At 40.7% G+C, this 72089-nt stretch overlaps 1 protein-coding gene across 1 annotated transcript; it reads left to right on the top strand.

The window, feature by feature from the left end:
- Positions 1 to 49346: 49346 nt before the first annotated feature.
- On the top strand, positions 49347 to 71883 carry LOC132541440 (guanylate-binding protein 3-like). The gene is made up of 11 exons (XM_060202298.1): positions 49347 to 49496; positions 53889 to 54107; positions 58013 to 58140; positions 58895 to 59004; positions 59206 to 59402; positions 61552 to 61797; positions 63832 to 64112; positions 67038 to 67250; positions 69624 to 69726; positions 70092 to 70285; positions 71209 to 71883. The coding sequence occupies exons 2-11, from the start codon at positions 53918 to 53920 to the stop codon at positions 71467 to 71469; spliced, it is 1923 nt and encodes a 640-aa protein (XP_060058281.1). The 5' UTR covers positions 49347 to 49496; positions 53889 to 53917; the 3' UTR covers positions 71470 to 71883.
- Positions 71884 to 72089: the final 206 nt, after the last annotated feature.

The following is a 72089-nucleotide window of genomic DNA, read 5'->3' as shown; positions in this document are numbered from 1 at the left end:
CCCCTTGTTCAACATTTAGTAGGAATGCCCTGACATTTTCCCAACCCCCTATTTCTCTTTGTCCCTCTTCTCCCAAACCATATATGAAGTGGATAACTTACTTCCCCCTACAACCACTTATAAACCCTACTTTGCTGTTCAATAAACAGATTGTTCATGAAACATTCCCCCTGGTGATCTCTGGTTACATCTCTAGCTACGAAAACTGGGAGAGATCCAATTGGCTCACTCCTACTGTCCTGGAGCATTCTTTATGGGCCCCTGCATCTGGTGCACAACAGAGTGGGTAACCCAGGAGTTTGGGAAGAAACCTCTCCACATAGAGAGTCTGAAGCATCTACAGAAAACTGAATGAAGAAATCAGGGGACTCAAGGGAGTACTACCCTACAATTTGAAAGAATGATACTAGGTTGTTTAGGGTGATTATGCTCAGTGAATGCTGTGGCATTTGCCTTTATAACCAGCCAGCTATATCAAGGGCTGACACTGCTCTTTGAACAGCTCCTTGATGAGAGACAGTCTCTGGCCAAGAAATAAAGACTCTCAAAATTTGACTTTGATCTCAATTTCTCTTCCTTGCCTCTACTCCACAGCAGTCTATCCAAAAGTGCTGGCACATTTGGCAGAAGTATTGGGTACAATTGAAAATACTCTCACTCAGGTTGCCTTCAGACCATCTTTGGACTCTAGCTGCCCCATCTCTGGTCTTGGTGAGACCATTAGGAGTAAGTCACAGAACAAACCTGGGCAAAGTCCCAGAACTGTTGGTCCTACCAATCTCCAGGGCCTCCCTGACACATTTCCATGCCCAGCAAATGTTCTGCTAGATTTCCTCGTTCCTCAGCTGCAGTCTGTTTAGTGCCCTCTGCATGCTTGCACTCTGTGTGTTCACAATCCTGCCTGGTAACAGCTTGCAGTTCAGGAATTGGAGGCATTGTGTCAGATCTCTTCTTCACAGTTCCTGCCAGGCTAGCTTTGCAGGATAGAGAGACCGGGAACTCATGCCGGCATGGTAATACGATTATTTATTCACATGGGAGCACCCCAGAGTCACAGTGGGTTAAGCCATATAGTGCCAAACCACAATGGCCGCCTCCTGCTCTGTGTGCCAGCCATTCTCCAGGTCAGGATGTGGGAGAGAAAGAGAGTGAAACCAGAAACAGAAGTGGGTTTTGTGGGATAAAACTGGAAGTGGCAATTCGGGAATGGAAATGGCTAGGAAAGGGGTGGAGAAGGGCAAAATCAGGCTGGGAAGGTGGAAGCTTCCTTAGAAACTGTTGCAGTTGTTTTAGCCAGTGGGATTAATGTTACCCTGAAGGCAGGGCAGGTCTTGAGGTAGAAAGAAGATAGAGCAGGCAAAACAGTGATTATGTAAATAGGCCATATTATCAGCAATGCAGCATGGAGCAGGGGGAGCTGGTTTAATGCCCATCAGTTCCCTTCACTAATAATTGTCTAATCAGCTAAGATACCTCTTCAGACCAGAACCTAAGAACCAACCTCACTAGACTGAATATTCCCCAAGTATCTGATCAAGGTGTCCCTTCCATAACTCTATGAAAACTTGTCCTCAGTTTTTCATGGTTATAAGACTAGTGGAATGAGTGGAATGGTCTAGTAATTATGTAAAATGTCTTTCATTAATCAACACAATGATTGCCACCTCAACACACTTCAACTCAGACTATGTCCAGAGACTTCAGGTGTGGAATGACAACCCTTCAGCTTCATTAATCAGATGAAACCTTTCCTTTCATAGTATTCTCTAATTCCATCCCAGGTGGATCACTGTCTAACAAAGTCCCAAAACCTAGATATAGACCAGGTTCTGTGAGAGAGAGCATATGTTCACATGTATCCATAAACTAGTGCAAAATATATACCTGAAAGCAGAAGTACACTAGAGTTTGCAGTGAGTACCTCCCTAACACTTCCTCTCCACTATGCCAAGTTTTGGGTCCATGATTGCTCAACAATTTGTTTGGCTTTGTATGTTAACTCTCTTTTCAGCCACCAGGTTCCAGATGCCATCAGGATGCCACCCAGGCTTCCCTGGACTGAAGACCCCACCAATGTGTCCTGGAGCTCCGCTTCCCCAGAGACCCACCCTACTAGGGAAAGAGAGAGGAAGACTAGGAGTATGGACCGACCAGTCAACGCCCATGTTCAGTGGAGAAGCAATTACAGAAACCAGACCTTCCACCATCTGCAACCCACAATGACCCTGGGTCCATGCTCCCAGAGGAATAGAGAATGGGACAGCTATCAGGGGAGGGGATGGGATATGGAGTTTGGGTGGTGAGAACTGTGTGGATTTGTACCCCTCCTACCCTATGGTTTGCTAATTTATCCTTTCTTAAATAAAAAATAAATTTAAAAAAATGAAAGAGAAAAAAAAAAAGTCTTTCATTCCTGAATCACCATGTTCTCAGGTTTAAACTCCAGCAGTACCACAAACTGGTCTTTAGAGGCAATCTGGCAAATGACAATAATAAATAATGGTTAATAATAGAATTGTGAAGCAAGGAACTTGAGATACAATACATCCTCCTTGATATTCTGTCATGGACACAGTCCTACCTAAGCATATGGTGCAGATGGCCCAGGAGGAAGGAGGAAGACTCAAGATGCAGCTCTTGGAGATGAAATAGCTGGAAGAAATCAGCTATGAATGGGATGGTAGAATGATACCAGACCTCCATCTTGTTGAAAGAGATGCCAGCAGGTTTGGAGACATTCAGATTCTCTTTTGAGGTTTTTCAGCTTGCCCAGAAGTAAACCAAACATAGGTGTATTTTAAAATTTCCAGAAGTAAAATACTTTCACCTTCTTCATATCACACAATGACTGGTATGTAGAAGTCAGACATGATTTGTTTCTCAGTGCAAGTATTACCACTGTCTTACCATAAAGGTGCACCCCATGCCTCTGATTGACCCAGTTCACCAGGTAGGTGAAAAACATTTCATCTTCAGGTGATAAACTTGAGGTAGAGGTCTACACACACCTCCTAGCAGGGCTTGGCCTTCCCTTTCCTTGAATGTCATTCAACCAAGAGGTCCCTCTTTTCTGAGTACACTGGGAAGTTGACTCCAGCTCACATTCTCCAGAAACTCTTCCCAGTGTTGCATAAGTCCAGTACCTGCAGTTTACACCTGTGTTGGGTAAGTGGACATTGATGAAGATACAAAGCATGAACAGAGAATTTGACTCAGAATGCCAGCATTTTCCAGGCTCAGACTGCCCAAATCTGCTATTCCCTCACATTTCAGACTCCACCTAAACTCTCCCCACTTTTGACTTTGTTCATCTAATTTCCCCATTACATATTTACTATTCACTAAACTGAGAGAATACAAACTCTGTCATGCATGGGAGTACCATAGCACCAAGAGAAACTCCAGAGCTGTGATACCTTCTCCCTCTCTCTCCCTCCCTCTTATCTGTCTGTCTCTGAATGGAAAAGTTAGCCTGCGTGTACTGAAAGCACACTTGTCAGAATCAGAGAAGACTTTATTCTAGTCTTCCAGCCATTTCCTCTGAAAGCAAATAGGAAGTGGAATCCTGGAGCTAAAACTGAGATGTCTCATAAACACATTTGGGCCGACATGGAAACCACTGGGTCCACTGAACAGGTAAAACTAAAGGCAAAATTAAACCAAACTTTGGACATTCAATATATATCAGTGGGGCTCAGGACCTGCATAATGAATCTACTGTTCCCAGTGAACATTTTTCCCTGCTTTTTGTCACCCATCCTATTTTTATCTCACAAAAAAAGAGAGAAATTGAGAGGGGTGGGAGACAGAGAGAAAGAAAGATACACACAAGCAGACCTGCTTCACTACTCATGAAGCATCCCCACTGCAGGTGGGGAGCCAGGAGCTCTAACTTGGGTCCTTGTGCTCAGTGATTTGTGCCCTTAACCATGTGTGCCACCTTCCATCCCTGGATATTCATTAGATTTAATCCATGTGGTAAATTATGGAAAGAAAAGAGCTAAATTAAAGACCACTTAGATTATCTCATGCCTAAAAGACAAATCCTAACTTCAGCTGTCACTGAAGTAAAGTGTGCCATTGCTGAGAATAGAACCAGGGTAAAGTCTGTAAGTCATCTTTTGTACAAAATCTGGGGAACAAAACAGAGAACTGCTTTTACATTTTCTGCACGAATCTTATCTTTGGCATTTGGTATTTTAACAGAAGTCCTTTTTCCCCAATATCTTCCCTATTATATCTTGTTTCTCAAATTTGACATTCATTGCATCCTTACCCCTACCTCCACCCCCAAACACACACCCAAACTCTTTGAAGAAAAAGTAAAAAAAAAAACAAAAAACTGTCATGTTATACCATTGCAACCGCATTGAAGTCAACCTAGAAATTAGAAGACCTGTTTTCCCTCATGCTCTCTTTTTCTCTCTTTCCACTAGTTTTGTAGCTGGGGAACAGAGGCTTCAGGACCTTCTCTGCTGGTGGATTCTTTGTTGATTCCATTTAGATAGATATTTTCACAGAGAAGGAAACTGAAACAATGTAATGGTGATTGGGAAAAAAAGACTCTGATGCCTGAGGCTTATGGTCTAACTCCCCTACAAACATATGCCAGAGCAAAGCCATGCCATAAAATTATAAAATATATAAATATGGATATAAAGTCTAACTAGCTCTCCACTGCTTTTGAAGCTTCCTCCCTGTTGGTGCTTAAGGTCTAGAACTTGGGTTTCTGTTCTTGGCATCATGCATGCTCAACACTTGAGCAATATCTCTAAACAGAAACCAACTTTTTCTTTCCTTATCAGAGCACTATTCAGCTCTGTCCTGTGGAGCAGGAGATTGAACATGACACTTTGAAGTCTCAGGCATGAGAGTTCTTAGCATAAACATTATGCTATCTTTCCCTCTCCCCAACATAGAAATCAACTCTTAAAGCTCCCCAATGGTCAATAAGCTGTCACATTGGCATTAGAAGCCTTGGGTTCTCCCCATGGGCCTCTAATCTCCCTGACCCAGCTGTCTTCCAGGAATCACAGACTGTCCCTGACTATGCATCCTCCTTACCTGGGGGAAATTCCTGCTTGAACAGGACATCAATTCCATCCGTCACAGCTCTGAAACTTGGATTCTCAGGCTATACAGCTTGAACCAGGGCTCGAGAAGGAGCCTGTCAAAAGGCAGGGTCTGCACTGGAGCCTTCAGGGTCTCCCAGCATCTGTGTGTGTGTGCTTCCAGAAACAGACTTGGGAAGAGCTCTGCAGGAAGATCTCTCAAGGAATAGATGGCCAAGTTCTTATTCCTAAGAAGGCTCTGAATGGCCAGTTTTAGGAGACCAGATGGCTTGTCATAGCTCATCTTGAATCACTTCAGACAGCAAAGTTGTGGAAATAGTCAGTGAAGCAGATGTCATTCTCAAGGCAGCAAGAGAAGGTCAGAGTCCATCATACTGCTCTTCAAGGAACCACCTCAGCAGCCAAAGCACAGCTCTGGCAAGAGAGTAAGAAATGGTGGCAGTGTCTCCACAGTTAGTTACCGAAGTTCACAATCAGAAATGGATTCAAAACACCAAAGACTCACCAACTTAGAGGATTTCATTTTATTTGTTAGATATTTTGATGTGAGATTATGACAGCCATGCAATTACAACACTGATATAAACCTGGGAGTTTAAATCAAGAAGCCGTGGGTCATACAACTGTTGTATGCTTTACATTGCGTTCTAGTTCTCCCCCACCGAGAGAATTAGATCAGTCCAGTTAAATTTCGCGGGCCCGCTTGGCCCCGCCCCGAAGGAAACCCGCGAGAGTTCCAGAGTGACAGAGTTAGAAAGTCCAAGAGTTCCTGAGTTCCTGAGTTTGAGAGTTTCAGAGTTACAGAGTAAGAGAGAGTTCCACAGTGGAAGAGTTTCAGAGTTCGAGAGTTCCAGAGTTGGAGAGTTCTTGAGTTCCAGAGAAAGAGAGTGTGCTTGTGCCGCTGCAAAGAGACAGCAGAGTTCTGTTTGGTGATTAGTTTGTCTTAGTTTATGAATCGTTGTTCTTGAATAAAGAAATACAGCTTCCCTGACCAGCCGTGTGTCTGGTTGTCTCTGTTACCCGCCCAGCAAGAGCCTACAAAATTTAACAACAAATGGCGCCCACGTGGACCTGACCTGCTCATCTCTCAGATAAATAAAGACAATTTGACTACCTATGCACTATGGCCTTCTCTTCTGCTTGTGAAGAGATCTCCAAAGGCCTCTGCTCTTTCTTCACGAGACTGTTTTGCTGTTTCTGGAACATTTATCTCTGGACCACTCTGTGGTTTCCACTCGCTCGGGCGAACTCAGAACAGCCAGCGGGAAGAGCCAGCGGGAGGGAGGCGAGGCGCAGAGCTGCTGTTTCCACCTGGTTAAACAGCCAGCCAGCCGGCTGCGCCCAGACAACCCCCCGCACCGCGCCCGCAGCCCCTCAGCCCCGCAGACCTGCAGCCCCGCAGCCCGCAGGAGGCCGACGCCAGCACACAAGAGCCCCTGGAGCCCGAGGCCAACACGCAAGAGCCCGAGACCAGCCCACAGGAGCCGGCTCTCCACTGCGTGGCACAGGGCACTGGACGCGTGATCCCTCCACGCTGCTCAGCCACTGCGAGCAGGGCAGCAGACATGGCAGGGCCATGGGGCAGGGCCGTGGCGGCCTATCATGGCGGCCACCCCTGGGCACCTAGGCCCACACCTTCTACAAAACTGGCCCGCCTGCCCTTTTGCTATAAATTCTGGAACCATCCTGGGCCTCCCGGACCCCCGGGCTCCCTGCCGAAACTGGGCACACGAGATCTCCAGCTGCTGGTCCGGTCTGAAGGCAGACAAGCTGGAGTACGCAGAGATTTGTGCAGAGATGGCAACCTGCAATTCCTAGAAGTAAAGCTGCGCGGGAAGCCACCTCCGGATGGTGAAACCCCCCCCCCCAACAACTAAGACAGTACAGATTTAAATTCGTGTTTAAAATGACATGTCTTCATAACAAAGGTTTCTCTCCTTGTGTATTAATGACCATGTTTATGTATATGTTTAAAGTTTGGTAAACAGTAACTTTAAGGCTAAATTCTTACTAGTCAAAGTTAAATGAAAAGGGTTTTCAACGTAATTCTCATAAAGATAAAATTAACTTACATTTAAAGTCTAAGGTAAAAATTAGTTAACAATCAATATATTTTAACTAAGTTGGTCTAAACAAAAGGTTAAATAGACTTGTTGATATGTAAAACTCTCCATTACCTTCTCTATTAGAAATGGTAGATCGCACAATGGCTATGCTAATTATTCTCATGCCTGAGGTTTCCTCTCCGGCCCACACCTAGGGTGTGTCTCCATCTTAAATGGGTGTAACAAAAGGTTAAAAGACATTGTTGATATATAAAAGTCTCAAATTCCTTCTCTATTAGAAACGTTGGATCGTGCAGTAGATATGCTAATAACAAGTTTTGTTTCATAGTAAGTAAATTGCAGCCAGCTGCCTTTGGGACTCTAGGCCGTTCCCCACCCCCATGCAAATGCCCATCGAGGCAAGTAGCCCCCCAGAGGCAAGAAAGTATGCCCCCCAGAGGCAAGAAATTTTTTTTTTTTTAAGCTGATAAAGTTTAGCCCACAGAGGCAGATATGGCCCCCTCAGGCCTTCCCTTAGCAGTACGCTGGTTCTTGTTATTTGCTTGCATGTTTCTCCATGTTTGTGCCAGTTTCTTTTTTAAAAATGCCTGTATAATATATGTTTCTGTTCACCCCACACCCTTGATACTATAGTCATTTAGTTAAAAAGAAAAGAGGGAATTGTTGTATGCTTTACATTGGGTTCTAGTTCTCCCCCACCGAGAGAATTAGATCAGTCCAGTTAAATTTCGAGGGCCCGCTTGGCCCCGCCCCGAAGGAAACCCGCGAGAGTTCCAGAGTGACAGAGTTAGAAAGTCCAAGAGTTCCTGAGTTCCTGAGTTTGAGAGTTTCAGAGTTACAGAGTAAGAGAGAGTTCCACAGTGGAAGAGTTTCAGAGTTGGAGAGTTCTTGAGTTCCAGAGAAAGAGAGTGTGCTTGTGCTGCCGCAAAGAGACAGCAGAGTTCTGTTTGGTGATTAGTTTGTCTTAGTTTATGAATCGTTGTTCTTGAATAAAGAAATACAGCTTCCCTGCCCAGCCGTGTGTCTGGTTGTCTCTGTTACCCGCCCAGCAAGAGCCTACGAAATTTAACAACATACAACCCTATGGAGCATTCACTTACATACATTAGAAATATCTGGGGGCCAGATTTCTTAGCCAATAAGAGTTCATATTATAAAGCAATTTTTCCCTCTTAAAGAAATTCTAGCACCTATTTTTAGGTTCTTACTTATAACAAAAATATGAACCAGTGAATGTAGCCCAAAGATAGCAAGCCTTGCATGCATGAGGCCCTTAGTTCAATTCTTGCAACAACAAAAAACAAACAAACAAGCAAACAGCTTTAATAGCACAGCCATGAGCTCTAAGTAATATGAATATAATCATCCTGGACCCTAGTCAGTGAGCCCTGGGATTCTCACACAGATGTGATGAACCTGGACCTCCAACAGATGCCTCTCTCCACTGTCACTGGTCATCTCCATCAGAAACAGCACCATACCCCTCTTGTGGGCCTCTGTAGTACCTTGCCTTCACTATAGAACAATAATGGTAGAAACTACCCTACTGTCTGAAGGGAGGCTGGGTTAACATACTTTTCCATTTGAGGGAAACTGGTCCTGAAATAAATGCAGTCTAGGATGTTCCTAGCTGTGACCATGGAATTTAATCTGAGACCTATCGGGATACAGAGGTTACACATGTGCTTGTGCTAAATATGAACAGAGATGGGCCCTGGGTCAGATTGATGGAGTTTACAGTTAATGGTGTTTATATACTTTTCTCATCTCTTCCCTGATCCAGCTTTCTAGTACTATTCCCAATTCTGACACCATCTTCTCAGACCAAATTTTTAGCCTACCTGCATGTTAACTGTCAGGCTCAAGCAAAAATTAGTAAAGTCATGGGCCTCTTGGAATATATCTAAAATAGATCTACTAACCTTTTCCAAATTGAGACCCCAAATCTTATCTGCTATATTCATATCTTTATGTTCCTGATTTTTTAAACATTTTTTTCTGCTTTATCTCTTAATGCTTTTTCAGCCACCAAGTTGCAGATGCTACCATGACACCAACCTGATTTCCCTGGGCAGATGACCTCACCAATGTACCCACAGTAACCCTACCTCCCTAGAGCCCTGCCTCACTCTGGAAAGATAGAAACAGGTAGGGAGTATGGATCTACCTGCCAATGTCTGTGTCCAGCAGAGAAGCAATTATAGAAACCAGACTTTCCACCATCTGTACCCCATAAAGATCTTCGGTCCACACTCCCAGAAGGATAAAGAACAGGAAAGCTTCCAATGGAGGGGATGCGGGACTCAGGTGGTGTGAATTTGTGGAATTGTACCCCTTTGTCTCACAGTTTTGTAGATCATTATTAAATCACTCATAAAATAACAATTTTTAAAAAGAGCAGGGTGGGTATGGGATGACTCACTCACGGATTTAAGAAGTTAGAACAGAAAGGGCAGGGCTGGGTGTGACACACCCTGAGATGCTAACACCTTCTAGTTCCCAGGGGTCAGAGTTCAAGACCCAGGTCCCCTCCTGCATGTGGGAAGCTTAATGAGAGTGTGGCTTTCTCTATCTCTGTTCCCTAACCCCTCTCGTGTGTGGACTACCAGATAATAAACAAACAAACAACTAACTGTTAGAGCAGTGCTTTCCTGTGTAGGAGCTCAACTTCAGCAATAGCTCTGATGGCAAAACAAATAAATTAACTAACTATAAAACAAGAAACAAAAATATGGAATTGGGAAACATGAAGGGAAACTAGGACTGTTTTTGTGTATTGCACCCAAGAAGGGACTCAGGGGCAGGAAGACTAGGAGAGGCATGGGCCCACTCCGGGATTCTCAGTCCTGGCCCTTGACGATAGGCCTGATGTGGGGGTGAGACTGTTTTACAGACATCTCTCTTGATGAGATGAGAAATTGTACCCATCTGCCAATAAATGTATTGTAAATAATTTAACTTCAAAAAATGATAACAAATACATAATTTAAATGTCAAGGAATCAAATTCCAAAAATTCATTGTCATTTATAAATGTGCTCTTTTGAGCTCAGACCTACAGGGATACAGAGGTTATATAGGCTCCTGTGCTGTATATGGGCCTCATATCAAATCAATGGGATTTACCATTAACAATATTTATTTTCTCTTTTTTTTTTATTGGATAGAGACAGCCAGAAATCAAGAGATAAGGGGATGATAGAAAGGGAGAGAAAGAGAGAGAGAGAGAGAGCGAGACCTGTCCTTCAGTTTGACAAAAACAAATTAATTTCCAGTTTTTCAAGAAAGAGGACAGAAGGTCTCAAAATTACTCTGTTTGATCTACCCAATAAATTAATCCAGGGAAGGCCCTCCACAGACCAGGGGTTGCTCTCAATGAGGGAGAGAGACTCCAGCCCCTGGTGTATTTCCTGACACAGTGAATGAGATAGAGTCACAAGTGACCCTGAGGGAGAGCTCTCACCTCTTCAGCAAAGGATGTCACAGATACACTAGTGGCTAAATAAATTAATAACAGTATTTTTAACACCAAACTCATTCAATACATCACAAGAAAATACATGTTCCACAAAACATTTGTGCAATTCACTTGTTAAAATTCACTGTGTAAATAACCTGTGCTCCTGGGCAAGAATGCAGTGGGACAGGAGATAGCTTAATGGTTATGCAAACAGACTCTCTAGCCTGAGGTCCCAGGTTCAATCCTCCAACCACCACAGGTGAGTCATAAGAAATGCTCTATGAGGGTGATGGCATATAGCATAATGGTTATGTAAGTTGACTTTCATGCCTAAGGCTCTGAAGTCCCATGTTCAGTCCCCCAACCACGACAAGCCAGAGATAAGTAATGCTCTAGTGATAATAAAATAAAATAAAATAAAATAAAATAAAATATCCTGTGCTCTCTGGCGGGAGTATGGTTATGCAAAGAGACTGAGGCTCCGAAACCCCAGGTTCAATCCCCCACACCTCCATAAACCAGAGCTGAGCAGTGTTCCGGTGTTTTTCTGTGTCATTCTTTCTCTGCATCTCTCTCAAAAATAAAATAAATTGCGGCGCACATGTTTACAAAATTAATTAATTAATTAAAATACTTTTTTTATTTAAGAAAGGATTAATTAACAAAACCATAGGGTAGGAGGGGTACAACTCCACACAATTCCCACCGCCCAATCTCCATATACTTTAAAAAATAGCCTGTGCTTTCAGTAGTCAACATAAAGCACACAAGCAGTCTGACTTTCAGTGAGTGTTTTACTGCCGCCTTGTGGACATGCCTCAGAATGCATCTGAATTGAGCAGTATCAAACCTCAAAGTGTTCACAGATATTAATGAATATGAGGGGGAGAGTCAGGAGGCAGAGCATCTGGTTAAATGCGTGTGTTACTATATTCAGGGACCTGGATTCAAGCCCCTAGTCCCCACCTGCAGGGGGAAAACTTCACAAGCGGTGAAGCAGGGTTGCAGGTCTCTCTCCCTTTTATTCCCCCACCCCTCGCAACTTTTCTCTCTATCCCATTGTACAAAGTTAAATAAAGAAATGAACAAACACACCTGTAAAATCCTGGAAAACAATAGAGATAATGACGAAATGGCACATTGGCGGAGATTAGGTCTTGAATGTCTGAGGGCCTGTACCAGCCAGGGACTCTTCATCCCTATCCTCTCATTAAATTGATATGTAGAGTTTAAAATGAATGGCTAAATAAACAAATGAGTAAATAACATTTCTTTTAAAAAATTATTAACATTTTAATAATGATTTACAAGATTAAAGATAACAGGGGTAAAATTCTACACAGTTCCTACAACCATAGTTCTGTGTCCCATCTTTTCCATTGGAAACTTCACTATTCTTTACCCATCTCTGGAAATATGGACCAAAATTCATTTTGGGGTGCAGAAGGTGGGAGTTCTTGCTTCTGTAATTGTTTCTCTGCTGCACATGAACATTGGTAGGTCAATCCATACCCCTAGCCTGTTTCTATCTTTGCATAGTGGGGTAGGCCTCTGGAGAGGTGAGACTTCAGAACACATTGGTGAGTATCATAGTCATATCTGCAACTTTGTGGCTGAAAGGCAATAAGATATAAAGCAGGACAATCATTTAATCAATAGGAATCCAAAGTGAGGAATAGAGCAGATGAAATTAGGGGTATTCATGTGGGAAATATCTAGGAATTCTATTTTAGATATGCTCCAAGAAGCCCAGGACTTTAGTAAATTTTGTCTGACTCGAATAGCTAACATGCATGTAGACTAAACCAATGCCTACGAAGATGGTGTCAGAGTTGAGAATGGGACTAGAAAACTGGGTGAGGGTAGAGAGTAGCTCCCAAATATGAGGAAATAAATAAATATCAAAACCAAAAAAATAATAAAGCGCTTAGTGGACATGTCAATTTCTTTATTTTATTTAATAGTAATTGATTTTTAATTTTTTTTTTGCCTCCAGGGTTATTACTGGGGCTAGGTCCTATACTACAAATCTACTGTTTCTGTGTCCAGTTTTGGGGTTTTTTTGTGGGTGGGGATAAGGCAGAGAGGAGTGGGCGATAGAGAGGCAGAGAGAAAGATAGGCACCTGCAGGCCTGCTTCATCGCTTGTAAAGTGATAAAACTAAAAAAGAGAGTAAGAGACACTCAAAACAAAAATAAAGACATATGGGATGAGCTCAATAGAAGTAGTATACACATTTTGGGCTTGCCAGAGGAAGAAAGACAGGAAGGGGAAGAATGTATATGAGAAAAGATAATGGAAGAGAACTTATATGCTGTAAACAACAGAAAGGACATAAAGATTCAAGAATCCCAAACAGAACTGACCCAGACATAAAGACATGCAGACACATCATAAGGATAAAGAAAGGATCCTTAAAGCTGCAAGAGAAAAACAAAAAGTCACATACAGAAGAAAACCCATAAGATTATTAGCATATTTCTCCACACAAACTCTAAAATCCATAAGAGAATGGCAAGATATTCTGGGAATATATTCTTTTTTTTTAAATTTTTTATTTAAGAAAGGATTAGTGAACAAAAGCATAAGGTAGGAGGGGTACAACTCCACACAATTCCCACCACCCAATCCCCATAACCCACCCCCTCCCATGATAGCCTTCCCATTCTCTAGCCCTCTGGGAGCATGGACCCAGGGTCGTTGAGGCTTGCAGAAGGTAGAAGGTCTGGCTTCGGTAATTGCTTCTGGGAATATATTCTAAGGAGTCAAACACACCCATCTCCAAAGATTTGTGTAGACCTGTGTTCATAGCAAGTATCCAACAACCGATGAATAGCTGAGGAATTTGTGATATATATGCACACAGTGGAATCTTGGCTGGAGCTTGAAGGAATCATCTTAAGTGAGACAGGCTGAAAGCAGTGAAATCACTATTTTTACTCTGAAAATGTGCAAAAGTTCTAGTTTATCTATCTCTTCATTTAGCTCCTTCTTTTCTTTATTGATTTTCTGCCTGGATTATGTCTCTTGTTGTTTTCAGTATTTCTTAATCTCTTTTTGAGATCTCTTACTTTTTTCTTAGTTTTCTCTAATTTGTCCTCAATCTTGCTAATTCTGTTTTCTGCCTCATTTACTGTAGTCTCTCTCCCCTTTTTTGTTTTCTGTAGCTCAGCTATTTTGTTACCCTGTTCTGATATTCTTTTAGCTTGTTCAGCTACTTTGCTCTTAGCTCAGCTATTTCAGCTTTCATCTATCTAATTACTTCAAGATAGCTAATGCTTTCTTTCAGAGTCTCACTTGTTTCTGCATTTATGATGACGATTCATTCAAACTCTTTCCTCATTCCTGTGACTATTTCCTTAACTAACGTTTGGATGTTGGCCTCATTATCCAGTGTTTCTACCTTTGGGGGACTTTTAGCTGAACTTTTGTCCTGGTTCATTTCTCCAGTGTTTTTCCTTGGTTTAGCCATTATTACAGTGCGTTATGAGGTCCTTCTCTCAGTATTTTTCAGACCACTGATCACTTTTGCTTGGATTGACTTGTGTCTAAGTAAGGTACTTAAAGAGTTCACAGTTGTGGAAATAACAGTTGTTTCAATGTTATCTCAACCCCTGAGTTGAAGAACAATGACTATTAAAGCCTCTTTTGTTCTTTTTCTTCCCTGTAGGCTATGATATCCTGAGACTTTTTTAACTCTAAGTAGGTTTTTTAACTTAATCACTCACTCCTGACCAAGAGATAAAGCAGGTTGGGGAAGAGATAGCACAGTGGTTATGCAAAGAGACTCCCACACCCCAAGGATCCAAAGCTCCAGGCTCAATTCAGTTTCCCTGCCAAGCCATGCAGCACTGCTGGGTCCTGTGAGTTTCTAAACAAGTCCCATTTATAGTGTGTAGGTTCTGTGGTGATTATTCAACATGCTCTCATCAGGAGAACAATGTGGAAAGGCTCCCTCTATACAGCCCCACCACTAGACCACCGGGTGTAGATCTTCTCCTGAGTTTCCTGGTCAGTTTTCTGTCCCCTGATGTCAGTACAGTAGCAATGGAGACTCACAGTTGCATTTGGTGAGTCTTATGGGGGGAAGGGGAATCCTCTCCTCCCTTCAGCAGTCTCTGCTGGTAAAACAGACTGGAGGTGGCTCCTCAACTGGCAGACTGCAGACTGTTACCAGCCACTCGGGAGTAGATATGGGCTTTATCCCCAGTAATATCTCCTTAGGCTCCTCTCTGTCCATGAGCCACATTTGTTTTCACTCACCGGTGACTTGGTGGGCTCCCAAAGTAGTCCCAGTCTCATCTTGTTGCATTCTCAGGTGATCTTTGATATTCTTTGTTCTTTAAAGAAGTTTCTCAACTGGGTAGAGCTGGAGGTCTGGGCAGAGCTGTGGTCTCTGGATGCTGTGGTGATATAGTAGGTTCCCAAAGTAGTTCTGGTCCTGTCTTGTTGCAGTCTCAGGTGGTCTCCTTTCAGAACATTTGTCTTACTTTCTTTTGTGCAGTTAACTGAGTAGATAAAATGATTGAGGGAAGTGAAGTAGGGTGTAGTCGAGGAAGGTGTCAAGACGTTTTATGCTGTCTTCTTCAAGTCTTTATACTTGCTTGCCGAGTTTATTAAGTCTAACCACAGCAGAATATATATATGGAGGTATATGCTTGCCCCTAACTTATGGGTACATGTGCACTGTCCCCCAGACCCTGTCCTATATCAAGGGTCTATAATTTTGTTAGGGAATGTGTTGTCCCATGTGTTAGGAAAGGTCTCACCAGATTATTGGAGCTGGAAAGTTGATATCTCTGACTTGGCATCTCTGAACACAGTCTGAAGTGAAATGTGGCACGGTGGTACTGGTTGCATTGATTTAGTTGAGGTCATTAGAGACAGTATCACAGGGTAAAGGATCAAGATAAGAAGCATCAGAAAATACAAGCAAAGTCACAGGACTGGAAGAAATACAGATTTTAAAGAGACTGGGGAAGGTTCCTTGCAGTCTTAGAGTTTAAGAAGGCAATGGATAATTATTATTATAGCCAAGTTATTTGGGGAATTAGTTTACTTTGAAAATCCCATGCTTAGGATTTGCTGTACCATGATTGACCTCACTATGATTTATGTCACTTAATGCTATTTAGAAATAACTATATCTCAGACACTGACTGGACAAGTTGATTCTTATCTACCTGGTCTAAGATTGTAGGTAACTTAATGTTTATTTTTAGAAATGCTTTAACAATTTAATCCCAGTTTTCAAATTCAATCAGTTTACAAATTTGGAACATTAAGTGCTTTGACTAAAGGAAAAGTCAGAAATTTTAGAACTGAAATTTTGGCATTTAAAGAACACAGGACATTCAATCTATCTTTCCCCTACATATTTAATTAATAGTGATTTATAAGATTATAAGTTAGTAGGAGTTTAGTTCAATATTATTCTCACAACAAACAGTCTGTGTCCCAGCCTCTTTTCACCCTTATGGTGGACCTAAAAGTCTGCCTTTTACCTGAGTCTTTTACTTTGGTGCAATACTCCAAATTCAGTCATATTCTGCTTTGTGTTTCCCTTTCTATTATCCTTTCTTAATGTCTATGAGTGAGATCGTCCCATATTCTTCCTTCTCTTTCTAACTTATCTCAATTAATATGATCCCTTCAAGCTCCAGCCAAGATTCCACTGTGTGTATATATCACAATTTCCTCAGCTATTCATCAGTTGTTGGATACTTGCTATGAACACAGGTATACACAAATCTTTTGGGATGGGTGTGTTTGACTCCTTAGAATATATTCCCAGAATATCTTGCCATTCTCTTATGGATTTATTTATTTTTTTCCTTTATTGGGGGATTAATACTTTACATCAACAATAAATACAATAGTATGTACATGCATGACATTTCTCTTTATATATAATTATTGGGGTATTAATGTTATACAGTTGACAGTAAATACAATAATTTGTACGTGCATAACATTTCTTAGTTTTCCACATAACAATACAGCCCCCACTAGGTCCTCTGTCATCCTTTTCCAGGACCTGTACTCTTCCCTCCACCAAGTGCTTTAAAGTATACCTGTAGCTTCATATGGCACATTCTACATCATGTCCACAAGGTGGCGACATAATGCTACAATCCCTGCCCTTTGTCAGGCTTCCTGCTTCTTCTAGCCTTTGCCCTTCTTCCTGCCCTTCTTCCGTAGCCAGTCAACAGCGTCAGGTTGAGCCTGATGTAAAGTTTCGAGACCTCCTTTGAATCTGGAGAGGTGGCAGTCGTTGACTATGTGGGTCATAGTCTGTCTGGAGCCGCAGGGGCAGTTCGGGTCGTCTCTGGCTCCCCAGCGATGGAACATAGCGGCGCACCGGCCATGGCCTGTTCAACAGCGATTGAGGAGAGCCCAATCATAACGTGCTAGGTCAAAGCCGGGTTGACGCTTGCAGGGGTCTGTGATGAGGTGTTTTTCTCTTTACCTCAGCTGACTGCCAACTCTGTTTCTAAGAGTCTGAAACAGAGAAGTTCAGTGTAGGCATAGGGGACCAGATTGGATGACGAGACGTCAAGCGTTGAACAGGGTGGGCGAAGATATCCGCATATATTGGCAGGTCCGGTCGAGCATAGACTTGGGAAATGAACTTAGATGATGCCGCATCCCAACGAATATCTGGCAGGGCGATGTTGCTAAGAACTGGCAGCCATGGAACTGGGGTGGAACGGATGGTTCCAGAAATTATCCTCATGGAGGAATATAGTTTGGAATCGACCAAGTGGACATGGGGGCTACGGAACCATACTGGGGCACAGTATTCTGCAGTGGAATAGCATAATGCCAGAGATGATGATCATAGTGTGGAAGCGCTCGCACCCCATGAGGAGCTGGCCAGTCTTGCAATGATGTTATTCCTCGCTCCCACCTTTGCTGCAGTTTTTATGAGATGTTCTTCCTGCTAATACACAGCAGCTCCTTCCTACACAGGGGTTCACTTTTCTAGGATGTTATGGGGTCAACTGACTCAGACATGTGAATTGCCACTGGGATTATTGTTGGGCCTTGGTGCCAGCACGATGAGTTCACGATTCCCTGTGGCTATGTTTCTTTTCTTTTTATTTTCCCTTCTATTTCTTTTTACTTGAAAGGACAAAGAGAACTTAGGTCACTAGGATATTAGATTTCAGGCCCAGGCAAAAACTAGTAGGATCATGAGCCCCTTAAAATACACCTAAAATAGACCTACTACTTTTTTCCAAAATGGAAACCCCCAAATCTTCATCTGCAATACCCCAGCCTTTACATTTATAATTAGTCAACAATTTGTTCTGCTTCATATCTTAACTCTTTTGCAGCCACCAGGTTCCAGATGCTATAACCTCACTTTGCTGGACAGATGACCCCATCAATGTGTCCTGGAGCCCTGCTTCCCCAGAGCCCTGCCTCACTAGGGAAAGAGAGACACAGGCTGGGGATGGGCTTCCCCTGTGTAAGTGCTGTCAGCTGGTGGTCATTGCTGCAGTCTGGTGCACACAGGCCTTCTGCAAGGTGAGATATCTCTGAACACTATGACTTCAAGAGCATTAGCAATCTCCATTCTGTTATGAAATTGAACTCAGTGTGGGGATTACTGAACTTGCAGAGTGTAGGGCTAGAATCCCTTAGGCTTAGTTTTCTCTAATGCATCCTTGATCTGACTAACTCTGTTTTCTGCTTTCCCTTCCCTCCACTCCATTCCTAAATTCAGTTATTTTTTTTGCCATGTTCAGTTATAGAATTCACTTGTTCTACTAATTAGCCTATTAACTCAGCTATTTCAGCTTCCAGTTCTCTAATTATCTCAAAATAGTTTGTGTTTTCTTTCAGAGTCTCATTTGTTGTCTCCCTATAACTGATTGTATTTGCTCAAAAGCTTTCCTCACTCCTGTAATTAATATATTAACTAATGTTTGTATACTTTCCTCATTCTTAGTTCTTTCTAGCTTTTTGGTATTTTTCTCTGGGCTCTGTCCTGGTTTATTGCTACAGTGGTTTTTTCTTTAGTATTGTTTTTTGAGTCTTTTATAGTTTTTGTTCTGGATATTGCTGGTCAGGTATAGTGCAAGGTGATTTCTGGTCTATTCGTTCCTGGACACCTGAAGCTGGTCACATTGTGGTCTCTCCCAGCAGTGGCTGGAGCTGTTGTCCTAATGGTGATACCATGGTCACTGCCTTTGGAAGATGAGAGAGGGGTCTCTTGTGTTCATATTGAAGTGGGGGAGAGATGAATGAAACAGCTACAAAGCAAAACAAAAAGGCAAAACCAAACCAAACTCCTCCCAAAAGACAAAATAAAACAACAAATAATAATAGCAATAACAAAAGCAAAAACTAAACAAAACAGAAGGGAGCAGAGGTTTAGCCAACCACAGCTAACAGGAGGAGGATACACAGAGAACCAGGGAAGGAATTAACAAACTAACAGAATCTATATACCCTCATGGTTGGGGAGAGTGTTGGTTTGATGAAGCTTTGCTTGATTGCTTCAATAGGCAGACCCATCAGCCTGTTAGCTTGCTTGAGACTGTCTGTAGCTCAGATCCAGTCAGGCTAGGTCACATGGATGCCTCTGCATTCTGACAAAAAGTTCAGCCTTGGGATTGTGGGTGAAGAGCTTAACTTCATGGGAGGGGGGTGGGGGGATAGTAGCTCTTTCTCTCTGGCTGCACTAGTTTTCCCAATTAAACCACCTCTAGTCTGGAGGGATGAGCTTGTGGGTGCAGTGGGAAACTCACGATTCAATTCTCCTTCGTGCTTTTCAACACCCTGTTGCCAATTCACAAATTGTATATGTATATATATTTTGTTGTTGTTGTTTTGTTTTTGTTTTTTAACTAGAGCACTGCTCAGCTCTGGTTTATGGTGGTGTGGGGGATTGGACCTGGGACTTTGGAGCCTCCATCATAAGAGTCGCTTTGCATAGCCATTATGCTATCTCCCCTACCCATAAATGGGTTATAACTTTCCATGGTGGTTTCTCTCTCTCCCCTCTGCTGGAAATCCTCCTTCCATTTAGAAATTCCAGGATCTGAAGAGCTTTGACTGAGAAGAGTCAGCGTCAGCGTCAGTGCTGTTTTTGTGCAGCCATCTTGACTCTGCCTTCCTAAATAACATTTCTTAGCATCCACTCCCACAAGACATCATAGAAAGAAAAATATTTTTTGGATAATTTGTGAAGTTCACATGTTAAAATCCACTGTGCTAAATAGCCTGTGCTCTCAATAGACCACAAAATGCTTAGAAACAGCCTCGATTGCAGTGTTTCTCTGCTACCTTGTGGACATTCCATAGACCTGCCAAAGCCCATGTCCAACAGAGAAGCAGTTACAGAAGCTAAACTTCCTACCTTCTGCACCCCATAATGATCCTGGGTCCAAACTCCAAACAGAGAGATTAAAGAACAAACATACTGATCCACTTATCTGCTTATGTAAATTGTTTAGACAACATATTTACAATGTATTACTAAGACCATATTGGGGCTAATATATATTTGGCCAATATACTAAAAGTTAAACAGAAAAGTAGGTATCAATTATTTTCAATTTCTATTTTATTTGTGGCTTAATATTGATTTACAGAATTATAAGATGACAGGGGTATAATTATATACCATTTCCACCACCAGAGTTCTGTGTCCCCATTTCCTCCACTGGAAGCTACAGTACTTCTCCCTAGGTCACAGATACGGGCTGACTATGATTTCTATAACTATCTGTTTATATTTATACATATTTCCTCATCTTTTTTTCATAGTCCCATCTTCTCTTCATTTCCAAGTCACACCTACACTTCTTAGTACTTCTGAATGTCCTGTCTTTCTCTCTCTCACTTTCTCTCTCTCTCTCTCTCTTACTTTCTCTCTCTCTCTCTCTCTGTCTATCTTGATGGAATTGGAGTTCAGAGCTCTCTAGTGACCCAGTTTTTTAGTTGAAGAAGGTATTTCTCATTTACAGAACAGTAGACTGTTGTTAAAATTCAGCAGCTCTAGCCGGTGGGGCTAGCTTCACGGGTGGGTAACAGAGACGCGGAGACAATGGCTGGGCAGGGAAGCTGTATTTCTTTATTCAAGAACAACAATTCATAAACTAAACCAAACTAATCACCAAACAGAACTCTGCTGTCTCTTTGCAGCAGCGCAAGCACTCTCTCTTACTCTGCAACTCTCCAACAGTGGAACTCTCTAACTCAGGCGGGGTTCCTAGGGGCGGGGCCAAGCGGGCCTGCGAAACTAACTGGACTGATCCAATTCTCTTGGCGGGGGAGAACTACCCAATGTAAAGCATACAACAGTAGACAACAGACTCATTTGTTGTTTCCTCGTTTCTGATGATAGCTCCTTCAAAAGCTAGTACACAAATTTACCAGGTGTTGTGCTTTTGTTCCTCATATATTTTTTTAATATTATGCACCCAATGACTTATTTTTGTGTCCAGATTTTCCCTAACAGTGGCCAGAGTGTAGTCTTTATTTATTCCTTCCTGAACACCTGCATTTCTTTTTCAGGTAATACAAGCCTCCCTTCCACCTTTTACAAGCCCACTTCTTCATTCTCTGAAAAAGTGCTATAGCACCAAAAAAAATGTCTCAAGCAGTGTGGGACTATGTGAAAGCTTGGTAGAGCTTAGGAAAAACTCCCCCCATCCTTGGATGGAGGTCTGGAAAAACACCCCTTTGTTAGCCTCTCTCACAGAGATGAGCAAAGGGGAAAAATGTCTCTGACTCAGTTTCCCCTTATCAGACTCTCAAGCGCACAGAGATCTCAGTTTCTCCCCTAGCTGCAGGCCACATGGCTACCTGCTTTAAGGTTCATTTACTCAAAGTTCACCTCACCTTCTGATCACAAAGGAGAACACACCTTATCACACACTCCTAACAGTGTCCTTTGATGTCCTTAAATTTACATCAAACCTTGCTTATCTTCTCTCTATCTCACCTTAACTGTTTTTAACCCCTATTCTCCTCTCAAATGCCTTTGGGTAATTAAATGCCTGCATCAGGAGACTAATTATCTTGACCTTTATGTATCTGCATCAATTCTTGTCATACCAGCTCCCTACCATAGGGGCAAGCTGACCTTTAAGAAACCTGTAATTTCTGACGTATTTGAAAAATGTTCTTTGTCTGCATCCCTATGTAAACCCAAGCCCACCTTCCAATAAAATGAGTGTTCCAATTCTCCCCAGTGTCTCTTGTCTATATCGCTGAGTCCTTGATATAATGAGGGAGAACTGGTAGCTTACCTTCGTGGCTGAGAGTCACCCCACATGAGCCCCAGCAATGCAGAAGGTGCTTGTGCTTAGCAAAGTAAAATGGTGAAAGGCAACCTATGGGATAGTTTCACTCATCTGTGGAATATGAATCATGGAAACACAACATTTGGGGGGAACGTAGCCAACTTATCTCTAAGACTGTGAAAACTATGGTGTTTATTCTTGGGGCAGAAACAGAATATTGCTACTGGGTATGGTGTGAAACTGTGCCCCTATATGCTTATAAACCATTATTGATTCACTAATAAAAATCGTTTAAAAAGCAAAATTAATAATAAAGAAAAAAAGGAAAAGCACCCTATACTTGTGTCTCTTAGATACTATGTGTGGGAAGAATGGCTTAAAATTTGGAGGGTAACAAGGCCATGAATATTATCTTTATCAGGTTATTACTGTAATAAAACAAAGGCCATTAACCTTTGGAAAAGACACGGAGCAGGGGGAGATCATCAGAGGGTCAGTCCTGGACTAGCTTGCTCATCCTGCATAGAAGACATCACTCTCTGTGACTTCACTGGAGAACTGAAGAGTGGCACTGAGGCTCAGAACTTTTAGATTCAATCCCTGGCATCAATATAAGCCAGAGCTGAATGGTGTTTTGATATCTCTCTCTCTCTCTCTCCCTCCCTCACTCTCTCTCTCTCTCTCTCACTCCCTCAAACTTGCTCTCTCTCTCTCTGCTTCATTCTCATAAAATTAAATAAATCAATGTTTAAAATGAATAACGACAGTATCTACCTGCTTACCTCCATAAATGATTGGAGAATCCAATTCATGATTGAAAAAAATCTTGGCATGTTTTCAAATGTGTACAATATAATTAAGAGACTTGGCATTACTGTACTGTCAGTAAAATCTGAATAACACAAGATTACAGATGGCACACCTTATTAAAGTGCATAGGCATATTCATTTCCAGAAGTTAGGGAAAAATACCTTTTTAAAAAATTTAAAAAGTGCATATCCCTGTGGCCCAGAAGTTGTACTGCTAAGACATCACCTGAGGAAATCATCCTGTTGTGGCTGTACTTTTCAACTATAGCTATATTTATTGCAGCATTGTTTGTTCCAGACCAAAAAAGAAAGAACAAATCAGCAAAGATTTTATGTGTCTAGCATGGAATCTTGGCTAGTTTATCTGTGGATAATACAAAGGCCAGACACTGTGAATTTTAAAATGTATCTTCCAGCTGCCACAATGTCCCCAAACAGGCTATGAGCAGGGTCTGCCCAGCCAGCACGAGTGTCTGTGTGAGCATGTGTGGACCCTGACACTTCCACTGCCTGCTCTCTCTGACCACGACTCACTTACATTCAAACACTCCAGTAAAGCCCTGGCCCCCAGGCTCTTGCTTTCTCTCTGTTCTTCACCTCTGCTGGATTCTCCTCTTGGTTCTTCCCCCATGTTTCCTGGTAGAGAGGTAGGACCCTCTCTCCAGGACCCAAAAGCATAATAAACTATGTTTTCCCACCTCTCTGCAAGATGACCACTTCCAGTCAACCCTGAGTGACCATATCATAAAATAATCTAAAGCCAAATGATCAGTGGAATTTATTCAATAAAAAATATTTGAAATGTGTTGTGAAAGTGAAATGTGTGTAGAGTAGTAAGGTCCTATTCCCATATAACTATGTGCATATAGCTTTGCCTTTCAGCGAACTATTTTAGTAGTATACAGTTTCCTAGGAACAGATCATTCCAGCTGCCAAGGTCATGCACAGGGACTCTGTGGTCATGATTCTGATGTTCTTCCTTGTTCTTACTGGGTTTTGGTTTCTGAAACTTTCTAAAACAAACAAAACAACAACAAAAACAGATGTGATTCTGATAGTGCCAAGGAAAATATCCAAAGTAGTAATGACTCCATCTTCAAAAAACAAGATACCACCCATCCTCTGAATCACATTTCTGGACTCACTTTCTTCCAGGGAGAACCCTACAAGCCTCAGGATTCTGTCCACCAAAATGCCCAGTCTGTCTCTGCCTTGCTTGTAGGTGCTCTGTGCTTGGTATGTAGCTAATTACTTGAAGGTAACAGCTGCGGTTTCTCAGAGCACCGAAAAGAGAAATTGAAGAGAAAGGAAATGCAATGCATGTTTGGTTTTGTGGACAAACAAGAAGTTCCTGGTCCAGGGAGTGGCTCTCCATACAATAGGCCCTCTGCAGAAGTTCCAGCAGAACATGAGGGCAGCATGAATAGACGAGTAGAGGAAGCACTGTGGACAGTGGAGTAGCATTTTGGCATTCCTCCTCTCCATTTTTTAAAGTCTTTATTTATTCTTACAGGAAAGCCCAGAGTACTACCACTTCTGGCACATACAATGCCAGGTATCACAGACTGAAGGTCTCAGATATGCAAGTCTCTCCTCTCTAAAAATATAAAGATTAGGCCAAGGACTGAGAGATAGCTCACCTGGGTGAAATCTCACCTGGGAGGTTGCACACCTTACCACATGTGAGAAGCTGAGTTTTAATCCTTGGCACCATATGGGACAGTATAGACAACAAGATGGTGTTGTAGCATGTTCAAGACTCAGAGCCAACCGATGGAGTCAACAAGGAGGAACTGTATTAACACAAGACAACTGAGGTCGGGTCCGTGAAAGGACCCCCCCCCCCAGCCTCAGGTTTTAGTGTTCCAGGGTTCTTATAGGTTTTGGGGGCAGAACACAAAACAAGAAAACAGGAAGCAGGTTACTAAAGCAAATATCTGGCAGCTAGTTCCTTGTGGTTACAGCTGTAGTCATGCACATTCTGAGTTGTTCCATATAAAGCAGGTATGGTTTTTTTTTTTTTTTTTCCTTATCTATTGTCTAATCAGCTAGTTCTTTTTTTTTTTTTTTACTTTTTAAAATTTATTTATAAAATGGAAACACTGACAAGACCAGAGGATAAGAGAGGTTCAGCAAAAACTAATAAAGTCATGGGCCCTTTGGAATATACCTAAAATAGACCTACTAGCTATTTCCAAAACGGAAACCCCAAATCTTCATCTGCAATATTCCAGCCTTTAGGTTCATGATTAATTGTGGTGACCCCAGCAGGAGTTTGGGACTATTAGCACACAAATGACATCACCCTGAGGAGGTGCTTCAGAGAAGGGAAGGTGTAAAAGCAAGGGACCAGGTTAAGCATACATAGTTCAAAGCGCAAGGACCAGTGCGTAAGGATCTCATTTCGAGCTCCTGGCTCCCCAACTGCAGGGGGGTCACTTCACTAGCCATGAAGCAGGTGTGCAGGATCTATCTTTCTCTCCCCCCTCTCTGTTTTCCTTCCCCTCTCAGTTTCTCTCTGTCCTGTCCAACAACAACAGTGAAAAAAAAAAAAAAAAGGATGGCCACCAGGAGCAGTGAATTCATAGTGTAGGCACCAAGCCCTAGCAAAAACCCTGGAGGCAAAAGAAATAAAAATAAAAATCACTAGTTTTTTTAAAAAAGGGACCAAGTGGTGGCATACCTGGTTAAGTGCACACATTATAGTGTACAAGGACGGGGGGTTTCCAGCCCCTAGTCCCCACCTGCAGGGGGAAAATTACACAAGTGGTGGAGCAGTGATGCAGGTGTCTCTCTGTCTCTTTCCCTCTCTCTCCCCATCTCTTCTTAGTTTCTCTCTGTCTCTATATAATAAATACATATTTTTTTTAAAAATAAATTTAAGAAAAGTCTCATAATGTAGCAAGTGTCAAACAATTAATAAACTCCTATTTATCGATGTAAACAGTTTAAGAAAGTAATTCTTAAGTGGTCTCAGAAAGCTGAAGACATTCATACTGAAAACTACAAAGCTGCATCACAATTAAAGGCAAATAAGCAGAAAAAGAGCCCATGTTCACAGCACTAAAAAACTTAATCTTCTTAAAATATTCAAATTGTCTAGAGAAATCTACACTGAAGATGGCCATCTCTATCAAAATCTCAATAGCATTTTCTGCAGAAACATAAAAAGAAATCCGCATGAGCTCTAGAGAACTGTAGCTGTCACGACGACGCTCTTGAAAAATCAGAATAAAGTCGGAGACCTCACTTTTCGTGATATAAATAGAAACAGTAAGTTGAAGGGTGGTTGCCAGAGACTGATGTCAGATGGTGATGTTGAATTGTCTGTGCAAAGAGATTTCAGTTCTGCAAGATATGAAGATCTTAAAGGTCAGTTGCACAAAAATATGAGCATGATTGACATGTAGTATATTTAACATTTTCACTTGCGATAGTAAAGATGGTAAATGCTACTTTGCTTTCAATTATGATGTTACAAAGAAGAAACAATGTATTTAACAAATAATTTGGGTATTAATAGAAATGCTGAAAATTGTGTGGTCCAGGAGGTGGCACAGTGGATAAAGTGCTGGACTCTCAAGCGTGAGGTCCTGAGTTCAAGCCCTGGCAGCACATGTACCAGAGTGATGTCTGGTTCTTTCTCTCCTCCTATATTTCTCATCAATAAATAAAATCTTTAAAAAAAAAAAAAAGAAATGCTGAAAATTAGCAAATAATACTAAAACACTAAAAGGGGCTTTATCTAAATACAGAAATAAGGCCTCCTCCAAAATGAAAACAAATAGCTAGAGATAGGATCTATGATTCAGATTACATTTAAGATAATGTTGCTAGTTTCATCCCATATAAGCCAAATTCTGGTGAACTTTCAAACACTAATACTCATTGATCTATTAAAAATGGAGAGGGGAGAGAAGCTGATATATTCCACCAAAGTAAAGGACCCTGGGGTGGCGGGGAGTGTTTAGGTCCTGGAACATGATGGCCAAGAAGGACGTAGGTGGGGTTTAGAGTGTTATGTGGTTAACTGAGTAATGTTACATATGAACCAACTACTGTATTTTTCTGTCAACTATAAATCATTAACCCTCCAATAAAGAATAAGACAGAAACAGAGAAAGAAAAAAAGAAAGAAAGAAAGAAAGAAAGAAGAGAAATGTGAATGTTGTCAGAATTTAATATTCTCCTAGGTTTGACTTTATAACTATGTTGACACTATATTTGATCTCTCCTTGTCCTGAAAGCCCTGCTGACTTCTTAGAGGTTTCTTTTTTGTTATCTGTGCATTAGGCAATGTGCCACTCAACAGAATTTGATTTTAGTTTTCATCTTTGTTTTCTGAATTGCTGTGGAATTTCATGGGTGTTGGCTGATAGGTGGTTTTTGTAGTTTCCACTTTAAAATAGTTTTCTTGAGAACTAGCAGAATGAACTAATCCCCACTTTGGCCCCAGCTTCTGGCTTTTTTTTTTTTTTAACCAGAGCACTGCTTAGCTCTGGCTGATGGTGGTTCAGGGGATTGAACCTGGGACTTTGGAACCTCAGGCATGAGAGTCTCTTTGCATATCCATTATGCTATCTACCCACCGCCTATCTTATGGTTTTCTTTACTTTTCCTGGTCGTTGTTCAATGTGCTGTATTTAAGAAGGCTAAGCCTATTATTACAGGGCTATTTTATCTGAGAGCTGTGAAGAGTAAATCAAACAGAATACCATCAGCTCTGGCATGACTGGTGATTATCTAATGAACTTTTCAGTTTTCAATTGATTTTTCAACTTAGTTAAACTTGGACAATAGCTAGAGATGTTTAAACCTAATGACACATTTTGGTTAAATCTTTTCACTAAGTTAACAGAAAAAATTCTTCATCAGCAGCAAGTTGAATCCATATTTATCTATTTAAAAGTTCAGCTACCTCTCTTTGTAATGGTTACTTCAGTCTGCAATCTCATGTTCAGTATGGGTAGTTTATATCTTTCTCAATATTTGTTTAGAGACATTATCAGGTATATTTTAAAAAGTTAGATCATACTAGATTTCTTCTTTAAAGTTTTTATTATCTTTATTTATTGGATAGAGACAGTCAGAAATCAAGAGGGTGATAGAGAGGGAGAGAGATAGAGAGATACCTGCACACTACTTTACCATTCGCAAAACGTTCCTCCTGCAGGTGGGGATCAGGGGCTCAAACCTGGGTCCTTGCACATTGTAATATGTATACTCAACCAGGTGCGCCACCACCCAGCCCCCAGACTAGATTGCTTTAGCTGGATTGTTAAGAAATTAGTAGGTCAGTAAAATGCTAAAGGACACACAATAGGCAAAGTAAATTTTAAAATAACAGACTTGGGATGGAGGGTGAATGATGGAGCAATTGTCTAAGTGCACGTGTTACCCCGGGCAAGGTTCAAGTCCTGTCCCCAAGAGTAAGTGGTCAATGACTGCCACCTCTCCAGATTCAAAGGAGGTCTCAAAACTTTACATCAGGCTCAACCTGACGCTGTTGACTGGCTATGGAAGAAGGGCAAACGCTAGAAGAAGAAGTGGGAAGCCTCACAGTGTTGCAAACCCTCCCTTTCTCTGTCCCTCTTTCTAGCAGAAGAAGGAGGAGGAGGAGGGAAAGGAGAGGAGAAGGAGAGACACAGCAGGAAAGTGTAGTTGGTAATGACAAAAACTGAAGTAAATAATTACAAAAGTTAAAAAAAATTCAAGAAACAATTCACTAGGAAAAATGCACTGGTAATTAACACATGACAGTCACTAAAACTGTAGTATGAGTTGACTAGAATAGACAGAGAACAGAACAGATATGAAGGCTAAGAAGCAATTTTTTTCATATGAATCAACATAACTGCTAGTCATTTTAAAAGCTATAATTCAGTCTAGTTTATATAGTTGACATCAAGTTTAACTGCTCAGGGCTACTAGTTTCAAGTGCACCAATTGAGATATGGAGACACGCTACTTCAGTACTCCTCTCTTCCACCATTGCTCTCACTGTTTGAGTGCTAGTCAGTCTTAACTCTAGGTTGCATTCTGTTTAGGTCGATGCTATGTCTAATAGATCTTCACACACACACCTCTCCCAGCACTGGCACAATTCTGACCATACATGCTCTACACACACACACACACACACTACAGATTCTTTTTTAAAACTTGAGACTCTTGACATACACACACACACACACACACACAACTACAGCTTCTTTTTTTGAGACTCTTGCCTCCACTATATCTGAATCTCAGGAACCCCTGCTACTAGCACCATATAGCATGCTCCAAGAAGTGTTCCTTCTGAAAACTAGCTTGCTATAAAACACATTCCACACCTGTAATTCAACTTGTTCACAGGACCTTTAATTCTGAACAGTATTTGAAACCACTGAGCCTATAGAAATACACAGATTTAAAAAAAAAAAAAATCAGTGCCAATATGCAAATTCAGTTCAGCTGTGACTACCACAGACTACAACTCCAAGTATTTTGGAGAGTGAGGAAATAAAACATCTTCCTACCCAGTTTTTTTTTTTAATTATACCCAGAATTTAAAAAAGAATTCTTTGAAGAGTTTCCAACAAACTGACATGAAAACAAACTATACAAAAGCTACAGCTAACTTATTGTACTAAAGAGAAAGGAGCTCTTTCTTAACATCTAGTCTGTTTCCGAGAAATGAAGAACTTATTTCTGCTTTCGGTTTCAGTTTGTATGTGCTCATAAAAATAGTGCCAAGTTGTCAGAATTGACCCCAGAAAGCCCTTATTTATGTGAAAAAAAAGGCAGAAGAGAGTCAGAGAATGCTACTTATAACAATAGCAATCAGAGGATAAAGGGAGAGGTAGGTAGTCTTAATGCTTTAATCTACTTTGTATTGACTCTGAAATAAAGAAACATGGATTTACTTAATTTGACCCTTCTCTTTTAACACAGTAATTTATAATTTTAGGAAATCTCACTTCAAGCAATTATCAGGGTCTTGTAACCAATGAACTGCTATTTAAAGGTAATTAAATATCATTCATCTATCTTATTGATCTCTAAAATGTTAATAATTATAACTACATCATACTCTATACCCTCTATCCCTTCTCCCTCTAGTATTACAGTTTATATTTTATAAAAATTTTAATCATAACAATACATTGCAGTATTATCTTCAATATTTATTATTATTTTCTAATTGACACAGAGAGAAATTGCGATGGAAAGAGGAGATAGGCAGGGAGAAAGAGAGACACTAGCAGCATTGCTTCATTGCTTGTGAAAATTCTCCCTGCAGAGGTGGGGACCACAGGCTTGAACCTGAATCCCTAAGCACTGTAGCCTATTGCAATATTACTAACATTTTTATGTATATTAAAAATTATGGAGGAAGAATGAGTGTACAGGGTTTGTTATATTAACTGTCTTACTATTGCTGGTCCTCTTTTTCCTGGGAACATAATTTAACATCTTATAATATTTCTTTATTTTTTAATTTTTTTCATCTTTATTTGTTGCATAGAAACAGTCAGAACTTGAGAGGGAAGGAGGTGACAGAGAGGGACAGAGACAGAGAGACACCTGCAGCACTGCTTCACCACTTATGAAGCGTTCCCCTTGCAGATGGGGACCAGGGGTTCGAACCTGGGTCCTTGCACACTGTAACATGTGCGCTCAACCAGGTACGCCACCACCTAGCCCGACAACATCTAATAATATTTATTTCTATTAGTTAGTATTTGACTCTCTTTGTAACTTTATAAAATGTATTACATATGTATATATGTGTGTGTGTTCTTGCGTTATTATTACATACACATTGTTTTATATGATCTTTTTATGAGGTGCAGTGAAATAAACCAAGACCTTCTCTCACTGAGTGGCTTCCCTAGACCAATTTTCTATTCTTTTTTTATTTTAATGTTTTTAAATATTTTATTCATTTTTAAATCATTTTTATTTGTTTTAATTTTATTTATTTATTTATTACCTTTTGTTGCCTTTGTTGTTTTTTAAATTATTGTTGTAGTTATTATTGATGTTGTTGTTGGATAGGACAGAGAGAAATGCAGAGAGGAGGGAAAGACAGAGGGGGGAGACGGATAGACACAAACCTGCTTCACCACCTGTGAAGTGACTCCCCTGCAGGTGGGGAGCCAGGGGCTCGAACCAGGATCCTTACACTGGTCCTTGTGCCTCACGCCATGTGCTCTTAACCTGCTTCGCTACCGCCCAACTCCCAAATATTTTTATTTTATTTTACTTTATTTTAATAAGAGAGAGAGACCAGATGGTGGCATACCTGGTTGAGCACATATGTTACAATGCTCAAAGACCCAGGTTCAAATCCCTGGTCCCCACCTGCAGGGGGGAAAAAAACTTCACAAGTGGTGAAGCAGGGCTGCAGAGGTCTATCTCTCTATATATTCCCTCCCTCTCAATTCCTGGTTGCCTCTATCCAATTAATAAGTAAAAATAATAAAAATTATGAAACATAGAGAGAAAGGGAGACATAAAAAAACCGAAGTACTGCCAGGCTCAGTTTACAGTGGTGCTGGGGATTGAACCTAGGACCTTGGAGCCTCAGGCATGAAAGTCTTTCACATAACCATTATGCTATCTTCCCAGCTATATATTTTACTCTCACAGCATGCCCAGTAACTCAAATATTTTATTTAATAAAATTAATTTATGGTAATATTGATGGGGATTATGTTTATCTAACTATTGCAGCTGGTAGGTCTCCTGTGTGACTAAGTCTGCATATGAAACACATCCAAAAGCTGGTGGTACCTGTGAGCTAGACCAAGAAACTTTGGGAGTCTTCCACATGTCCTTCCTTCTTTGTTATACTCCGATTCACAGATGTAGCTACAGCCATACTTTTAACTTGCAACTAAGTATGATGCCTTAAAGGATACAAACAACAGGATGGGAGGAATTTGAATCACTGAACAACCCCTCAGGTTAATAGGATGACTGTGTCTTCCAAGGAGTAGCACAATTCTTAAATAATTATTTGCAGAATCTCCACTTCAATCTCTCTCTTCCAAACATTAATTGGGCTCAGGCATAATTCTGAGTATGTTTCATCACCTTCAAGACTCTAATTGACTAGAATAAAGCTTTAACCAGAACCCAGATTCAAACTGATTTTTCTTTTCTTTCTTATTTTTTAATATTTTCTTAGAGATTAATAACTTACAGAACAAACAGTTGTTTACAAAGGGATAAAGCTGGGAGTCGGGCGGTAGCGCAGTAGGTTAAGCGCAGGTGGCACAAAGCACAAGCACCCACGCACCGGCATAAGGATCCCAATTTGAGCCCCGGCTCGCCACCTGCAGGGGAGTCCCTTCACAGGCTGTGAAGCAGGTCTGCAGGTGTCTATCTGTCTCTCCCCCTCTCTGTCTTCCCCTCCTCTCTCCATTTCTCTCTGTCCTATCTAACAATGACGACATCAATAATAACAACTATAATAACTACAACAACAATAAAAAACAAGGGCAACAAAAGGGAAACTAAATAAATAAGCAAATTTTTTTTAAAAAAGGGGTAAAATTGCTCATATCACCTTGATAGTGTCTGAAAAACACCTATCAAACTCTTACCCTCCATTTAAGTCCTCTTACTTCATGTACCAGCACACCAAAGCACTCCCCCACCCACCTGACTTCCAGTCCCAGACTCCATTGCTTAGGTTCAATAAACCCAAACCAGTCCAAGTACTAGTTTATATTGTGGTACTCCTTTCTGTTCTTGTTTCTTAAATTCCTCAAATGAAGTACATCATCCTGTTTTCATCCTTCTCTTTTTGGCTTATCTCACTGAATATGATTTTTCAAACTCCATCCATGATGAGACAAAGACTGTAACTGCATCATTCTTAATGGAGGAGTGGTATTCCATTGTGTATATATGCCACAACTTTCTTCAAACTGATTTTTTTCTAGTTCATATATAATCTACAACTATCTTCAAATAATTCTTTCTACTTACTTCCAGCTATTGTTTATTTTCTCATTCTCTTCTTCTCCTCTAAAATACATTTCTCCCAGTCTCATAAAGTTTTTCAAAACACAAACTGAATCTTTTTAATATATAGGCTGTGTATTTGATATGTGGACTCTCTCAAAAGCCTAGACCAAGTAGATCAGAAGCATCCAATAGCATAGCTATATACAAGATACTGGGTACTGTACAGCAAACCATAACAAAAGGACTTTTCAAAGTTAACCCAATTACCAAATAATGTGATGATAACATTAACTATTGATTGTCTTTTTGAACCCTAAGACAGCAGGAACCTCACATCTCTACTATAGAGCCCCTACTTCCCCCAGTCCTGGAACCCTTGGATAGGGCCCACTTTTCCGTATGCCTCTCCCAATCCATATCAAATAATATTGCATCCGCCGATCACAACCTAACCAACACAACGATTGCCACCTCAACAAGCTTCACTTCAGACTGCGTCCAGAGACTTCATGTATGGAATGACAACCCTTCAGCTTCATCACTCGGGTGAGACCTTTCCTTTTACAGTACACTCTAATTTCATCTCAGGTGGTTCACTTTCTAACAAAGTCCCAAAACCTAGATATACACCAGTTTCTGTGAGAGAGAGCATATGTTCACACGTATCCATAAACTACTGCAAAATATATACCTGAAAGCAGAAGTACACTAGAGTTTGCAGTGAGTACCTCCCTAACACTTCCTCTCCACTATTCCAAGCTTTGGGTCCATGATTGCTCAACAATTTGTTTGGCTTCGTATGTTAACTCTCTTTTCAGTCCCCAGGTTCCAGATGGCAACAGGATGCTGGCCAGGCTTCCCTGGATTGAAGATCCCACCAATGTGTCCTGGAGCTCAGCTACCCCAGAGACACACCCTACTAGGGAAAGAGAGAGGCAGACTGGGAGTATGGACCGACCAGTCAACGCCCATGTTCAGCGGGGAAGCAATTACAGAAGCCAGACCTTCTGCCTTCTGCAACCCACAATGACCCTGGGTCCATGCTCCCAGAGGGATCGAGAATGGGAAAGCTATCAGGGGAGGGGGTGGGATATGGAGATTGGGTGGTGGGAATTGTGTGGAGTTGTACCCCTCCTACCCTATGGTTTTGTTAATTAATCCTTTCTTAAATAAAAAAATTTGAAAAAATTTTTAAAAAATAGGTGACATCCCACAAAGTACAGCAGTAATGGCACCTCTAAGGTGAGGACACCTGGAAATATCCCAGATGTAATTAGTTGTGTGGCTAAACCAATATTTTATTTCCAATATTATTTGACAGATATCAGTTCTGTCTTTATTTCATAATAACCTCCCAGTTAAAGTTTCACCAAGAATCACTATTGTTTTGTTTGTCACTATACACCCAGTACTGTTGAGGTCTACATTTGGATTGCAAAAAATCACTGAAATATACCCCAAAGTGTTGTCAACAAAAATAGATTTACTAATTTTATGTAAAATACAATATGAAAAACTGTTCATATAGTTTCACACTGAAACATTTTTAGCTTATTTAAAATGGAAACTCATAGCCTGGTGGTGGCATAGTAACAAAAACACCGGACTCTCAATCATGAAGTACCAAGTTGGATTCCAGCATTGCATATGCCAGAGTAAGGCTCTGATTCTCTCTCTTTCTCTCTCTCAAAATAACAAACAAATGAATATTGTTTAAATTTAATTAATTTAAATTAATGCAGACTCATATTTAAAGACAGATTCTGAGGAGAATGGCATTGTTATTATCTTTATATATCAAAATAAGAAGGGAAATCCAGACATTTCAAAATAAAACTATCTTCTGACTTTTTTCTATTTCTTTTTCTATAGCTTGTATATTAGAAATACATTTTGATAGTGCTATGAAATTGTTTTTTAAACATTTTTGTCACCATTAGGACACTATATAGAAAAATATTATCAAAAACTTAATAAAGGGAAAAAATAAAAAGTACTTGACATTAAAAAATGTATTTACAATCTTAACAAGTTAATGTGATTTTTTCTCTGTAGTTCAATGTAGATGGTCTTGTTGTTCCTATTCTTCAACCCTCCAGACAGGTTTTTTCATATAGAAAAAGAAGAGACACAGACAGTAACTTAGTATCTCATCTGATTACCAGGGGCTCAAACATGGATGGTAGACATTTCAAAATAGGTGCCTCCACTCCAGGTAAGTTGATCTATGGAGTGTAATTTTAGAATGTACTCAAATTTCTTTGGCATATAACTCAAATGTGTGTGTGTGTGGGAGAGGGCCTTTAGGTCTTTCCTTGTATTTAAACTGAAATATAGTGGAAGTATCGCAATATAAGAAGAAAAAAACCCAAGCAATAAAAGGTAGCATTTGCAGCTTTTGTAAGTGTTGATTTTTGTAGATATTTTTTATTTTGATTATTCATTTTGAAAGTTCATTTTTCTTTTTTTTTAAGTTTTATTTATTTATTCCTGAGAAATGATAGGAGAGAAAGAAAGAACCAGACATCACTCTGGTACATGTGCTGCAGGGGAATGGACTTGGGACCTCATGCTTGAGAGTCCAAAGCCTTATCCACTGCGGCATCTCCCAGACCAAGAAACTTCATTTTTCTATATTGAAAGGAAACCTTGAAATTATATTCAGTCTTCTTTCTATCCCTCACAATGTCTGAGCCACCAAATATAGGCAACCTGTAAGGTGTGCAAAAACATCCTAGCCTATATAGCTATACTATAAAAATCAAGGATTGTGCATACACCAATGCTGGTGTTTTTGTTGCTAGTGGAAAAAAAGTTCACCATTAAAAACAAAGTCCTTTTTGGTAAAAGGGAAAAACTCAAACATTTTTTTTCTTTTCTTAAATTTTTATTTATAAAAAGGAAACACAAAAACCACACAATTGGGAACAATGCCACATAATTCCCACCATCAGAACTCTGTATTCTTTTTAAATTATTATTTCTTTATTGGGGAATTAATGTTTTACATTCAACAGTAAATACAATAGATTGTACATGCATAACATTCCCCAGTTTCCCATATAACAATACAACATCCACTAGATCCTCTGTCATCCTTCTTGGACCTGTATTCTCCCCACCCACCCACCCCCAGAGTCTTGTACTTTGGTGTGATACGCCAATTCCAGTTCAGGTTCTTCTTGTGTTTTCTTTTCTGATCTTGTTTTTCAACTTCTGCCTGACAGTGAGATCATCCCATATTCATCCTTCTGTTTCTGACTTATTTCGCTTAACCTGAATTTTTCAAGGTCCATCCAAGATCAGCTGAAAACAGTAAAATCACCATTTATTATAGCTGAGTAGTATTCCATTGTGTATATATACCACAACTTGCTAGGCAACTCATCTGTTGTTGGACACCTGGGTTGCTTCCAGGTTTTGGCTATTACAAATTGTGCTACCAAGAACATATGTGTACACAGATCTTTTTGGATGGATGTGCTGGGTTCCTTAGGATCTATCCCCAGGAGAGGAATTGCAGGATCATAGGGTAGGTCTATTTCTAGCCTTCTGAGAGTTCTCCAAAATGTTCTCCACAGAGGCTGGACCAATTTACATTCCCACCAGCAGTGCATAAGGGCTCCTTTGACCCTACACCCACTCCAGCATTTGCTGCTGTTACCTTTTCTGATGTATGACATTCTCACAGGAGTGAAGTGGTATCTATCTCATTGTTGTCTTTATTTGCATTTCTCTGACAATCAGAGACTTGGAGGAATTTTTCATGTGTTTCTCGGCCTTTTGCATCTCTTCTGCGGTGAATATTCTATCCATGTCCTTCCCCCATTTTTGGATGGGGTTATTTGTTGTCTTATTGTTGAGTTTGGCAACTCTTTATATATGTTGGTGATTAAACTCTTGTCTGATGTATGGCATGTAAAGATCTTCTCCCATTATGTCAGGGGTCTCTTGCTTTGGGTAGTGGCTTCTTTTGCTGTGAAGAAGCTCTTTAATTTGATGTAGTCCCATAAGTTTATACTTGCCTTAGTCTTCTTTGTAATTGGATTCGTTTCATTGAAGATGTCTTTAAAATATATGCAGAAAGAGTTCTGCCAATATTTTCCTCTAAGTATCTGATGGCTTCTAAGTATCTGATGGTATAACATCCAAGTCCTTGATCCACTTGGAATTTACTTTTATGTTTGGTGAAATACAGTGGTTCAGTTTCATTCTTCTGCATGTTTCTACTGATTATTTCCAACACCATTTGTTGAAGAGACTCTACTTTCCCCATTTAATAGTCTGAGCCCCTTTGTCAAAGATTAGATGTCCATAGGTGTGGGGACTCACATCTGGGCTTTCAATTCTATTCCACTGGTCAGTGTGTCTATACATTTTCCATTACCAAGCAGTTTTGATGATAATGGCCCTATAATACAGTTTGAGATCTGGGAGTGTGATGCTCCAGTTCTGTTCTTTTTTCTCAAGATTGTGTTGGCAATTCTAGGTCTTTTCTGGCTCCAGATAAACATTTGTAGCATTTGTTCTATTCTCCTAAAAAATGTGCTTAGGATCTTGATGGGGATAGCATTAAATTTGTAGATGGCTCTGTGTAGTATATTCATTTTGATGATGTTAATTCTTCCAACCCATGAACATGGAAGATCTTTCCACTTCTTTGTGTCTTTTCCATTTCCTTGAGTAGTGACTCCTAATTTTCAGTATACAAGTCTTTCACTTCTTTGGTTAGGTTTACTCCAAGATTTTTATTGTTTTTGTTGCTATAGTAAAAGCAATTGATTTCTGCATTTCTTCTTAGTGTTTGCATAGAGGAATGCCACTGACTTATGAATGTTAATTTTGTAGCCTGACAACTTACTGTATTGCCTGATGATTTCCAAAAGCTTCTTGCTGGATTCCTTAGGTTTTTTTATGTATTTATTATGTCACCTGCAAATAGGGAGAGTTTGACTTCTTCTCTTCCAATCTGTATGCCTTTAATTCATTGCTCCTGCCTGATTGCTATGGCAAGAACTTCCAACACTATGTTGAATAGTAATGGTGATAGTGGGCAGCACTGTCTAGTACCTGATCTGAGGGGAAATGTTTCCAGTTTTTCACCATTGAGCATGATGTTGGCTATTGTTTTGCTATATAGAGACTCCACAATCTTCATGAATTTTCCATCTGTTCCCATTTTTTTTGTAGTTTTTTGATCATAACGGGATGTTGTATTTTGTCAAAGGCTTTCTCTGCATCTATTGATATAACCATGTGGTTTTTGGTCTTTCTTTTGTTGATGTGGTGGATCACATTGATTGATTTACGTATATTAAACCAACCTTGCATACCTGGGATAAACCCCACTTGGTCATGATGAACAATCTTTTTAATATACTGCTGTATCCAGTTGGCTAGAATTTTGTTCAATATTTTAGCATTTGTGTTCATCAGAGATATTGGACTGTAGTTTTCTTTTTTTGGTGGTGTCCCTGTCTGCTTTTGGTATCAGAGTGGTGTTGGCTTCACAAAAGCTGGCAGGGAGTATCCCAGTGTCTTCAGTCTTCTGGCAGACTTTTAAAAGTAGAGGTATTAGTTCTTCTTTCAAGGTTTTGTAGAATACATTTTTAAAACTGTTGGGCCCAGGACTTTTATTTTGGGGGAGATTTTTGATAACTGTTTCAATTTCACTAACTATGATGAGCCTGTTCATGTTATCGACTTCCTCTTTACTTAGTTTTGGAAGTTGGTAGGTATCTAGGAAATGGTCCATTTCTTCCAGGTTCTCTAGCTTGGTGGCATATAGCTGTTCATAGAAGCCTCGCATGGTGTCTGTTATGATATCTCCTCTTTCATTTAGAACCCGATTTTTTTGCGATCTTCTCCCTTTTTTGTTTTGTGAGTCTGGCTAAAGGTTTGCAATTTTGTTCACTCTTTCGAAGAACCAACATTTACTTTCGTTGATCTTTTGCATGGTTTTCTTATTCTCAATGTTATTGTTTTCTGCCCTGTTGCTGAGGACTTATTCTGATGCAGTCTCCACCCCCAGGTTTTTCTATGCCTCGCTAAATCCTAGAGTGCCCCCTTTCAACCAATCCTGGCCCTACACGTCACCCCTGGTTGTCGCCCAATAAAAAGCCCCCTCACCCCTCCCCTCGCTCTCTCTGGGCTCTCGGCTCTCCCTCTCTGAGGTCTCGCTCCCTGCTCTCCCCCCGCGGTCGGCCATTGCTGGCTGGCTCCACGTGGTCTGAACCAAACCTCCCCCCCCATCCTATAATAAAGATCTGTGTACCCCTTTGCTCTGGACGTCCGCTCTCTTCTCCGCGGTGCAGCCCGACACCAGACCACCTCAACAACATCTGGCGCCCATCGTGTTCCGTACCCACACCACGCCCGGCCTGAGGTCTCCGAAACCGCCCAGACACAGGTAAGTGGCATCCGCCCACTTCTGTGGCCCCGCGTTTCCCTCCACTATGGGAAATTTCTCGTTTTATGAGGAGGTGTCCCAGTCATTATCTCTTGACCTGGGACAGATTCCCGCTGTCATAAAAGGTTTAATTTTCGCTACCCCTTGGATTTTTTTAACTGTGGTCGCCACTTTCAAGATATGTAAAACGTGGTATGCCATAAGGATAAGTGACCTTGAGGCTGAGGTACGAGAGTTAAATCGCATGTGCTTAAGACTTAGACATCCTAAGCGATCAGCGGCTAAACCCAAGAATTCCGTTCCCACAGACACGCACACGTGTTCGGACGCTCCTCCTCTGACCCCACCCCCTTCCACCTTTCAGGTTTCAGCTCCGCCTGCGTTCCTGAACCCTGCCCCTTCCGTCCCGGTTTCAGCTTCCGTTTCAGCTCCGCCTGAGGCGCCTGCGTTCCTGAAACCCGCCCCTTCCATCCCGGTTTCAGCTCCGCCTGCAGCTTCCATTTTCCTGACCCCGCCCCCGGCCCCTGCTGCCGCGGTTTCAGCTCCGCCTGAGGCTTCCTCGTCCCTGACCCCGCCCCCTGCTGATACATCACCATTAAGAGATCTAGTGGCTGAGATACGAGAGCTAAAGGATATTTTTTCAGCATTTAAGGATTTTAAACCATGTGCAGTCCACCCCGGGAGCTCCGTCCCCGTAGATATGCGTTTAGTCTCCCCTGCAGCCACTACAGCAGTTTCTACTGAACTTTCCACTTCTGTAGCTCCCTCTCCCGTGCCACCGGACCAAATCCACACATTCCCAGTAAACTTGGCCCCTTCTAAACAAAACCCTCAGCCGTGGCAGCCATATTCCTCGAAAGAACTTGGAACGCTCAGGCAAGCAGTCAGGGAGGACGGTATGCACTCTCCATGGACCAAGTCCGTTTTGAGAAGCTTTTACCAGCATTTAAATACACCACAAGACTGGAAAGAACTGGCTCGTGCTGCACTCCCAGACCCTCTCTATCTTCAGTGGCAGGCATGTTTCCGCGATGAGTGCTCTAGGCAATCGCAGGAAAATAGTAACAAACAGATAGAATGGAATTCTGATGCTTTGTTTGGAGCAGGAGCTTATGAATCTGGAGCTCAGCAGGCAGAAGCCAGGTTTCCAACTGGTTATTTTGAACAGGTACGCATCTGTGCAACACAAGCATGGGAAAGGGTGACCACACCTGATGTAGATCCATCAGCTCCCATTAACTCTTTTCACCAAGGCTCTGATGAGTCATTGGCGAGCTTCATCTCAAGGGTGAAGAGAAGCTTAGAGAGAAAGGTTTATAATCCAGACGTCCGCACACTACTCCTGCGCTCTATTGTCTGGGAAGGCATGACACCACAATTCCGTCAGGTATGCCTTAATCTTAAACACCTACACCCAGATAATTGGATTCTAGCGACACAGGAGCTTACATCAGGCAATTATGGGACACCCGCTACGACGCAGGTCTATGCAGTTGCCCCACGTAAGCAAAACGGGGCCTGCTTTCAGTGCGGTCGCCAAGGACATTGGCGTAACCAATGTCCTGATAAGTTGCGACCACGCCTCCAGTCAGGGAAACCACGCCTCCAGCCAGAGCAACCCCGCTTTCAGTCAGGGAGCCAGAGACCACGTACTGTTTGTCCAAAATGTCGTAAGGGGTTTCATTGGAAGAGAGATTGTTGGTCCCAATTTCATAAAGATGGTTCGCCCCTGAATGGTACAAATTCGGGGCCTGAGATTTTGTGGACCACTCCTGTTTTAGAACAAGGTCACCCTTCTATGACAGTAAAGATTGGCAATATTCCTTTTAAATTTTTGATTGACACGGGGGCAGCAAAGACGATTTTAAGGCAAGAAGAGGTTCCCCAAGATTGGGAACTCATCCCTGGACCCAGTTTACATGGAATAGGAGGGATGACAAGAGCATTTTGCACACGAGACTCGCTTATGTGGGAAGACCCAGAAGGTTCTACTGGACACTTCCGCCCTTTGGTAGCTAATATTAGCACCAACTTACTGGGCAGGGATCTTCTGGAATGTCTTAATGTTAGGATATCCACAGACGCCTCTGCAGAGCGTAAAACTCATTCCCGCGATACCAGGTCTATTCAGCACCCCCAATACTAAATGCCACTGTTCGTAGCCAAACACCCCGCTTAAGCTGGCTTTCTAATGAGCCTGTCTGGGTGGAACAGTGGCCTTTACCTAGGGATAAGCTAAAAATTTTAAAAGAGCTTGTCCGAGAGCAGTTGTCCTTGGGACACATTCGTCATTCTCGAAGCCCATGGAATACTCCTGTCTTTGTGATTAAAAAGCGCTCGGGAAAATGGCGCCTCCTTCAAGATCTCCGTGCAGTAAATAAAACCATGCAGGTCTGGGGCTCCCCCCAAAGGGGTTTGCCTCTTGCTTCTGCAATTCCCACGGGAATTCCAATCATAGCTATTGATATACAAGATTGTTTTTTCTCTATCCCCTTGCATCCGCGAGATTGTAAACGTTTTGCCTTCTCTGTTCCGTCTATTAATAATGCCAGCCCCGCTGACAGATTTGAATGGGTGGTGCTGCCCCAGGGTATGGCCAATAGTCCTACAATTTGTCAGGAGGCTGTTAAATCTGCCCTTGTCCCATATATTCATAAGGGCCTTAATATTTTTCATTATACAGATGATATTTTAATATGGGGAAAATCAGATACAGATCTCTATGCCTTACGTGATTTTCTCATTCCTGCATTAAAGAAAAGCGGCCTTAATGTAGCCCCTGAGAAGATACAGCTAATCCCTCCAATATCCTTCCTAGGTTCAGAGATTTCTCTAACGCAAATTCGTCCCTTAAAACCTAATGTTATCTTCCCTTCTAACCTTACTCTTGCTTCTTTACAAAGTTTTCTAGGAAATTTAAATTGGCTTAGGCAGTATCTCTATCTGCCCACAAGCTGCCTCCAACCACTGTTTGACCTGTTGAAAGGAAACAAACAGCCCTCTTCAAAACGTAAGTTAACTCCCGAGGCCTCCTTGGCACTGGAAAGGGTTAACCAGGCCGTCCAGGACATGCACCTTGTTCGATTCTCCCCCTCCTCTCCAGTAAACCTTCTAATCTTCAACTCCACCCCCACAGTAGTAGGGGCACTGTGGCAAGACCATGGGGTTCTCGAATGGCTTCACACGCCAGTAGGAGGAGCTCCAAGACTCCTCACTGAGATAGATGCGTTAGCATTCATGGTTCGCCAAGGGAGAAACAGGTCTGTGCAGGTCTTAGGGAAAGAACCGGATTTAATCATTCTGCCCTTTTCTCTCACAGATACAGAGTGGCTTATACGCCATCATTCCCGCTTTGCCATAAGCTTCGTGGGGTTTCCAGGACAAATAGATAACCATTTTCCTTCTAATAAATTGATAGCTTCTTTACCTCTTCTGCCTCTACTAGCACCTAAACTTTTCTCTCGGGATCCCATTCCCTCTGCTCCTACAATCTTTACTGATGGCGGAAAAAGGGGAGCTGCTGCCCTTATATATTACCCAGACAAACAATCTCCTAAACCTCTCTTTACTGAGCTTCCTGATAATTCCCCTCAGTACAAAGAACTTTATGCTGTTTTTCTTGCACTAAAAGCTGTACCAGAATCCTTCAACCTTTTTTCTGACAGTGTGTATACTGTTAACTTACTTCCATGGCTTGCTCGTTCGTATGTGAAAATTGATGACAACCCACTTTCCCCTCTCTTGATTCAAATCGCCTCTATGCTCTGTTCTCGAACCCAACCACTGTATATTCAACACCTTCGTTCCCACAGCCCTCTTCCTGGTTCCCTGTCCGAAGGGAATGCCGCAGTTGACCGCCTTGCCTCCACAGGAACTTTCCCAGTCTCTGTCTCTGATCCTGCTAATTTTCACTCTCTAACCCATGTTAATCTTAAAGGCCTTCAAGCTCGATTCCCTGATGTTCCTGTACCACAGTTAAAACATATCCTTGCTACATGCTCTTCTTGTGCAAATCTCATAAAGACACCTGCTATCCAGACCCTTGGGGTTAACCCCCGAGGTTGAAAAGCTAATGCTATTTGGCAAATTGATGTCACCCACATACCAAACTTTGGCAAACAAAAATATGTGTTTGTCTCAATTGATACCTTTTCTAAATTTATGTGGGCTACAGCTCAGACAGGAGAAAGTGCTAAAAAGCTTGTAAGCCATATGCTCTCTTGTTTTGCCGTTATGGGGGTCCCATTACTTTTGAAAACAGACAATGCACCTATGTTTTCAAGCAAACAATTTAAAGATTTTTGTTCCCTCTGGAATATTACTCATACCACGGGCATTCCCTACAATCCACAGGGACAAGGCATTGTCGAAAGGGCCCATCAAACACTGAAGGCTCAACTAAATAAAGATAAAGGAGGAACATATCCCCCCAATATCCAGCTAGCAAAAGCCTTAACTACGTTAAATCTCTTTAATATTTACAATAACTCAGCCTTACCCCCTATTATTCTTCACTGGCAAACACCATCTACCCTCCCATCTATTAAGGTGAAATGGAGAGACCCACTCGATAAAGTTTGGAAAGGGCCTGACCCATTATTGACCATGGGAAGGGGTTTCGCATGCATTTTCCCTCAAAATTTCTCTAAACCTGTCTGGGTTCCTGCCCGCCATGTCCGACAATACCCGCAGGATGGCGCTGTTATTCCTGAAGAACAAGAAATACTACAAGAGGACCAGATGCAGGATACATCCCAGGACCCGTAATACGACATGGCAGAACCTGCAAATCTGGCTCACAGAGACCTCTCTCCTACCCTTTCCCTGTATGTCTTATGTTATAACTGGCCAGTTGTTTTTGTGAATGAGTGTGTTAAATGACAAAATTTTTTTTCTTTTTTTTGCATGACCCATCTGCTTGGAGTACTCTAAAAGGTTATTGGCCTTATATAAAAATGCTGGACGCAGCCAAAGTTTCTGGAGACGTCCAGAAACATTCCAAAAAAATTTTTTTCTTTCTCCCTCTTTTGAATTTTATATATAGTATTGGTATATATGTAAGTGTTTAGTCTTAAACTGTGTGACTAAAGACAGACTTAAAATTGTTTTTAAATAATGTGTTTTTATAACAAAAGTTCTTTTTCCTCCAGTTTGTTATAACTAAATGTTTATGGGTATGTCTCAAGTTTGGTAACACTAACTTAACGGTCAGAAGTGTAACCCTACAGCTACACTTTTACCAGACAAGGTAAATATTAATTGTTAAGGTAACTTACTATTTAGGTAAAAGTCTAAATGTTCAACGTGACTATTCATTCCCAAAACTAAACTATATAAATTTTATATACAGGACACCTTTGAAGGGCCCCCAAAGGTGCCCTGTAAACTATCTTGTGGAAATTAATCCACAACAGATCTGGCATCAATCTGGCACTGTAAACGTTAAAATCATTGTCACGAATATGCGTTAACTCTCTAAGCAATTTGAGTCTGTTTAAAATACATATTTTAGCTAAAATTGGTCTCAAGATCCTGCGGTAGAGGCTGCTACAGGAGGTCACATTAGATGACCTTTTAATAAATCATAAAGAGATTCTAAACCAATTATAATCATCGAGGTACCAACTATAACAAACCTATAACTTGTTACCAGTTCAAATTAACCACGAGAAGCAGATTGTTTGTGTTTCTTTCACAGGAATCCCGGAAAAACCATCTGAACCCCTGCACACCCTGACGTCACTCACTAGATGGCACGACTACCGTGGCACACCCCCCGAAACCCTAGATGTCACTCAACGTGATCTGAAGAACCTGATACACGAATTCCAAGGACAGAACTTTCTTCATGCCTGGTTACCGTTCCTGCTTCTGACCTGCTTGTTACGTGTTGGCAGTTCCAGCTAGCTATCTACAAAAGAGCAACATTCCAACGGCTGACCTCCCTCATGCAGCGTTGCATCCCCTGCCAATTCCTCCCCTAGCCATCTACTTCGGACTGAGACTTGTATCGGACTTTCTGACATACCCTATATACATTTTACACAATTTTGAAGCAGCTTATTTCCCTTCACGCTGCTGGTTTTTCATAGACTAATCCTGAGTAATTCATAGACTTTACAGACTGTTGCCTTGAGGACTATACAATGCCAAATAGCCCCTCTGTTTGGTGGGTCATGCCTCCTGCCGCCCCCTCATTATGTACCCTTGCCCTTTTCCCCACTCAAGCAGGGAATGTTCCTTTACACACCAATCCTTCCCTTCACACCCCACTGACTTTTACTTCTCCCCTTCGTGTCCCTTCCTATTTTGTTATGTCATTTAGGCTTATGTCCAAAAGGTTTCTGCCCCATGATAGTCTTTTATAGACTTTGTACATCTTATGCAATTACTAGATAGAAAGATAGAAAAGATGTAGAGATACTGTGAAGAGATGGTTGAGCAGGCTGCGCTTAAACCTATGAGATGAGTCTCTCCAGGTAAGTCTCTCTCTCTGAAGAGGGGTTGAGCACAGGAGGACATTTAAATCTCACAAGGTTGGCAGCCATTTAAGCCTTCCCTCCTCCACAGAAAGTCCTACATCTTCCCACCTGAGCATGGCATTCCTCTAAAACATTTAAGCATGCTCCATTTTTCTTTACTGTGTCCATTTAGATATAAAGGGATAGGAGGAGATGTTGCTGAGGACTTATTCTGATGCAGTCTCCACCCCCAGGTTTTTCTATGCCTCGCTAAATCCTAGAGTGCCCCCTTTCAACCAATCCTGGCCCTACACGTCACCCCTGGTTGTCGCCCAATAAAAAGCCCCCTCACCCCTCCCCTCGCTCTCTCTGGGCTCTCGGCTCTCCCTCTCTGAGGTCTCGCTCCCTGCTCTCCCCCCGCGGTCGGCCATTGCTGGCTGGCTCCACGTGGTCTGAACCAAACCTCCCCCCCCCATCCTATAATAAAGATCTGTGTACCCCTTTGCTCTGGACGTCCGCTCTCTTCTCCGCGGTGCAGCCCGACACCAGACCACCTCAACAACACTGCCCTAAGTTTAGTATTTTCTGTCCTTCTGGTTGCTTTAGGGTTCCTTTGTTCTTCTTCTTCTGGGTCTTTAAGATGTGCCATCAGGCTGTTTATTTGTGCTTTTTCTTGTTTCCTAATGTGTGCTTGTATAACTATGAACTTCCCTCTCAGTACTGCCTTAGCTGTGTCCCAAATATTTTGATAGCTTGTGTCTTCATTTTCATTGAACTCTCAAAACATTTTGATTTCTTCCTTTATTTTCTCTTTGACCCAGAAATTGTTAAGAAGTGTACTGATGAGCTTCCACATTATGGGACTGTTATTAATCTTTTGTTGATTGTTAAGTGTTAGTTTAATTCCACTGAGGTCTGAGAAGATGCTTGGGATGATTTCATTGCTCTTGAATTTGCTGATGCTGTCTTTGTGGCCTAACATATGGTCTATCCTTGAGAATGACCCATGTGGATTTGAGTACAATGTGTATTCCAGTTTCTTGGGATGAATGACTCTGAAAATATCCAATAGTTCTAGTTTATCTATCTCTTCATTTAGTTCCCTTATGTCTTTATTGATTTTCTGCCTGGATGATCTGTCAAGTTGAGAGAGTGGGGTGTTGAAGTCCCCTACTATGACTGTGTTGCTGTTAATATATTGCTGTAGTTCTTTCAGTAGAAGTTTGATGTATTTAGATGGCTTTTCATTGGATGCATAGATGTTAATAACTGTTAAGTCCTCTTGATTGACTGATCCTCTGAGCATTAAGTAGTGTCCATTCCTATCTCTTTTAATCTTATCTATTCTAAAGTCTATCGTGTCAGATATGAGAATAGCTGTTCCTGCCCTTTTTTGTGGGCCATTCGCTTGTATGATAGTTTTCCTTCCTTTCACTTTAAGTCTGTCTTTGTCTTGTTGAGTTAGGTGTGTTTCCTGTAGACAGCATATTGTTGGGTTTATATTCTGATCCATCTTCCTACTCTGTGTCTTTTAGTAGGTGAATTCAGGCCATTGACATTTATTGATATCAAAGATTGAAGATATTTTAACGCCACTATTGTAGAGTTTTAGAGTGTTTTGGTATATGTCCTATTTCTGGTGGTCTGACAGTTTATAGGAGACCTTTCAGAACTTCTTTCAGGGCAGGCTTGGTGATAGTTGATCCTTCACCTGTTGCTTCTCTGAGAAGGTTTTGATGCCTCCATCTAGTCTGAATGACAGTTTAGCAGGATATAGTATTCTTGGTTGAAAGCCTTTCTCATTGATAACTCAATAGATATCTTGCCATTCTCTTCTGGCCTGTTGTGTTTGTATGGAGAAATCTGCTGCTAATCTTATGGGTTTTCCTCTGTAGGTGACTCTTTATTTTTCTCTTGCAGCCTTCAGGATCCTTTCTTTATTCTTATTTTTCCCATTTTAAATATGATGTTTCTTGGTGTCTTTAAGTCTGGGTTAATTCTGTTTTGGACCCTCTGGGATACTTTAATCTTTATGTCTTTAATGTTGTCTAGACTAGAGAAGTTTTCAACTACTATGGCCTGAAGAATGCTTTCTTCCTCTCCCTCTCTTTCTTCCTCTGGTAAGCCAATAATGCGTATATTGTTTCTTTTGAAGTCATCCCATAGGACTCTGTTGTTGTTTTCAGCATCTCGTAATCTCTTTTTGAGATCTCGTACTTCTTTTTTAGTTGTCTCTATTTCATCCTCAATCTTGCTAATTCTGTCTTCAGCCTCATTGATTCTATTCTCTCTACCCTCTACTGTTTTCTGGAGTTCATCTGCTTTGTTACCCTGTTCTGATACTGTTTTAGCTTGTTCAGCTAGTTGTGTTCTTAGCTCAGCTACTTCAGCTTTCAGCTCTCTAATAACCTTGAGATAATTAGTGTTTTCTTCCACAGTCTCATTTGTTGTTCTTGTAGTTCTGATGACAATTCTTTCAAACTCTTTACTCACTGCTGTGATTATTTCCTTAGCTAGTGTTTGGATGTTGCACTTGTTATTTTGTGCTTCACCCTTTGGGGGGCTTTTAGCTGGACTTTTGTCCTGGTTCGTTTCTCCAATATTTCTTCTTGTTGGTTTAGCCATTTTATATATTATGTTGTGATTTCCCTCTCTCAGTACTTTTCAAATTACTGATCACTATTGCCTGGATTGACTTGTGTCTAAGTAAGGTAATTAAAGGGTTCACAGTGGTGGAAGTTAACAGTTGTTTCAATAGTATATTAATCCCTGCATTGGAGCTCAGTAGTTTAAAAGCCTCTTTTTTATTTCTTTTTCTTCCCTGTAGGCTATGGGAGCGTGAGGGCTTTTAAACTACAAGTAGGCTTCTTAGCTTAATAACTGACTCCTGACCAAGAGATAAAGCAGGGTGTGGCAGAGATAATCCAGTGGTTATGCAAAAATACTTTCATAGCTCCACCGCTATGACACCAAGGTTATGTCTTCTCCTGAGTTTCCTGGTTATACCTCTGACCCCTGGTGTCCCTCCCTGCTGCTACTCCAGATTCTGAGGCAGTAGCAGTGGAGACTCAGAGTTGCAGTCTCTGGGGAGTCCTCTCCTCCCTTCAGCTGTCCCCTTGTTGGTGGAACAGACTGGTGTCTCAACTGATAAATTGCCTGACTGTTACCAGCCACTTAATCTTTCCCTAGGCTCCTCTCTGTCACCAGCCACACATGTTTGCACTCACAAGTGATTTGGTGGGTTACTGTAGTCGTTCTAGTCCTGTCTTGTTTTGGTCCCAGGTGGTCTCCTTGGTATTCCTGGTTGATCCCTGAGAGGAGAGGAGAGAAAGAGATCTGCTGCTGCTCATAGGCCCACCTCCAGAAGTCATCAAACTCAAATATTTTAATGGAAAATACTTCCTTCAGTGGTCCAGGAAGTGGTGCAGTGGATAAAGCATTGTACACTCAAGCACAAGGTCCTGAGTTTGGTCCCCAGCAGCACATGTACCAGAGTGATATCTGGTTCTTTCTCTCTCTCCTCCTGTATTTCTCATAAAATAAATAAAATCTTTAAAAAAATAAAGAAAGAAAGATAGAAAGAGAGAAAATATTTTCCTTCACAAGTCCTATCCAGTCTACAATGATTTGGCATCCACTCAATCTTCCTACTCTTTATTTGTTGTGTGGGCGAGGAAAACTAAACTAACAATGAAAGAGGAAGTAAACTGACATTGTAACACAATGTTTTGAATTTTTCTTCTTTATCAGACTTCCTGAAAGAGAAGAAAAGAGTACTGTAAGACCAAAGATCATTTTACAAAAACAAAAAGACAGGTGTTTCCTTTAAAGGTCTTCAGTCCTCAACCTGCCCCACTATTGGCTGGCTGTATAACACTGCTGAATTCCAGCTTCTAAACAGAGGGTATCTAGAGAAAACAGACACAGAAGCAATGACTATGCAGCAGGCCAAGGGTAGCTGAGAACTGGTCCTTTGACTACAGTGCCTCCAATATGTGAGTATGCCCCCTGGTTTCAGACAGCTCAGTTTCTACTGCGAGGGACCAGCTCATGTGTGCCATTCCCCCAGATACTTTCTCCCCAAACAGTACCTAGGACTGCAGCGAAGAAACCTGCACTGGGAAAGGAGGCCTAGAAACTACCCTCCTCTACAGAAAGAGGGCTGACCTCCTTTCTCAAACTGATACTGACAGAGGCACCAGTGGAGCTGCTGTCTCCTCTACCTCCCACCCTACCCCTCAGGCATTTCCTGACTGCCTCTCACACCACCACCAGGCACTAGAAAATAGAGGAAAAGTGATTGGTTTGGGATAGAGACAGGGAGAAGTTGAGAGGGAAGGGAAAGATAGAGCAGGAGAGAAAAAGTGGGGTACCCACCACTTTGCTTCAATGCTCATGAAGCTTCTTCCCTGTTGGTGGGGCCTTGGAGCCTGAGCCCAGGTCCAGGTCCTTTTGCACTGTCCTGTCTGTGCTCAGCCAGGCGCACCACCACCCAGCCCCAAAGAGCAATTATTCATTCACAACAATTTTGATCTGAAAAGACTGAATCTGAGTTATGTTTATAGTAAAATACTTAATATTCCAAAGTAGAAATACTTCAAGGATACTATATGGATGAATTCAGTCTCACTGTCATTAATCAATTGTTTAAGAAAAACATAAGGTTTAATTGCATTTATTAAGCAATTTTTATGTAAAAATCTTGGTTATACTAAGTAACTCATGAATTGGGCAGTATCTAGGCTAACAGGTAGAAAGGAGCTCTGAAGAGTGATACAAGACAAAAGAACTTTTCCTTTTATTTTATTTTTAAAAAAATTCATGAAGAATCTTGAAGTGTTTTGTTTTCAATATTTATTTATTTCCTTTTGTTGTCCTTGATTTTTTTATTGTTGTAGTTATTATTTTTGTTGTTGTCATTGTTGTTGGATAGGACAGAGAGAAATGGAGAGAGGAGGGGAAGAAAGAGAGGGGGAGAGAAAGACAGACACATGCAGACTTGCTTCACTGCCTGTGAAGTGACTCCCCTGCAGGTGGGGAGCCGGGGCTCAAACCGGGATCCTTAAGCTGAGTGTTTTGTTTTTTACACAAAGAAAGTGAGGCAGAGAGAGAGAAAGAGAAAGATAGTCCACAGCACCAAGCCTTCCATCGACATGGTGGCGACCAGGCTCAACCTGGTCGAGCAACATGCTTTGTGGGCAGTGGACAGTGTTAAATCCTTTTGCAAGTTACTACAGATAGTAAATCATTTGAAGGACTGAGTTTGAACCCTAGCAGCCTGATGCCGAGGTCTATTCTCTGACACAGAAGGATGTCGTGGCTTCTTCCAGTATGACTCATCCTCCATCATGGCCTCCCTCTCACTGTTATGGCTGCTCCTCCAACACAGGCTGGTCCTTCTCATGGAGATGTCTTATACTTGCTTGTAACTGGGCTGAAAATTGTCACTGTTTCCTTTCAAAGCCAATCCTTCCCTTTCAGTTAGACTCTCTGACTTTATTTAGACACTCAATTTAAATGAAAAGGTTCATAGTATTCATTTGTGTCACATGGATTTTTTTTTAACTTAAATATAATGAAATGGTCATCTTCATTACTTTCCCTAATGAACGAGAAATTTCTATTTTGTTATTATTTTACAAAAGGAAAACTGAAGCACAGAGAATTTGATCTTATGAAGGGGCACACAGAGAGCAAAGTGCAGGGACTCCTGCACGTTGGTATTATCTTTGAGAATTTAAAGGGACAGTCAAAATTCTTAGACTGCTCTATCTCTGATTTTTTTTCTTTCAATTTTCATTTGCCTTTAATCAACAAATACTCATATTTGTTCTCATAGAGATTACATTCTCTTGTGTATATCAGTATCTTATAACAATGTGTCATTATTTTTTAAAAAGATCTCTTAGTAACAAATGGGTAACCATAAGGAAATTGACATGTTTTAAAGTCACTCCATATATAATATTATCCTCTATAGAGAAAAATTAAAAGCGTTCCATATTAGATCAACTGCAAGACAAAGCTGTCTATCACCACCATCAATATTCAGCACAATCTGGGAAACCCTGGCCACAGTCATCAGGCAAGAAAAAGAAACACAAAGGATTTCAACTGGAAGACAATTGAGATTATCCTATTTGAAGATGATATACTATATTTAGAAAATTAAAAGGAAACCAAGTAGAAAACTTTTAGTAATTATTATGCAATACAGACAAGTTTCAGGCTACAACTTTTACATACAAATATCATTATCATTCCTCTATTCAAATAGTTAAATAGAAAAACTAGAAGTAAAAAATCTATCTCATTTACAATATCATCAAAAATAATTATGAATACATTTAACAAAAGAGCTTAAAGACCTGTACACAGAAAACTAGGAGTCACTGCTGAAGGAATTAAAAGAAAACACATAGAATTTTTAAGTTATTCCCTGCTCATAGGCTAGAAGAATTAACATCATTAAAATTACCATATACAGACTGAATTTGATTCCTATTAATATCCTACTGAATTACATTAAGGGAATAGTAAAAATGCATTTTCTCTGAAACTACAGTATATACAAATTATTAAAGCAATTATGAAAAATATACATATACTATTTTTTCTTTCTAAAATTTTTTATCATTGATTTAATATTTAATATTGATTTGAAAAATTATAATATAACAAGGATATAATTCTGTACCTTGCCCACCACCAGAGTTCTGTGTCCTCATTCCCTTCATTGGAAACTGAATTACTTCTCTTAATATCACAGATATGGGTTGACTATTGTTTATATAACTATATTTATATATATTTGTCCATTTTTTCTATGGTTCTCCCTTCTCTTCCTTTCTGTCACATCTCTTCTGAGTGTCCTTCTCCATTATATTTATTTATTTATTTATTTATCCCCCCTCTCACTTTGGGTCCTAATGGAATTGAAGTTCAGAGCCCACTAGTCATTTTCCCCTAATATTTACCCCTCTGGGAGTATGGACCAAAGTTCTTTATAGTGTGCAGAAGGTAAGAGGTGTGGCTCCTATAATTGCTTCTCCACTGAACATGGACATTGGCAGGTCTATCCATACCCCCAGCCTGTTTCTGTCTCCTAGAGAGGCAGGTGTCTAGAGGGATGAAGTTCTGGGATACATTGATGTGGTCATCTCCCCAGGGAGTTCAGAATGAAAATGTTTTTTCTTTATTGGAGTATTAATATTTTACATTTGACAGTGAATACAATAGTTTGTACATGCATGACATTCCTCAGTTTTCCACATAACAATACAACCCCCACTAGGTCCTCTGTCATCCTTTTCTAGGACCTGTACCCTTCCATCCACCACCCGCACCCACCCCAGAATCTTACTTTGATGTGATACACTATCTCTAGTTCAGGTTCTACTTGTGTTTTCTATTCTGATCTTGTTTTTCAACTTCTTCCTGTGAGTAAGATCAGAATGAAATCTTAACAACATCTGCAACTTGGTGGCTGATATGCAGTAAGATATGCCAGTAAGACTTAACATTTAAAGCATATCCTCATCCAGATATGAAACTTTATCTTTCTCCTTTTCTATACCCCCTCCTCTACTTTCTTTATTTCTCTCTGACCTATCAAATAAAAAAAGAAAAGGAAATATCTTCCCATACAGTTAAAGAAATTGATTCCTGAAACCATCATTTTGTCTGGGTAACACACTACTCTACCTATCTGTGTTTTGAGAGCTCATTCTTTCCCTCTTGTTTTCTTCAGAGACAAATGCATCTTCCTTATCAGGTTTGGTGATCTCACATACTTCCTCTTTTTCAGAAAGGTTTTCTCTAGTTACCCTCTACAACAAGTCAACACCCAAACCTCCTTTTGCCCATTCATGGCTCTTTTTCTTCTGAGTATATATCAGTAATAGTATATGTGTGTTCCTTATTGATTTCCTTTATTTTCTGGCTTATACTAGAATGATGCAGGAGCAAGCATTCATTTCTTTATCTTTGCTTAAAACTGGGCACCTAAAGAAGAGACTACAACCTGGTAGTGGCTGAGTAGATAAATCTGTAACTAATGAGAGACTAAATCGTTCTTGAATCTTCTTTAGTCACTACTAGTCTCCTTCAAAGTCCATGTCTCTGCTTATCTGCAAAACATTAATGTTGTCAAGGTTTCATGATCAGCCTTTTTATTTTATTAATTTCATGCATCATATGGGAAAGAATGTTTCAGTGTTCATTTAAGATATATATATATATATATAAACTGTACCAGACCTTGACACACATAGACTAGTGCACTATTTCGAATAGAGTAATGTAGGGAAGAGATAATAAGTCCCACAAGCCGAAAGATGATAAGCACATAACTCATTTAAGATGACTTTGAAATCTTCTTATTCTAGTGAGTTGTTCCTCTGGCTTATAGTTCATCATGACCACTGGACTTAACATGACAAAGCCGATCTGTTTGGTGGAGAATAAGGAAAATCAGCTGAGGGTAAATCCTGAAGCTCTGGAGATTCTTGAAAAGATATCTCAGCCTGTGGTGGTTGTGGCCATTGCAGGACAGTATCGAACAGGAAAATCCTACCTGATGAACCACTTGGCAGGACAGAACCATGGTGAGTATTGTTCTGGGGGGCAGCCATATGTTGGAAAGCAGTGAACTCACAGGCTAGTCATTCCTTCTTCACATTCATTTTGAGGAAAAACTTTACTCTTCTCATTGAAGAAAGCTTCTAATTTAAATGTCAGATTTATAACTTCAACCCCATGTGTCCACAAAAGTCTACCCAATTTGTTCATAAGAAGGGACTCCCCAGTCATATAGTGGGAATCAGGCAGTAGCAGCGGGTTAAGCGCACGTGGCGCGAAGCGCAAGGACCTGCATTAAGCCAGTTCTAGCCCACGGCTCCCCACCTGCCGGGGAGTGGGGGAGTCGCTTCAGAGGCAGTGAAGCAAGTATGCAGATGTCTTTCTCTCCCCCTCTCTGTCGTCCCCTCCTCTCTCTATTTCTCTCTGTCCTATCCAAGAATAAATAGCATCATCAGTAACAACAACAATAATAACTACAACAATAAAAAAAACAACAAGCACGAATCAGGCTGTATTAAGCGCAGGTGGCGCAAAGCGCAAGGACCCTGTGAGGATCCCAGTTTGAGCCCCTGTTTGAAACACTTCACAGGCGGTGAAGCAGGTCTGCAGGTGTCTTTCTCTTCCTCTCTGTCTTCTCCTCCTCTCTCCATTTTTCTGTCCTATCCAACAACAATGACAACAATAGTAACTACAACAATAAAACAACAAGGGCAACAAAAGGAAATAAATATTTTAAAAGGGCAACAAAAGGGAATAAATAAATAAATAAAAGCTAAAATAAAAGCTAATAAATATCGCATTAGTCAGGATCCATGTACTTTTATATACTCAGCAATTCAATTCTAGCAAGTATTTATTTCATTTTACCTACACCAGGTGGAATATATCATATATATCACACACACACACACACATATGGACATTTTATCTCAGACATCATAGCTCTCTATGGAAAACACAGAATATAAAAAATAAATGGCTGTGCCCTGCTAAACCATGCTTCCTTAGATATTTCGTCATGACTCTTTTTGCTCTCCATTGAAGGAAGCATTGATATATAGCAGGTAAAAAAAAAAATCTTGGTCTATTGAAAAAATATGCTACCCACAATTATCTGCCAGATATCATTCCCCTTCTCCATCTGTGGGTATAAGCCATTAGAAACATTCTCACACCTTTGTTGATTTTCTATCATACCATAACTGAGACAATGAATGAAGACTCTTCATTCGCTTGAAGATAGAAACAATAAGGAAAGACTGAGTGGTGGGGCACCTGGTTGAGCCCCCAGTCCCCACCTGCAGGTGAAGCAGTGTGGCAGATGTCTCTCTCCCTCTCTTTTAAAATTATTTTTAAAATCTTTATTTATTTATTGTTGGATAGAAACAGAAATTGAGAGGGGATGGGGAAATAAAAGGGGGAATGAGACAGAGAGAGACCTGCAGCCCTGCTTCACCACTCAATGTAGCTTTCCCCCTGCAGGTGGGGACCAGGGGCTTGAACCTGGGTCCTTGCATAGTGTAATGTAAGCCACTGCCTGGGCCCTCTCTCCATCTCTATCACTCCTTCCCCCCTCAATTTCTGGCTGTCTCTATCTAATACATAAGTAAAGGAACGTAAATGAAAAATAAATACATTAAAATAAAGAAACAATGAGGAAACATAAAGAGCATAAAAAAATTCAATAAGAGTCCATATATCAGCTCAGGTCCTAGAGAGACACATATAATCCTCTCAAGGTATAAGTACAGAACTACAAACTAGGGCCTGTCTACAAGAACATGCATATGACAAAAGGAAATAATAAGAAATAGAGAAGAATGCAGAGAATGGCCAGGTAACCAACCATTAAAAGTTTTAAGTCACACAGAGGCTATATAGACACTAAACCTTGGCAAAGACACAGGTGAGGTGACATGAGAGGACCAATTAGTGATGACAGAGGAGCTGGGACACTGGGAACTTATGGCTCAGCAGGGTGGCAGTGAGAGAACACACACCTGGCTTGTCCTGCAGCTGCCTCCCAGTCACTACACTTCCTCAGTAACTGGACACAATGGGAGATTTTCAGGGTATGATAAAAAAGGTGGGAGGAGTGTGAAGAGGGGGAGCTATCAGGAGTCAGAACAATGACACCATGTGCATAATTTGAACTACATGATGGCAGGAAGTTACAAGAGACATAAAGTCATTCTTTCAAAAATTCTCAATCTGCATAAAAGTTAAATTGACCCTCTTTGCTAAAATGGGAAGCAAACATCCCACCAGACTGAGAGTCACTCTCACCGTGGTAACATAAGGTTAACCAACAGAACACAAAGGCAGCCTGAACTATCTGCCATTACTGTGTGTCATTTTCTCTTCTTACATTCACTTTGGGGGGTGGAAATGATTTATGAGAATGTTGTCACCTGTGTAGCTTCTTTTCACCAAGGGATAGGTGTCAACACATCACATGCACCACAAATTGACATCCTTCTATACCACAGGATACTAGAACCCTAACCCGCTTTCAACTCCCCAAAGCCCTCCCCCTTACTGTTTCCAGACCTGTTGCAATAGACCATACCCACTCTAGATTTAACCCTGTATATTTTCTCTTTGATTCTGAAGTGATGATTCATCTGGTGATGATTCATCTGGTGATGATTCATCTGGTGGAGTGCCCAAGTTACCAAGGTCAAGGATCTGGGTCCTCCAATGACCACATAGAAGATCTAGCAGGAGGGAAGTTTTCATGAGCAGGGGAGCAGTACGATGGTGTTTCTGCTTCTCTCTGTCTGTCTTTGTTTCTCACACTCTATCAGAAATAAAAATAATGGCAGCCAGGGGAAGTGGAGCTGCCCAGGCACTAAGCCACAGAGATAACCCTGCTGGCAATTAATTATACTCTTAAGTTCCACCTGTAAAGACTTGTGATGAACCAGAAGAACAACACAAATAAACACAATAGTGAGATGCCAACTGACACCTGCAAGCATATCATACATTTTACAGAAGTTAGTGAGGAGAATGTGGGGGAAAGGAGACCTTCAATGCTGGTGGACAAGTTGGTGGAGGAGGTGGCGTACTGACACCTGTCACAGGAAAATATGTAATGCACCTGTGACAGCACTCTTGTAAATCAATTTTCGTCCTTTTATCTAAGTTCTTTTTTAATAAAGTCATTTTTAAAAATATTTATTTATTTTCCCTTTTGTTGCCCTTGTTGTTTTATTGTTGTAGTTATTATTGTTGTTGTTATTGATGTCATCATTGTTGGCTAGGACAGAGAGAAATGGAGAAAGGAGGGGATGACAGAGACAGGGAGAGAAAGACACCTGCAGACCTGCTTCACCACCTGTGAAGGGACTCCCCTGAAGGTGGGGAGCCGGGGGACTTGAACCAGGATCCTTAGCCGGTCCTTGAGCTTCGTGTCACTTGCACTTAACCCGTTGTGTTACCGCCGGACACCCTAATTAAGTCATTTTATTGATGTCAGCATCACCACTCCCTCCACCAGCTTGTCCACCTCCTCCCACATAAGGCAGTGGGCTGGGTGGGGCAGTGGTGCACTTGGTTAAGCAGGCATATTACCGTGCACATTAATCTGGGTTCAAGCCCAGGGGTCTTGCCTGAAGAGAGAAAGTTTTGAGAGCAGTGAAGCAGATTGCACAGCGTCTATATTTCTCTTTGGCTTTCTATACCGCCCCCCTCAATATCCTTCTGTTCTATCTAATAAAACTTTTTTGATAGAAAAAAAAAGGCATTGAGTCATCAAGCCCATTTCAGACCCCACCCACGCCCCTCTTTTAGAGCCCTTGGATCTGCTGTAATGAACGACTGTCAAAATTTCACCCTTTGTTTTGTTTCACCTTTTGTTGTTGTTCTTTCTTGTTTTCAAAGCCCAACATATGAGTGAGATTGTATCAGTTTCTCTTTACCTTTGCAGGTTTTCGTTTGGGCTACACAATAAAAGGTGAAACCAAGGGCATCTGGATGTGGTGTGTGCCCCACCCCTCCAGGCCAGACCACACGCTGGTTCTTCTAGACACAGAGGGCCTGGGGGATGTGCAAAAGGTGAGAGAGCATTCTTGCTTTGGTTGCTCACTTACATTTTATTACATTTTGATTTGCTACATCAGTTCAGTATTCCCAACATATTTCTGTAAATTGTAAAAACCACATGAGTTAGAGAAACTAAATTCTCTTCCCTAGAATTTATCACCAAGCAAAAGGTGAATGAGTAGCCAGGTGGTGGTGCATCTGGTTGAGTGCACATATTATACTGTGCAAGGACCCAGGAGATCATCATCACGAAGCAAGAAGTTTATATCCTTAGGAGAATATACAGTATAGGCTAATCTTAGCTACCTAACTGAATAGCAGTTTTGTTCTCAGTACATTCTGATTAACAAAAATTTGCAAAGGAAGCGTTGCCCACAAAATACTGCATACTTCTAGATCTATGCAATGCACTCATAGAATTGTTACATATTTACAGTTATAGCATTGTACTATTAGCTAAAGAACTCAGAGGCTGAAGCATCAGTGCCAAAACCAACGTTGAGGTTTGAATTTAGCACTGTCTTAGGATTTTGTTATTGGAGGACATATGTATTATGTAGCTAGAATAGATTTGAAATACTGATTACAAAGTAAGTGAAAGAAACATAAACTTGGGCAGGAGGTAGATAGCATAATGATTATGCAAATGGACTCTCATGCTTGAGGCTCCAGGTTCAATCACCTGCACCACCATAAGCCAGAGCTGAACAGTGCACTGGTTAAAAAAAAAACAAAACTAACCCCTTTGTTGTAATGTACTTTCTAGGGCAACTCTGTGAATGACTCCTGGATCTTCACACTGACTGTGCTTCTCAGCAGTGTGTTTATCTACAACAGCATGAACTTTATCAACCTCCAGGCCCTGGAGCAACTGCAATATCCTTCCAGGAACTAAATCACCATGTTTCATAGAGCTTGTAGGAATGGCAATGGTCACGGTTTCTTCTTCTTTCTCTTGACCCTATTTTCACGGGTGACACAAAGGGGAAACAGTGCAAAGCATGTTTTCAAAACTTGTTTGGGGGGAGACCTAGAAACTGCTGCAGGGCATTTCTTATTCCTTAGCTAAGGTTCCAGTTATGTGACTGAACTAGCAGAGCTAATCAAGACAAAATCCTCTCCTAGCTCTGGCAAAGTCATGGACTCAGCAGAGTTTGTGAGTTTCTTTCCAGACTTTGTTTGGATTGTACGGGATTTCAAGGTGAAATTAGAATTAAATGGACATACCATTACAGAAGATGAGTACCTGGAGCATGCTTTGAAGTTGAGTTCAGGTATCAGAGAATATTTGGGTATTAAAAGATGATTGGCTGAGAATGAGATCACTGGAGTCTAGTCATTCAACACCTGACTTTTATTTGAGTTTAAATCGAAGTCCATGCTAACAGTGATTGATAAGTAACAAGAGGGTATTGTTTCCATGGTCATTACTACTGGAAAAAATGTTCACCAGTGTTTAAGCTGAGGAGATTTATAATCCAGTAGTGAGTCAAATAATTCCTGAAAAAGTGGTAGCAAAAAAAAAAAATGAGGATTAAGATCAGTGCTAACACTTCCTTCTACTCGTTTATGCTACTCAGTTATAAACTTCTCCATTTCTATTTAGAGAAACATATATTTAGAGAAACAGTAGGGTTATAAAAATGTTAAGGGGTGAGGGAGATAGTAAAATGGTTTGCAAAGAGACTTCCATGCCTGAGGCTACAAAGTCCCAGGTTCAATTCCCCACGCCACCAAAAGCCATAGCTGTGTAGTGCTCTGGTAATAATAATAATAATAAATTTAAAAAGAAAAATTATAAAATAAAAATGTTAAAGACAGAATCAAAAACATATCAAATGACCTAATTTACTGTAATTTATATTGTCATTTTACAAGTCTGCATACTATCAATAACATCACTCACATAAATGAGTTGTGTACACAGAATAGTTCCCCCCACCAGACCACTGACCCATCCTTTCATCAAAGTGTTAAATGCTTTCCTTATTCTCTCATGATAATACTTGGCTTCATTCTACAACCATTACAGCATTCTAGGAAATTAATAGAATAAATATCTTGGGCATATTATTGAGCTTTAAAAATGCTTGAAGCCTAGAAGCACAAATCTATTTTTGCTTAATACATTTTTTGAAGAATTTATTTATTTATTCACGAGAAAGATAGGAGAAGAGAAAGAACCAGCCATCACTCTGGTACGTGTGCTGCCGGGGATCAAACTCAGGACCTCAAGCTTGAGAGTCTAGTTCCTTAGCCACTGCGCAACCTCCCGGACCACAATACATTTTCTTTCTTAAACAACAAATTATTGAACAGTAGATTTATACTAGGAATTCCTTTGCATTACTTTGTCAATTTCAATGTAATATCTGGAGAACTGGTGAAGGAGATACCCCAGTTTTGTTTAGGCTAATCTTACTATTTCGTTGTGCTTGCTAAACATGGTTTATAGATTGCCCATAGTGTGGTCTAATAGTCTGACTTTATTCAGTTATTATTATTATCTTTATTTGTTTACTGGATACAGACAGCCAGAAATTGAAAGGGAAGGGCTTGATAGAGAGGGAGAGAGACAGAGAGACACCTGCACCCCTGCTTCACCACTTGTGAAGCTTTCCTCCTGCAGGTGGGAACCAGGGGATCGAACCTGGGTCCTTGTTCATTATCATATGTGTGTTCAACCAGATGTGCCAACTCCTGGTGTTACTCAGTTTTTTTTCACACTCCAGAGTATCATCAATCATCAATGTTTTCCACAGAACCATCATACATATGCTTAATTCTACCTTACATGACAGCAAACATGTCACTTATGGCATAGAGTTCATAGTATTGGAAAATGACGTCTGATTCATCAGTTTTTCAACAAATATCTATTAAGTAATAATCTAAAAGTCTACCCAATAATCTACACAGCTCGTGCAATCGCTAAGGAACATGATCATGAAATTTATTTATTGGGTTGGATGGCTCCTATTTGCAACAAAGTATTTCCTGCCTTCTTGGCTTTGTACAAAATAAGGAAATTTGGGGCTGAGTCATGGCACACCTGGTTGAAAGCACATATTACTACCTGTAAGGACCTTGGTTTGGGCCCCCACTCCCCACCTTCAGGGGAAAAGCTTTGTGAGTGGTGAACAGTGTTGCGGGTATCTCTGTCTCTCTCCATCTCTATCTCTCCAGTTTCTTTCAATTTCTGGCCATCTCTATCCAATAAATAAATAAAGATAAGACAAAAAATTTTTAAAACCAAAATAAGAAAAATACATGTCCGGGGGATATCAGCATAGGTTTACTTAGATAACTAAATAAAGGAATTGCAGGCTCAGCAGTTACAGTAATGCAAATATCCCTGTATATGATCTTTATCCCCTTTCACTGATAATGGTTTCTTTCATTTTTCCTTTCCTATTTCTACAGATGAAAGTAAACTAATACAGCATTCAAACACAGCTAAAGAGTGTATCCGGAGTTTTTTCCCCAAGAGGAAATGCTTTACCTTTAGCCAACCAACAAAGGATGATGAATTATTACTCAGTCTTCACAAAGTATCAACAAACCAACTGGAATTAAATTTTCAAGAGCAATCTAAAAAATTCTGTTCATATATCTTTACACATTCAAAGACCAAGACCCTAAGAGAGGGAGTAATTGTCACTGGAAACAGTAAGTCTCTTCTGTTAGAGCTTATCTCTGTGTTTCTGTTTATGTGGTCAAGCAGTGATTGTTCTTTCTACTTGCTTAAGTTAACATGTTCCCCTCTGTGTTGCAGCATATTGTGGCAAAAGACAAGATCTCATGTTCCCTTAAAACTGAGTAGTCTTCTGTAGTAATTTAAATGTAATCTTATGTATAGCTAGTTACATGGTCCTTTACCCTTTACAGACACACTATGACCTGTGCAGAGATTGCATCATCTTGGATTTGTTTCCTTTTTTTTTTCAGTGATTTAGTAATGATTTACAAGATTGTAAGATAATAGGGGTATAATTCCACACAGTTCCCACCATCAGAGTTCTGTGACCCATCCCCTCCTTTGAAGACTTCTCTACTCCTAAATATCAGTGTCCCATAATCCTTGATGACTGTTTTATTTTTTTTCCGATAAGTCATGGCCTCATGTATGTGTGATTTCAATACTCCTGGGCTACTTTTAAATTTTTTAATTAATGTTTTAATAATGATTAACAATATTGTACAATAACAAGGGGTACGATTCCACACAGTTCCCACCACCAGAATTCTGTGTCCCATCCCCTCCATTGGAAGATTGCCTATTCTTTATTCCTCTGGAGTATGGACCAAAGATCTTTATGGGGTGCAGAGGGTGGAAGGTCTGGCTTCTGTAATTGCTCCTCTGCTGGACATGGGTGTTGGCAGGTTGATCCATAATCCCAGCCTCTTTCTATCTTTCCCTAGTGGGCTAGGGATCTGGAAAGATGAGGTTCCTGGACACATTGGTGAGGTCGTCTGCTCTGGAAAGTCAGGATGACATGATAGTAGCATCTACAACTTAGTGGTTTACAGCTGGTAAGATATAAAGCAAATTGTTAAATAAACAGTAACCCAAGGTGGGAATATAGAACATGAAACTAAGGGTCTTTGTGTGGGAAGAAGCTAGGAAGTCTGTTTTAGATATGTTCCAAGGGGCCCATGACTATAGTAATTTTTGCCAGAGCTTGATAGCTAACATGCAGGTGGACTAAAAGTGTTACCTGGGAAGATGGTGTCAGAGTTGGGAATAGGGCTAGAAAGCTGGATTATGGCAGAGAGTAGTTCTAGGTAGCTTTTTATTCAGAGAGACAGAGAAAGAGAGACACCAAAGCACTAGAGTGAGCCCCACTGGCAGCTCATATCCATATGGTGCCATGGGTTACAGCCATACAGAGTAATCACCCTGTGCAATGAGACAATTGGCTGGCACACATTGATGATTGTTTGATCCTAGCCAACCAGATACAGCAGTATATCAAAAAGATTGTTCATCATGACCAGGTGGGATGTATTCCAAGGAGACCCAACATTTTCATTTGGAAATAGTGTCAACAATTTATAATATTGACTTATTTCTTAAATAAATTCTGTTGTTTCATTTTCATGGGAAAGGATTTCAGGAAATCTTAGAATAACAATGCCAACTGGTAGACATCATAGAATAAGGTGAATTCAAGAACCATAGAAGGGTGAATAAAGAACACAAAATGAAGTCATTTTAAGGAAATGGATTCAAATGAATTCAAAGAAGGAGGGGGTTGGCAGACCATGGTGGGCCAACAAGCGCACATAGTACTAAGCACAAGGACTAACTCAAGGGTCTGGGTTCCAGCCCCTGGCTCCCCATCTGCAGTAGGGATGCTTCACAAGTGGTGAAGCAGGTCTGCAGGTGTCCATCCTTCTCTTTCCCTCTCTGCCTCCCCCTCTTCTCTCAATCCGTTTCTGTCCTATCCAATAAAATGGAAAAAAAAAATGACCACCAGGAGCAGTGGATTCATAGCATTGGCACCAAGCTCTACCAATAAACCTGGAGGCAAAAGAAAAAAAAAAGTATAGAAACTAGGATACACAAATTTGTACAAGAATGAAGATGAAAAGGAGAAGCAAAAAAAAAACTTAATTTATAAAATTTTGTACAAATTAAAACACTGATTCCCTAAGTTTATACAGTAACCATTGGTAACTCTATTTATTCTCCAAATTCAGGACTGGGGACTCTGCTCAAGTCCTACATAAACGTCATTGACAGTGGAGGAGTACCCTGCTTGGAAAATGCGATGATAACTCTGGCCCAGCATGAGAACTCCATCGCTGTGCAGAAAGCAGACCACCACTACAGTGAGCAGATGGCGAGGCAAATAACATTCCCCACAGACACTCTCCAGGAGCTGTTAGATGTGCACACAGACTGTGAGAGGGAAGCCATTGCAGTCTTCATGGAACACTCCTTTAGGGACGACCAACAGGAGTTCCAGAAGAAACTTGCGGTAATATATTATAGCATATATCCTTCCTGATTCCTGTCCTAGAAAGATGACTAGACTGTCCCCTTTAGGAACCATGGTTCATTGGTGTCATTATGAATGGACTGTTCTTGTTAGTCGCCGTGTTATACATATTAAAAGTGCATCTTTTGTAGGGTCTAGGCGGTAGCGCACTGGGCTAAGCGCACATGGCGCAAATCGCCAAGAACTGCCTCAAGGATCCGCGAGGATCTGCAAGGATCCGAGCTCTGCCCGCCCCTACAATCTGTGAAACTGGTCTGCAAGTGTCTTTCTTTTTTATATATATATTTATTTTATTTATTTATTCCCTTTTGTTGCCCTTGTTGTTTTATTGTTGTAGTTATTATTGTTGTTGTCGTTGTTGGATAGGACAGAGAGAAATGGAGAGAGGGAGGGGAAGACAGAGAGGAGGAGAGAAAGACACCTGCAGACCTGCTTCACCGCCTGTGAAGCGACTCCCCTGCAGGTGGGGAGCCGGGTTCGAACCGGGCCGGTCCTTGTGGTTTGCGCCACCTGCGCTTAGCCCGCTGCACTACAGCCCGACTCCCTGCAAGTGTCTTTCTTATCTCTCCTCTCTCCTTCTCTCTCGACTTCTCCCTGTCCTATCAAACAATAATAACAACAATAAAGTCAAAAAAAACAACTACAACGAAGAAAACTAGAAAAAATGGCCCCGGGAACAGTGGATTCATATTGCAGGCACCAAGCCCCAGCAATAACCCTGGAGCAAAAAAAAAAGTGCATTTTTTTGTAAAATATTTTTCTATTGTGGCAAAAACCAAAATACTATGTACTTTACAACCTAAAACAACACACATAGCTCGTAGTTGTTTAGATCAGACATCAACATAGAATGTGTGGCTCTTCTGATCACATGAATCAAAGCTAGAAAAAAGTTCCAATGTGGGAGTCGGGCAGTAGCGCAGCAGGTTAAACGCACATGGTGCGAAGCACAAGGAACGGCTTAAAGATCCGGGTTCCAGACCCCAGCTCCCCACCTGCAGCAGGGGTCGCTTCTCAAACGGTGAGGCAGGTCTGCAGGTGTCTTTCTCTCCCCCCTCTGTCTTCCCCTCCTTTCTCCATTACTCTCTGTCCTATCCAACAACAATGACATCAATAACAACAATAATAATAACCACAACAATGATAAAAGAAACAAGGGCATCAAAAGGGGGGGGGGGAGAGATAGCCTCCAGGAGCAGTGGATTCATGGTGCAGGCACCTAGCCCCAGCAATAACTGTGGAGCCAAAAAAAAAAAGTTCCAATGTGCTGAAGCTGTCATCTGAAGGTATGAGGAACACCCCTCCTTCACCAGCAGTGGTACAAAATCTCTGTGATGGCCCTCTCTACCCTCACTTGGAAAAAAAACTTTTTTTTTTTCGTGTCCATATACTCAATTCTCTCTCTTTTCATTTTTTATTATTATCTTTATTTATTGGATAGAGACAACCAGAAGTCAGAGGGAAGGGGGGAGACAGAGAGACAGAGAGACACCTGCAGCCCTACTTCACTGCTCATAAAGCTTTCCCACTGTAGGTGAGGATGGGGGGGGGCCTTGAACCCAGGTCCTTGAGCATTGTAATATATGTGCTCACCCAGCCCTTGAGAAAACCAATTTGAAGATCTCATGAAAAGACATATGCTTTCATTTTCCTGTGTAGTGATTAATTCTTTCTTTTTATTGCAGTTTTCTTTTTAATTGGGAGGTTAATGTTTTACATTCAACAGTAGATACAATAGTTTGTATCTACTAAATGCAGAACATTTCCCAGCTTTCCACATTCGCCAATTCTCAAAGTTTACGTGTGCCATATAGTCCTCACACAAATATTCACCATGTGCACAGGTACACCCATTACAGTATATGGACACCAAACAAGGGAATTCTTGGGAGTCGTCTTCCTTCCCATTTATCACCAGCATCTTCATAGAACATTCGTCCTATGTCTCTCTTTTGTCATCCTTAAATTTACAAAAATATCTTAGTTCACATGAGAGAAACTCAACCCTATGAGAACACATAAATACAGTAAAAAGTATTTGCTACAACATTCTCTCACACTGAGCTCTTCACTGAAAGAATTTCTGAAGTATTCAAAACTCTGTTCAGACACTCTGTAACTGATCAAGTACACCATTGGTTTTCTATGCTTTTATCCATAACAGTGTTTCTCAAGAAAAGTCTCCTAATCAGATTGACCTGTTTCTCATTATTATGGATGGATGCATCACTGTCTATTTTACTACTGGTTTAAAAAAAAAGCATAGATAAGAAAACATTTCAATTTGGAGCTTGCTAAGTTAGCACATCTTAAAAGTTCTCATCAATGCCAAAAACAAATTGTGTATCTGGAGGTTGGCAGATGTTAACCGGACAAACTGAGCAATTAGTATGAAGTTTGCATAAGCTACAAGTCATTCTGCTGTATGCCTGAAATTAATATAATCTTTATTATCCCTCAATTTCAAAATATATGTAAATATATATAATAAACAGTATCTAGGTATTTATCTCAGTGAATAGATCATAGAATTTAAACCATGAAATCCCAGATTTAGTATCTGGTACCACATATAATAAAGCAGAAAAGTACTCTATTTTAAAGAAAGAAAGAAAGAGAGGGAGGAAGAAAGAAAGGGAGAAAGAAAGGAAGAAAGAAAGATTTTTTTTAAGAATCATGAAACCCATGTCTACCAGTTCCATCAATTCACACACAGAGACCTGAGCCCAAAGTGAACTCTACACATACCTACAGCTAGTCTGTCAGTGCAGGACTTAACTCTCCTGACTCATGACTGTACCAGGTTCCAGTGTACTCTTAAACTGATGGCTTCTTCCAGAATCACAGTTTGACTTTCCCTTCTAACAATTTCTTTCTATGAATTTCTCCCCATTTTCATGGTAGCATACCATGGAGCAAAAGATGGAGAACTTCCGTCTGCAAAATGAAGAGGCATCTATGAAATACTGCGAAGAAGAGCTCAGAAAACTTGCACAGTCCTTGCAGGAATGTATTTCAAGTGGAATTTTCTTTGTGCCTGGAGGACACGCCCTTTACTTAGAAGCAAAGAGAAAAATTGAAGAGGACTATGAGCTGCTGCCCAGGAAAGGTGTTAAGGTGAAGTATAGTGGAAGTGGGCCAAGAACAGTACATCTCGTCAGCCTGGATAAAATCACAGTGAAAGGGGGCCGGCGGTAGTGCAGTGGGTTAAGCACACATGTTGCGAAGCACAAGGACCAGAGCAAGCATCCCAGTTCGAACCCCTGGCTCCCCACCTGCAGGTGTTTATCTTTCTCTCCCTCTCTCTGTCTTCCTCTCCTCTCTCAATTTCTCTCTGTCCTATCCAACAACAACAACAGCTATAACAACAATAACAGTAACAAGGGCAACAAAATTTTAAAAATGACCCCCAGGAGCAAAGGATTCAGAATGCAAACACTGAGCCCCAGCAATAACCCTGGAGGCAAAAAAAAAAATTCATCACTCCTGAAACTTTCCCCCTGTAGGTGGGGACCAGGGGCTTGAACCTGCATCCTTGCACACTGTAGTGTATGTGCTTAACTAGGTGTGCCTCTGCTTGACCCCTCACAGGGTGCCTTTCTAAACAGGAAGGGACAGAGGCTAGATAGTCCAGATAATAATCTGCATGTCACCAATACCTGTGATTAGGTGCTTAGTACTACTCAATACCTGAAATTACTTAGGCTTCACAGTTATATCTGTGTTCTTTTACTATATGTGTCTTTCTCTTTACAAATGCTGAAAAAGATATAGAGTAGCATGTCAGAAAAAGAAAAAAAACAACATGGTGGTATTGTAACTATATGATAATATTGTTACATATATGGAATTATATGTAAATGCTCAACTATTAGATACTTTAAAAACAAATATTTCTTCAGGAGTGTAGAGTTCATTATTGGGAATTTAGATGAAAATAAACAGTCTTATCACTTGGTAAACAATAATAGCTTTTGTACTAAGTAGACTGAATACATGATTAAAGAAATAAGGCTACTCTCAAGAAACATGATTTCACCTGAGAAAGGTCCATAAGCACTACATTAGAGAAAGAGGGATGGGGCGCATTTAGTTAAGTCCACATGTTGCTGTGTTCAAGCTTCAGTTTCTCCCTGTACTTATCCAATAAATAAATAAATAAATATCTATATAAAAATAAACCCTGGGAGTCAGGTGGTATTGCAGCGGGTTAAGCGCATGTGGCACAAAGCACAAGGACCTGAGTAAGGACGTCGGCTGGACTCCACCTGCAGGGGAGTCACTTCACAAGCGGTCTATTTTTCTCTCACCCTCTCTGTCTTCCCCTCCTCTCTCCATTTCTCTCTGTCTTATCCAACAATAATGGCATCAATAAAAACAAAAACAATGAAAAACAACAAGAGCAACAAAAGGGAAAATAAATAAATAAATAAATAAATAAATAAAACGAAATTAGATCTATGAGAGTAATGACTCTTATGTAGCTAGGCACACAGATAATAATTATGATGGTGACAATTATGATGGTGATGGAGGCAGTTAATATTCAGCACTCGATCCACAAATCAAGTATATTTTTAGGTGATGTACTTAGTTAACTAAATACTCAAAATATAAAACTAATAAATAATTATCCTATGAGGCACTAAGAATTTATGAAGTCGAGCTCAGCACATATATTACCATAAGGACCTAGTTTAAGACCCCAGTCCCTACCTATGGGGTGGGAGTAAACTTCACAAGTGGTGAAATAGTGGTATGTGTCTCTCTTTTTCTTTCCCTCTATTTGTCTATTCCTCCTCTCAATTTATCTCTGTCCTATCACGGAGAAGGAAAAAAGAAAAAAAAGGGGGGAAAAAAGGATGAAGAAGAAAGAATAGCCACGGGGCGGGAGGGCAATAGATTCACTATGCAGGCACTCAGAATCCAGTGATAATCCTGGTGGCAAAAATTTGGTTAACTTAATTAATTTTATTTTATAAGTTTTCTGAGCTCACACAGTCATCATACACGTATCATCCAAGATAACAGGGTGACTCTATGTACCTATAAATTGTTCAAAACTTAAGAGATTTAGAAATGCTTTTTGGGACAGGAAATGAAAGTGGAAGTATCACTAAGGAGTATCAGTAAAGAAAAGGGAGATGAACACGCAGAAAGAATAAAAAGAATGTACAGATTGCAAACAGTGGAGGATTGTGTTTGTAGAACAGCACATAAGACCCTCACTCTGCATTCTGAAGAGGGTTGTAGTCTGAATTCTGAGGTGAGCAATCTCAAGGGCAAAGAAGGAGGCTGTGTTAGAGGGTTTTCAGGCATCACTAAAAAGATTTGTTTTTGGGTCATGGCTACTGAAAGGTAGGAACCACTATGGAACCCTAGGAGATATAAAGAATTTATGGGGTTCAATTTGTGTTTCACTGGACATAATTTCTAATATAGAATATCATTCTTTGCTGCCTTACCAGTCTTTGTTCATTTTCTCCTTAGGCAAAGGAAGTTTTACAGAAGTTCCTGGAGTCTCAGGCAATAATAGAGAAAGCCATTCTAAAGGCAGACAAAGCACTCAGTGATGGGGAGAAGGCCATAGCAGGTGTGTGGGGGCCTAAGGGCAGGAATGCAGGGAGGGAAGGGACTGAACACAGAGACTCAGGGAGGCTCCTGAAGTGCCCTTTGACAGAACTAAGAGCAAGTTTTCCTGAAACAAGAAACTTTCTCTAATTTTGTGGAGAGAGACTGCTATGTATGCAATAACTTAGCAGAGATTTGGTTGATCCTATAATCAACCTGTACCTTTTCATCCTATTCTAATATATGTGTTGCAGGTAGGACTAACATGAAAATTCAGAGATCTCTCTCTGGTATTTAAATTCATTACAGTCTCTGAGTTCTGGGCTGAGGGGAGGTGCTTGACTTAACATGAGATTCATTTTGTTGCTCTGTGACTCGGTGGAACAGTGGAACGTACCCAACTCAACACAGAGAAGAATGAAAATGAGATGCTAAGACAAAAGCTAAAGGAGAAGGAGCAGATAAGCATGGCTCAGTTAAACTGTTATCAGAAAAATTTGGCCCAACTGAAAAAAAGGATGGAAAGGCAATATCACAACCAACTTGAAGAGAAAAAAATGATGCTAATGCATAAGAGAAAGGTAAGTCGTCTGGGTGAGGCCTTGCCATGATTGCTTATTGAGCAAAGCCATCATATCTAAGAAAGAACAAGAGATCTGTCTCCTAAGGAAAACACAATATTTAAATACAATTTTAAGTGAAGTAATGATGCCTGAGAAAAAAATTGAAAGAGGATTTCCTAGAGTATCAAATAAATATGAAAATGTTGATACCTTAACTCTACACTATTAAGCACACTCTATAGCATTCAACTTTGGACAGTATGAATGTCATACCCTAGGCTCCTATATTGTGCTGATTATAGTTTTTAATTCTGATTTCAAATGTAAAGGACATTGACCACAGTGTCCCTAAGATATTTGGTAAAACTATCAAAGAAATCTGCAGTAGATCCATCTGGTCTTCAGGTTGTACCTAATAGTTCAGGTTGTACCTAAGAGTTACTGTTGTATATTTAAAGCATTAAAACTTTCTGAAATTGTTTCTAGGTCTTCCTGATTCATCCATAAACCTAAAGTAAAATGTATTACCCACCCAGACCTGTAGCTTGATAGCCCTTGCTTACTAGAGAGTCAGCACTTTCTGTTAACTATTATATGAATACTACAATGCTACCTTAGTAGGATCACAACATAACAAGAATTAAACCTATACTTTGCTTTCAATATGTTTTAATAAAGTAGGATGACCTACTGGTATGGTTGTCATGTAAAGCCCCATCTACATCCTACTCACCTTAGAGATAACTCTAAGGCCTCATGGAAAGCAATAAACCATAGCTAACTCCATCCATGTATATTTACCCAGACATTTGGTAGATGAAATGAAGTCATCAAAGGGCTATGAAGGTTTCAGAAAAATGACACAAGTCCTCAGCTATTGTGGTCATTAAATCCAAACATATGGCTCAAATTTTCAAAGGGAATAATTTCCATCTTTACAGCTCCTGAAAGAACTGCCTGAGGAAGGATTTCCAGAGAAATCTGAAAAGGTTAAAGAAGAAATAAGAATAATAGAAGAAATGATTAAACAAATGAAAAGCAAGTGGCCTTCAGTGATTTCAGAAACTCTTGTTTCTCTGGGTTGTGCACTATTTTTATGCCCACTTATCTGGGTAAAGGCAGTGGGTACAGGGATAGTGGCTGTTGGCTTAGCTGGAAAACTTATTATTTCCATTATAGAAAATGATAAAAAGGAAATGTGATTGCCAAAGAATATCAGAGTCTGTTGTAAAAAAAAAAATTGAGAGGGCTTTGCAATGGTGCACTTGGTTTAGTTCACATTATCATGCACAAGGTCCCAGGTTCAAGCCCCCAGAGCCCCACTCCAAAGTAGGGGGAAAGTTTCCTGAGTGGTGAGATGGTGCTATGCTACAGGTGTCTCTATCTCCTACTCTATGATGTTTTTCTCTCAATTTCTCTGTTTGATTAAATAAATTAGAGGGTAGCAGAGACCACATGATGGTTCAGCAAAAGCCTTTTATGCCAGATGTTCCAAGGTCCCAGGTTCAGTCCCCAGCACCAGTATAAGCCAGAGCTGACCAGTTCACTTGTATTTCTCTGTGTATCTCTTTGTATCTCTCTCACACACACATTAAAATAAAATGATTTTAAAATAACTGAGTGTTAAGGAGATGACTCAACTGTAGATTCATGTCTTGAGACCCTGTGTTCAGCCCTCAGCAACAAATAACAATAAAAACAAAAGTAAATAGAATGTCATCAGTAGTGGAATGTTGCTATAGTTACACTGTTCTCACAGACAAACTAAAGAAAAACTCAAATTTTATATAACTAAAAAATAGAAATGGGGCTTGCGGGAGTT

Source organism: Erinaceus europaeus, chromosome 11 (genome assembly GCF_950295315.1).
Source record: "Erinaceus europaeus chromosome 11, mEriEur2.1, whole genome shotgun sequence".
In the NCBI taxonomy this organism is placed as follows: Eukaryota; Metazoa; Chordata; class Mammalia; order Eulipotyphla; family Erinaceidae; genus Erinaceus; species Erinaceus europaeus.
Note: the sequence above shows the minus strand (reverse complement) of the source record. Positions and strands in the feature narration are given on the sequence as shown.

What these genes read in the sequence shown, in the direction of transcription:
- LOC132541440 (XM_060202298.1), top strand. Translation starts at nt 53,918, where the DNA reads ATGACCACTGGACTTAACATGACAAAGCCGATCTGTTTGGTGGAGAAT. An exon ending in CAGGCCCTGGAGCAACTGCA is followed by an intron (nt 59,005 to 59,205) that starts ATATCCTTCCAG and finishes CTAAGGTTCCAG; the next exon opens with TTATGTGACTGAACTAGCAG. An exon ending in TGCTAATGCATAAGAGAAAG is followed by an intron (nt 70,286 to 71,208) that starts GTAAGTCGTCTG and finishes CCATCTTTACAG; the next exon opens with CTCCTGAAAGAACTGCCTGA.